Below are 63,690 nucleotides of genomic sequence, written 5' to 3'. Positions count from 1 at the left end.
TTAAATTTAGAACCATTGCATCATTCACATTTGTCATCGTTCAAGGGTTACACCGTACAAATTTTTTCAATACTTGACAACCAAATTTTATCAAACTCCGATCAGCTGCTTTCAGCACTTACGACAGATATTTGTTTATGTCAATTGTCAAGAATTAAGTAAAAATTTAAGGACGATGCATCAACACTTGTCGGTTCTATTCTCTTAATCAATAAAGTTATTTATTTACGGTGCAATTCTGATTTTGAAAGTAAATTTCAAACAAATTCCGAGTCACATATGTGAATTTCTTAAGTGTTATTATAACAACAATCACTTCATTGTTTCAGTCGAAAGATGTATTTCTAAAGTCTGATTTATCCTAGTTTTATTTTTGGGACAACGAAATCTCAATAAGTAATTTCTACGGTAGACGTAGCAGTAGGAAACATCTTAAAATTGTTGTTTTTTTGGATTTTCAAACTGTTGTAGTTGGATTTCCAAATTCTATTATCTACCGAAGTTGTTACTAGGTTGATTTTATGACCAGGTCGCTTTCTTTAAGACGTTTTGTGGCACTGCCCAAAATTGTGCAAGACAGAATCAACCACGCCGCCTCCAGAATAAAACAAGCACATCTACAACTGTTCGATTAACTATTGCACTGTAGAAAACCGTTCGAGAATTACACCTCTAATATGGTACCAAGACCATTCTTTTAATACCGAAACCACTTTAATATGGTATTGTTACCACTCTATTGTGGTGATGAGACCACTCAAATATGGTGTTACCATCATTCTAGTTATTAACTTCTCCAACTATAATACTATGATCACTCAAATATGGTAAACACTTGTTTAAGAGGTAAAAGTATTATACGATTTGAAGAGAGAAAAAAGTCTGCTACGATTTAAATCAATTCATTGCTGGGGTGAACGTGCTGCACATAGTCCCCTTCCTCCCTAATTATAAACATCTTTTGGGAAATTTTTTTGTCTTTAAATATAAGTCCTTAGACAAATTACCAGATGTATTTTTCTTTTTCTAAACATATCTCTAATTAATACTACTAACATGTCTTAAAATATGAAAAGTCAAATTTAATACACATATAAACAGTGGATAATATAGTAATATTAACACACAAAATAGACACATTAATTACACTAACAACTTTTATTAAAAAATATGAAAAAGGAAAAAAAAAAAAAACTTATATATGCAGAGACGACGGAGGAAGTATTAAATAGCAATTGGTCGGTGTACAAAGTTTCTTGCCTCCGTTTTGCAACTTCTTTAACGTGCTGACAAGCATTGTAAACTATTACTACTGAGGTTTGTTTAAATTATACATAAGCTATCATTGACTATATTTTTTTAAGCATTAGTTTTATAAGGTCTTTATATATTGAAGATAAGACATGAGAAATTAAGAGGTATTTATTTGAACAATTTATGAACATAATCAAATAAATATAAAAAAAATTGTAGATATTGGCATGAAAACCAAAATAATAGATAGATAGTAAGAATACAATAAGAGTATTTAAAAAAGAAATTGTTACAAAATAATTATTGAAATATTTTTTTTTGTAAAAAGTCAAAATGGAATTCATTACAATAGATAGTTTATCTCGCACAAGGCGTGCAAAAGAGAACCACCCAAAAACATTACAAAGTTATGTCACTTTTGCCATAAAAAACAGCACGAAATAATAACTAAAGAAGATTACGCCATAACTTCCATACACTGTAAAAGGTGCTGCCACCAATCATGATAACTGAAGGCGAACATGTGCATCTTAGCCTATAACCATAAGAAAGACAATAATTTGACCTTGTCGGCTATGTGAACTGAATCCAAAGCCTTATGATTGAAAATCCTATTGTTCCTTTCCTTCCAAATAACTCAGGTACAAGCAAGCCTGATTATCTTCAGGAAAGTATGTGTAAAACACAGTAACCTTGCCAATTGCCCAAACTGAAGAAGATGGTCCATAACCGTTGCTGGTTCTAGAAAAGAAATGACGACCATTGATAAACCAAGGGCCACACACTACTGAAAGTGAGACATCCGAATAGAAGATGAGCCGCAGTCTCAAAGGAACCACACCCTCCAACCCACAAACTGTCATCTTGATGAATAACTCTATGTCATGCAAGATTGTCTTTAGTTGGTAATCTATTGCGAAAGAGTCTCCACGTGAACACCGAGACCTTTAACGGAGCTCGCTTATGCCAAACAACATCGAACAATCCCCTCTCAGGAGGTGCATCCATTAATGGGATCGAGGATCCACCTCCACCTGTCAAGAATATTATCTTGCAAAACAATATTATGCAGCAAAGCATAACACTTCGTAACATTCTCCTCTTCCCAAGAAAAGAGAGGCCTCATCCACCCCCTTCCTCCCACCCTCCCCTCAACATTTCCTCCACGGTCACCCACTTATTTTCAGCCAAATCAAAAAGGAGAGGAAACTGCATCCGTAAAGAAGCGTCATTAACCCAATTGTCCGTCCAAAAATAAGTGTTACCTCCACCACCAACCACTCGTCGCAGATTTTCATCAAACCAACTCCCCGCCCCCATCCCAGCACCACCACGGATGACAAAAACCATCATCCACCATAATGAACTATCCCTCCCCCTTCCTTCAACCGCCCCTCCTCCCCATACCTAGCCTTTAAGACTCGATACCGTAAACTCTCCGCATCCACCAACAATCTCCAACACCACTTCCCTAACATCGTTAAATTAAATTCCTGTAACTTCCTTACACCTAACCCACCATCCTCCTTCGGTAAGCAAGCAGAGTCCCGATCAACCCAAGCAATATTTCTAAAATCCTCACCCCCCACCCCCATTTTTTTTAAATAAAGATTCGATAGAAGAAATTATACATGTGGGTGCCATGAAGAAGGAAAGAAAGTAAACCGGAAGAAACGACAGGATAGATTTCAGGAGAATCAGATGCCCCTCCAATGAAAGAAATTTACTTTTCCAGTTCGACAATCTAGATATAATATGGTCCATCACAGACTTCCAAAATTCCAACCTGCGAGCATCCCCACCAATAGGCATTCCCAAGTACACAAAGGGGAAGGCTCCCACTATACAACTCAACGCCATAACAACCTCCTGCAACCTAGAATCTGAGACATTAACTCTCGTCAACAAACTTTCGTGGAAATTAACCTTCAACCCAAACACCTGTTCAAAAATTGTTAACACCGCCCCCATAGAACGCACATTTGCCCAGCTCTTTTCACCTATTAACGAAGTATCATCTGCGAATTGAAAATGTGAAAGACAAACATGTGTCTCACGCCCCACATGATAGCCGTGATACATCCTTGCTGCCAACATCGTCGTCATCAAAACATTAAAACCTTCTGCTGCTAGCAAAAAAAGGAACGGGGAAAGAGGGTCCCTTGCCGAAGCCCCCATTTCCAAAGGAAATTCCTCCGTAGGACAACCATTCACAAACATTGAAGTCGTGGCTATCACGATACATTCAGAAATCCACTTCCTCCAGAGAATCAGAAAATTCATCTTATACATAATCGTATCCAAATAATGCAAATCCACCGAATCATATGCCTTTTCAAATTCAACTTTAAATAAAAGAATTTCCTTATGTAAATTGCACGCCTCATCGACTGCCTCATTTTCAACTAAAATACCATTCAAAATCTGCTTCCATTTGACAAAGGCGGACTGTGAATTTAAGACAACACTTCCAATAACAGCACAGAGTCGATTTGCAAGAATTTTCGCCAACACCTTATACATACAACCCACTAAAGATATAGTCATTCAACCGTTGAGGGCTATCTACGTTCGGTATGAGCGCAATGAATGTGGCATTGACCCCTTTAGTCAGTTTCCCATTGAGGTAAGCGCATAAAATCATCCTTCACTTCCGGCCAAAATTTCATGATGAAACCAAAACTAATACCGTCCAGCCCTAGGTTCTTGAAACTGTGTCCCAAATTGTATGCTTCACCTCATCCAACTTAAAAGGCCGATTGAGATTTAAACCAATGTCACAATAAACCTTCCAAGTAGTAGTTTTATACTCCATCCGTTTCAAAATGAGTGTCGTTTAAGCTTTTTACACACATATTAAGAAATGCATTAATTAAAAGAAAGAGAGATGTTGTTTTACCAAATTATCCTAATCAACTATTGGTTTGTTGTTCATTAAAGAAAAAATAATACTTTGGAAGTAGTGTATATAATATTAATTAAAGGATACAATTGAAAAGAAAAAGTTATTATGGTATTGGAAACTGAAAGTGACATTCGTTTTGAATTTTTTTTTTTTTTTGCTAAAACGACACTCATTATAAAACGGATGGAGTATGAGTTTGGCTTCACCCCATTTATTATCCATGAAAGAGATAAACACATGTGTTGCGTTTTTCTTTTTCTTGTGTTACATTTATTGTCCATGAAAGAGATAAACACATAAAATAGATTAATAAAACTGATTTAATTTAGTGGATCTCACTAAACTACTCCCTCTAGTCGCATTAACAACTAATTATTTAGTTTTATTAAAAAATTAATGCATATGAAATATATTATAGTACAAATACTTATTCAATAAATTCGAAGAGAAAAAAAAAGAAAGAGAGAAAAAATAGTCGGCCCTAGTTTTCTAGTGAGAGAAACTCTAACTTCTCTCTAAACTTTCTTTCTCCTTCGTTCATCGAGAAGGGGTGGTTTTAGATTTTTTTTTTTACCTAGAATCAAACCTCGACATCTTTTTTCCCTTTTCTTTCAATCTAAATAAGTGGTTTTCACATATATCAAGTTTTTTCTTTTGTGTTTTTTTTGTGATTTCGTCGTCTAAGTGTGGCGTTGTATTGTTCGTCGTCTTGTACGACGTTTGATTTCGCGTCTTGTCGCGGTGTTTGTTTATTTTCTATTGAGAGATCGGCATCAGTCAATTACAAATTCAACCAATGATTTGGACGTGAACGTTGAAGATCTGGAAGCATGTGAATTTCGGTGACTTAGGTTTTATCATATTATTTGTAGGCATTTTCCCGTTTTATGTTATTAACTTGGATGTTGTGAGTTTGTTCGCAGATTCATCCTTTACATTTTTAGCGATGTTTGCATCTGATGTAATCTATCAATTTTAATGAATTAATATCATTTTATTTTTGTCAAAAAAAAATCAAAAAAAAATATTTGTTCATAAATATGATAGAAAGAAGTACTTATCATTTATTTCTTAAAAATAAAAAAGTACTTATCATTTATGTTTATCTTTATCATAAAATAACAATAAATAGAGCAAACTAAATAAATCAAAACCGTCGTTCCACTGAAAATAAAATCAAAACCACCTTCGTTATATGGGGCATGTGGCCATGTGTTAGTCTAATCAACTACTCTTAGTTAATTAATTTACTACTAATAAAAAATTAATAACCCTTACCCTCTTTCAAAAAATAAAAAATTAATAACCCTTAACTAGTTGTTTTGTTTTCTTTCTTTATATAATGAATGAACGAGTACTCCAGCTGAAAGTGAATACCTTGATCTTGTATTTACCTTTGAAAACCCCATCACTTCAAACAGTTATTTTGATTTTATTTTTTTTTCTGCTTTGAACCATTCCTCTCTTTCAATCCCAGTTCAAGTCCCACCCATCAGCCACATTCAATGGATATAGTTGTTCTGAGAGAAACCATTGATCAACTCCTTGAAAAGATACGCGGCCGTAAAGAAAACCGCTTACTAGCTGGGCTGTCGAACAGTGACAAGAACCAACTTATAACTTCTCTTGAAAAAATCCAAGACCTGGTTAAGAACCACGTCCAACGTCATGAGGTTCTGTCCAACCTTAAAACTGCCCTCAAAGATCTGAACAAATTGGTGGAGGAACTCGATGCCGGTATTCTTAAGCCTCAGAAAAGAACTTTCTCTCCGTTTCAAGCCGATCGTCATAAGCATCAGCTTAAAGCCATCAACTCAAGAATTCAAAATGCCATAAAAGATCTCAAAGATGTTTTAAAAGAATTGTCCACGACCACCACTGCAACTATGCCGCCTCAAGAAGCATGGGAGAAGACGGGGGAGGAGACGGAGTTGGAACCGGCTATAGTTGGGAGAAAAAAAGAAATTATAGATCAACTTATCCCGCTCCACACAGGAGCTGAATCCGTTGGGAAAGTTTCTGTGGTTTCCATTGTTGGGTTCGCAGGAATAGGGAAGACAAAACTTGCCCGTCTTATTTGTGAGGATGAGCAAGTCAAAGCTCACTTCGGCCTTCAAATTTGGATTTATGATGTGGAATTCCTCAATACCACTGACATGTCATCTACTTACACTGACGGCGGAAAAGGAAACCTTGTTGTGCTGGATAATTTGAAAACTGAGATACTTGGGGACGAGATGCTCTCTGATTTGGACAAGATATTAATGACGTCCAATGGTGCAAGTGCAATTCTCATAACCACACGTAGTAAACTTGTGGCCAACAATATTACTGTTTCGCTAAGTAACTACAGGTTACGACATGAAACAACAAGGCCAGATACTGTTTTTACCACGTTTAAGCCACATGTTATTCTGGGGCTTAATGAAGAGGAATCTTTGTCATTGTTTTGGAAAGTTCGTGGACAAAGTAGTTCAATAATCGATATGAAGAAGGAAATGCAAAGGAAGATGGTGATGGATTGTGGTGGAGTTCCTTTCTTGATAATATTCAAAGCAATATTTGTAAACAATCATTGTGCTGATCTTGCCGTTGCTGATCTGAATAAGGAGGAATTTCTAAAAGAGCTTAAGGTTAGATACTACGACAAACTTCCAAGCCCTCAGAAGTTTTGTTTTGAATTTTGTTCATTGTTTCCTCAAGATCATTTGATTGATGTCGAGAGATTAATTCATCTCTTGACAGCAGAAGGATTTCAATCGGATTTAGAAAACTCTACAGAAGACAAATTCCGCCAGTATTTCAACGACTTTGTTGGGATGCCTATTTTCAAAGATATGGAAGAAGACGAGTGTGGCGCTGTTAGAAGATGTAGAATGCAACCCTTAATGCACGACCTAGCACGATTCGTATCAGATCAAATAGAGAATGTCACGGTGGATCCAGAAGGTGAAAAAGTTACTGAAGGAGTCTTACGAGCCTCTTTTGATTTTAGCTTGGACGTTTCACGTGGAATTCCACCTTCTTTGTTTAAAAAGGCAAAGAAACTAAAGGCCATTCTCTTTTGGAAGACACAATCGTTGCTTCCGAAGGACATGAAGACAGGCTATTCCACTTGTGGTCAAATATTCAAATCCTTCAAGGCCACTCTCCGAATGTTGGATCTCCACGACATGGGAATCAAGACATTGCCCAACTCAATTGGGGATATGAATAATTTGAGGTATCTCGACCTGTCCCTTAATTCTATAGAAAAGTTACCCAATTCCATTACCAAGCTTAGCAATTTGCAAACGTTGAAATTGTCTCAATGTTATCCGCTCGAGGAACTACCCAAGAACATTGATGAACTAGTTAACCTGAAGCATCTTGAGATAGATGGATGCTTAGCTCTCACTCACATGCCTCGCAAACTACACAAGCTAGAATGTTCTCTACAAACACTTTCTCTCTTTGTGATTAGTGACGGGCACCACGTGGGAGGTCTTAGTGAACTTGCAAGGCTCAACAACTTAAGAGGCCACCTGGAAATTTCACATCTTGAAAGTTTGAACCTTTCAAAGGCGGATAATTGTCTCAATGGTAAAAATGATCTCCAGCGTCTTACGTTAAGATGGTGTCATGAGGATGACTATGGCAAGAAGGAAGAGGAAGATGACCAGAAAAGACTTGATTTTCTTGAGCCGCCCTCTACACTGAGAGCAATTTTCGTTGTTGGGTACAAAGGTAAAACACTTTCAAATTGGTTTTCTTCCATAGCTTGCCTTGTTAAGTTAAGCTTGTACGACTGTACAAGTTGCATATTTCTCCCACACCTTCATGAACTTCCAAACCTCAGATTTCTAGAACTTCTAAGGTTGGACAAACTGGAATACATTGCTGATCAAAGTAATGACAGTGACCGCCACAATGACAAATTACAGGCTGCTGCAGTGCACTTTCCATCTTTGGAGGAACTCACAATCTCAGATTGTCCTAATCTCAAGAGGTGGTGGAGAAAGGATAAAATGGAAAAAGATTTACCGTTTTTTGCTTGCCTTTCAAAACTGAATGTAAATTACTGCCCTGAACTAACTTGCATGCCCCTTTTTCCTGGTCTTGATGAAGAGCTAATCCTTGTGGGTTCGAGCGTGAAACCGCTACTAGATTCAATAAATCATGGACATAGAAAGTGTTATCCGTTTTCCAAACTCAAGTCAATGAAAATTGCGAACATCGAGGATAGTCGTTCACCAGCAAAGATATGGATCGAATACTTCAATTCTCTTGAGAAACTCGACATTAAAGAGTGGAAGCATTTAAAGTCTCTTCCCGAAGGTTTTGATAATTTGAACTCACTCCAGAGTCTTAACATTGAAAACTGTCAGGAGCTTGATCTCTCAAGCACTGAATGGGAAGGTCTCAAAAACTTGCGTTCTCTCACGATAAGAGAAATTCCAAAACTCGAGACTCTTCCATCGAGTATTTACAAAGTAACATCTCTTCAAGATCTTCAGCTTCATAACTGTCCTCAGTTAACTTCTTTGTCTGAAACCATAGAATATCTCAAATCACTCGAGAAATTGGTTATTTCTGAATGTGACAAGTTGGCTTCGCTTCCAAAAGCATTGAAAAACGTGGAGTCTCTGCATACTTTGATCATTTTGGACTGCACCTTATTGCTGCCAAGGTGCCAGTCAGACACCGGTGATGATTGGTCACAGATTGCTCATATTAAAAATAAACAGGTCACGGAAACTAATCGAGACATGTAGATTGTTCAGCTTGCTTCCACGCAAAGGTATGATTTAAGTCAAATACTACTTACTAGTATATCAATAATATAGTATTTGTCCTGATCATATTATTTGGCTTACAGGGGCTTGTCAAATAAATTTTATCCTCCTCATTGGATTGATGATTTGTGTATGCACAACTTCATTTTTGAGCTGAAATCAAACGGGCTTTAGTGGATAGCTTCAATCATGTGTCATCTTTTGATTTTATTAGAAACAATTGTATTCCATCATCTAAGGCAAACTAGTGTATTAACTCAGAGTTTGACTTGAATGTATTGTTTTTATTTTTTACTCAACTTCTATGTATTGCTTGTTATTTTTAAGGTTGTATGTATAATGTATTGCTAGTCCTCCAAGTTCTTGATTTTACTGCTCATTGTATTGAACAAGTTATTACCATTAATATGAGATATAAATTTATTTTATGATGAACAAGTTATCTCATATTAATGATGAGCTAATTTGTATTGAATAACTTTTATATTCTCTTTTTAATTATTATTTTTTCAATCAATGATGAGCTGTAATTGTTTTAGTTTAAAATTAAGAAATTATACACATGGCATATGAGTCAGTTAAGCGTCACATATGCATTGATTTGGTTAAAAGCAACATTTTGCAAAGGGTGCAAAGATAGAGGTCAGAAATGTTTTTTTTTTTTTTTTTTGTTCGGGGCCATAGTTACAACTTTCTCAAAGTTAGGAGGGACAAAATGCATTTAAGGCAATCTAAAACATGACATTTTTTTAGGAAAAGAAAAAGTTGAATTGTCAAATCGTTGATTTTAAACTTGGAAGATCGAAAAATTGTGGAACTTGAAGGCCGAAAGTGCAATAAACCTAAAGTAAGACATATTTGCAAGACAAACAACATATGTAAACCTATTTAAAGGTATCATTTCAAAATAGAATTTAAACATGATGTTATATAAAGTCGTGTTAGATATCAAAATAGGACTCAACTTCATTAGCTTTTAAGCTCGTTAGTTTTTCCTTAATTTGAGAATGGGAAATTTATATTAATTAAAGTGATATGATTTATACTTTGTACCTTAAGGTTACAAGTTGAAACTCTTAGTAATGAAGTATCACATCATCAACTTGTAAAATATTATTAGCTCGTTAGTTTATTTAAAGATATAACATATTACTTAATTATTTCAAAAATGTTAATATAAAATGGATTTCAAGTAGACTAATTGATAGTTAAATGCATGTAATATAACACCAAAAAAAACACAGAAACGAATCAAAAAATATATATTAGTGAGGGGCAATATTATATACCATAAATATTTTTATGAAAAATAATTTTTTTAACAAGACAATAAATTATATTACCGCCAAAAAGTGATCTCAAGAGCGTAAGGTGTATCAGAGCATAACACAAAAAGTAAATAAAATAAAAAATTGAACATAAGAATAGAAAGAAGAAAATACAGGAAATTAATTGATGCCCAAATAAACAAGATGACAAGCAACGAACTATGGTAACCAAAAGCAATAGAAGCAAGTTTTACCTTCAGCCACAAAAAAAGAAAGTAGTTTAATTTTATTCAAAAGTTGAAGAGCAAAGTTTTCCTTATTATTGAAAATCATGTTGTTCGTCTCCTTCAAGATCATTCAAGCGCAAAAAAACTAGATGTGATGCATAATGGAACGCCACACTTTAGAGACACCTACAAAGTTACGAAACTAAACAAAATGATTTGTAATTCCATATGGATCAATCGAAGAAAAAGCAAGTCAATTATGCACAAGATGCCAAAGAGAACCAAAAAACTAACAATCCAAAAACAAACGCTTCATTGATTTCGTGTTACCACAGTCGGTCACACATAACTGAGAGTCATGAAGGATAACACAACGTTCAAATAAATTATCATTAGTGGGCAATCTCTTACGAAGGAGCCGCCAACCAAACAAAGATACCTTTAATGGAACATCTTTATGCGAAATGAAATTCAGCACCGTTTGTACAAAGAAGCGGAACCTAACAAATGAGAAAGTGGTAGGCGCTTCAAACTGAATACCCATCGGTTGGGTTTAAATCCCTAAGCATCGATCCTCTATATCAACCTGCAACGACATAGTGTAAAGTAAACTCCTACACTCCCCTACCAAATTCTCCTCCCATACCAACAACCGACACCACCACTTCCACGCCTAACCTCCCTCGCCGGCCCCAACCCAAAATAAACATGTTTGTAACCGTCATCCATTTATTTTCAAAAAAATTAAACAACCTACGAAACCTATCATGGAACAGAAAGTTCTCTAACCTCCTATCTGTCCAAAAAAAATAAAATGCATTCTCCCCATTACTAACTTCACGACATAAATTCTCCTCAAACCAGCCTCCCACCTCTAGGCCAACACCATCACAAATATGCATTAACTCCTTCCACCACACAGACTCATCCCTGCTACCCTTCTTAAGTCGACCCCCTCAATAGCATACCTTGCCTACAACACTCTAAACCATAATCATTGTGCTGGAAGTCTTTTAACAAAGAAAATATTCCATCCGTTTTAAAATGAGTGTCATTTAAGATTTTTACACACAAATTAAGAAATGTAATAATGATGTCAAAAGATATTAACCTTATTTATTATTGGTGTAATTCATTGGAAGTAATGTACACTCAATTAATTAAGGGGTACAATTGGATATGTCTCTATTTTTTATAACTTATTTAATGAAGTCTTTTATTTAAATTTTCATATTGTGATGTTTAATTTCAAAGATCTTTATACATTTGAATGTAATTTGCATAACTTTGAAATTAAGAAAATTTGATTACAAAATGAACAAAACTAAGAAAGGATCACATGGAAGGATTTTCTCTAATGTTTATAAATTGCTGACTCTTTTTTTTTTAATGAAAGTCTTTTACTTATAAGTGTTTTTTTTTATTTAAAAATAGTGTTTAGATGGGCACCATGTGCATGTATATCAGCTCTTTTTATTGCGATAATGCGTATAAATCATAAACATGACTTTTTTATGAAATTTTCATTAAAATCATTTTAATTTTGATTTAAATTATAGATAGATAGATAATAGATATTTTTCACTTTCATATTGTAACAAACTATAATAAATTTTTTTAAATGATACCAATAATGTAAAAATATAATATAAATTCTTATTTTTTTAACGATGCCAACAAATTAGTTTTCTTATAGTCAAATTTATTTAAGGGTATAATTGAAAGTGAATTAATCAGCCAAAAATTATATATTCTCTTTATGTATTATATAATCTTATATACACTCCAAAACTATATTGAAGATCATCTTCATTTCTTTAGAGAAATTGAGGGGAAATTTACTCTTAGTTTAGAGTGTAAAATGTAAATTTTTATTTTACAACTAGGTTTAAGATCCACTTCATTTCTGCTCAAAAGAAATATATACCTCTCTCCAAATAAAGAACAAGTTTTTATTAAAAAATAACTATTTTCTTTTAAAAATTGGAGGGTATCACTAGTCAAACTGTGTGGGGGATTTAAGGCCATTAAATTTATTGTGATTTTTAAATTCAAATGATCTATATTGACATCTTCTCATAAGAAGAATATAAATATATTTCCTGACTCTATTTTTTATAACATTGTAAATGAAGTCTTTTATTTAATTTTTTATATTGTGATGTTTATTTCAACGATCTTTATACATTAAATGTGACTTTGCATAACGTTTAATTTAAGAAAATTTGATTCCAAAATGAACAAAACTAAGCAGGGATCACATGGAAGGAAATATACTGTGATGTTTAAATTCAAATGATCTTTATTGACACGTTCTCAGAGAGAGAAAAAAAATGATCTTTACTGACTCTATTTTTTATAACATTTTTAACGAAGTCTTTTATTTAATTTTTTTATATTGTGATGTTTATCAACTATCTTTATACATTGAGTGTGACTTTGCATAACGTTTAAACTAAGAAAATTTGATTCCAAAATGAACAAAACTAATGAAGGATCACATGGAAGGATTTGTTGTGATGTTTAAGCATAAATTACTGACTCTATTTTTTTTTGGTAGATAGACGAAATGGCAAAGCCATTATAAACTCATACACACAAGTGGAGGTACTGGGGTTCGAACCCCGGTCATGGCATCCGGCCTAACAATTTCGACATTTTGACAGTTGAGTTAGGACTTCTGGATACTGACTCTATTTTTCTAATGGAAGCCTTTTACTTATAAGTATTTTTAGTTAAAATTAGCATATAGAAGGGCACTCCGTGTATGTCCTTTTTATTGCGATAATGCATATAAACATGAGTTTTTATGAAATTTTTATGAAAATTATTTTTTATTTTGATTTAAATTATAGATATAGATAATAGATATTTTCCAATTTCATATTGTAACAAACTATACTATTTTTTTTTCAAATGATGCCTACAATATAAAAATTGTAATTTATCTCTCTAAATAAAGAACTAATTTTTATAAAAACTAACTATTTTCTTTTAAAAATTGGAAGGTATCACTGATCAACTGTGTGGGAGATTTGATGCCGTTAAATTTATTGTGATGTTTAAATTCAACTGATCTATATTGAATCCTTGTAAAAAATAAAAAAAAAATCTATACTGACTCTATTTTTTTTATAACTTTTTAAATGAAGTCTTTTATTTAATTTTTTATATTGTGATTTTTATACATTGAACGTGACTCTGCATAACGTTTAGATTAAGAAAATTTGATTCCAAAATGAACAAAACATTGCTGTGATGTTTAAATATAAATTAGTAAGTTACTGACTCTATTTTTTTAATTGAAGTCTTTTACTTATAAGTTCTTTATTTAAAATTAGCGTTTAGACGATCACTCCGTATCTGTCTGTCTGTTTATATGATAATGGGTATAAAAAAGAACATTTGTTTTTATGAAATTTTTATAATTTTTTTTTATAAAATCTAGTATATAATCTTTTATACTATTCAAAACTATATTGATTATTTGAGACCATCTTAATTTCTTTTGAGAAATTGAGAGGAAATTTTCTTAGTTTAGAGGAGAAATATACAGCCTCATTTGAAGAGAGATAGACACAAAAAGTTTAAATTTTTTTAAGACATTTTAATAGTTTGACGACCATCTACATTTTATATTTATATCTCTGTAAATAAGGAACTAATTTTTATAAAAAATAACTATCTTCTTTTCAAAAATTGGAGGGTATCACTAGTCAACTGTGGTGGGTGGGTGGGGGTGGGGGGGATGCCATTAAATTTATTGTGAAGTTTAAATTCAAATGATCTACATTGATTCCTTTTAAAATAAAATAAAAGTTGATCTATACTGACTCTATTTTTTATAACTTTTTTAATGAAGTCTTTTATTTAATTTTTTATATTGTGATGTTTAATTTCAACAATCTGTATATTTTGAATGTGGATTTGCATAAGGTTTAAATTAAGAAAATTTAATTCCAAATGAACAAAACTAAGAAAGGATCACATGGAAGGATTTGTTGTGGTGTTTAAATATAAATCACTAACTCTATTTTTTTAGTGAAAGACTTTTATTTATATATTTTTTATTTAAGACTACCATATAGACTAACGACACTGATACCCGTCTCTCTGCTCTTTTTATTGTGATAATGCGCATAAATTATGCACATTAGTTTTTATTAAATTTTGATTAAAATTATAAGTTTCATTTATCTTTCTTTGAAGTGGTGGCGTGGGGGTGGTTAGTAGGTTGAAGGAGTTTCATTTATCTTTAATTGATAAATGGATTTTTTTTGGTATAAAGTGTTATGTGCGAGGAAGGAGAGGGAGATTATGTTTCCATGGAAGGGGAGGATTCGTGTGGTGGCAGAACTTGAATAAACTTAGAACGGGAGTTAACATGTTAGTGTGGACTGTTTGTTGGATAATATTAAGTGTGAGGTGGGAGATGGGATGTCAATTTTTTTTTGGAATGATATGTGGCTTAATGATGCCTCTTTAGATATAATATTTAGTAGGCTATTTGAGTTGGCTAAGAACAAATTAGCTATTGTTTCATATATGCATTTTATAGGGTGGAAATGGCGTAGAAGGTCGTTTACGTGGGAGGAGGAGTTGGTGAGGAAATGTGTGGATCGATCGATCCATGTTGTTTTGCAGGCTAAGGTGGCAGACCATTGGATTTAGGAGCTTCATTCTTCCTAACAGTACACGGTCAAAAGTGATTATAACAACTTTATTACTGTAGAAGTCGATTTCAATGTGGGTTATAATCATGTGTTGTGGCTTAAGCGGTTCCGCTCAAAGTTATCATTTTTGTATGGTAGTTGTTTTTGAGTGGGATTCCAATAAAGGATAAATTGTTGGAGGCATGTTTTGGCTAATATTGATATTAATTGTTCGGTTGATTGTGATTGTTTGGAAGATAGAGACCATTTATTCTTTAAATGTGACTTGTTTGGACGATTTTGGTCTTTGATTTTTGATTGGCTAGGTATCTCAATGACTTTTCATGGAAACTTAGAAGATCATCTTATGCAGTTTGGTGGGTTAGGAGGGTTCTCCAAAAACTCTCGCCCGATTTTAAATATTATCTGGCTTTCTGTACTTTGTATCATATGGAAAGAGAGAAATGGGAGGATTTTTCAACATAAAGTTGATCTTCTTCAATCTTTAAGCGAAAACGTCAAACTTCATACTTTTTGGTGGTTCAAATCATATTAGGTCTTGTTCGATTTTGATTATCTTCTTTAGAGGTAGAATCCATTGTCATGCCTAATGTAACAGTCCGATTTTCACTAGAATTATTTTTAATTGTTTTAATATGTGTTTATATGTGCTTGTGTGTGAATATTATCATTGGGCGCATTTTTATGGGTTTTTGTGTTGGGAGGGTAATGTAGTAAATTCATGGTGAGGATTATTTTTAGTGTTTCAAGTGAGAACCATTATTTTACTAAGTTACTAGTGTGGTAATTAGTTGTGAGCCGGTAAGTGATCGTTGTTATTATTGAGTGGGTTAAGCCTACTAAGGCATTAGGGTTAAGCCCATTTGAGAAGAGCCATGTGTTCTTGAGAGCCCTTTTGAGTGTTAAGACCTGTAAACAAACTTTGGAAACATATTTGGGCCTTGGAAGATCAAAATTGAGATTTTTGAGTGAAAAAGGGTTGAAACCCGTAAGTTTTTCTGCATAACTAATGACTGTTTGCTTAAGCGAACGATAAGCGAACAATCACAGTAGGTTCTGGAACTCGGTCGCTTAAGCGAACAGCTACTGTAAGCTTCTGGAACTTGGTCGCTTAAGCGAACGGATGACCGCTTAAGCGAACAAGCCCAGTTTAAGCAACTTTTAATTTTCATTCCGGGCTTTAGGGGACCAATCCGAGCTTTGTAAAATACTTCTTTCAACTTGTTTAATCTCTGTTTCTACTCCTAAAACTACTGGAACATGATTTACTCATTCAAATTTGGGATTTTCTATTTTTGTTGAAACTTGAACTTTTGGTAATTTCGGATTTTGTTGGAAACGAACTTTTGTGAACTAATAGGGGTTACAAGTTTGATCTATAGTTCATGTGGACTTAGGCAAGGCTTGTAAAGTTGGCTTAATGTCTTAATCATGTCAAACCTGATTTTCGGATGGGAATGTGGAAAATGTGAACTTGGGTTTTGTCATACGAACTTAAGCTAATCTTTGAACTAATGTTTAATAGTTTGTAAGTGGCTTGAGCTCATGACTACAAGATTGATTTAATTTGACTTGTGAGCTTTTCAAACTTGAATAAGTTACCTTGTTTTGAAAATTATCAATGTTGGCCGTTTTGCCACTTGATACAGATTTTGTCGAAAACAATTCTTTAAAGTCAATTACCTTATAAATCTTTCGTGAATAGCTTTATATGATTATATGAAGATATGTGAATGCTTTACATGTGTTGAATATGATGTTTATCATAATGTGTTGTATTTTCTCCTTTACTTGAATTGTGAGAAATTGTATGAAGTTGTTGAACTAAATAATATAGTTGATGTTGATTAATGCATATATGTTGATTGAGTGTGATATTGTCGGTGAATACATATATGTTAATTGATTGTGATATCGTCGGTGAATGCATATATGTTAAGTGATGGTGATGTGTTGGTGATTGCATATATGCTAAATGATTGATGATGATGTGGTGATGACTCTTAATTGATTTATGACTTGATTGATTGTGTGGACGTAAATACTTGATAATGCAATTGTTGTTGAGGTGGTCAATATAATTGGAGTTTATCCTTCATATTGTTGTTGAATATTATGAGGTGATGTTGCATTGTCGAGTCTTTGCTTGTATGTCCATGCATCATAGTCATGTTGAGTCTTGATGTTGTAAAAGAGGGTTACTCTTTTACTTCGGTGATAATGTAATACGGGTTTGAAATCTTACATACGATGTTTTTGTTGCATTGAAGGTGACGACCTTGAGGTGGTTTGGTACCACATGCATGTATGTGTCGGGATTAGGCGCATATAATATTGACATGAGTCTTAATTGGTTACATGTGAATGATGATTGTTTGATGATAAGTGTGTTTGATGAATACATACTTGTGACATTTGGATTTGGTTGGTTGATGAATTGTGTCGTAATTGAATGTGACTTGATGAATCTATTTGATGATAAATGTTTTGGTAATAGTGATGAGGTGAGAATTGTATATGTGTATATAGATATATGTTTTGGTGATTCCTTTGATAATGATAATTACTTGCTTATAACTTTGAAATGATGAATTGTATTTGTTGAGTTAAGTATGCTAAATGAAGAGTAATGTGAGTAATCTTTTCTTGATTGTTGATGATGAATGATGAGCTTATGTCGATGACTTGATTAGTGATTGAATATGTTGATATGCTATGTTAGTAACTTCATAGCTTGAAATGTATGTGATGGGGGATAATAATCATGTGATGCTAGTAGTCTAGGAGGGATGATTATGTATATATGTTATGCATGAATCCTTGAATGCCTATGTTTGTTTATGTTGATTATGATTGATGTGAAGCTTACCCCCAGTGGATCTGTGATGGACCGCCTACCTGTTTGTATGACTTAGTAGACGGGGTGCAGGATTAGTTTGCTTTTGGTGAGTTGCTTGGTGATTGCTTGGATAGCGGGAGCTATCTTCGTTATCGTTTCCTGAGTCTGAGGGTAGACTCTGATCTAGGATGTCTGTCTTTATATCTATTCTAGATTGTTTATTCTAGATTTATTTATATTGTGGAGATTTGCCCATTTGTCAGGATTTGGAGATTTTATATGATGATGTATATTGATCTTATGACATTTATATTTTTGAGATGTATGATTTATATCCGCTGCGACTATTGAGAATTTTTATATATGCATGTTGATTTTGTTTTTGTTAAAAACATAGGGTGCGTTTGATTTGCTAAAAAATGAAGGACAGGACAGAACAACTCTAGTTGTCCAGTGTTTGATTTGTAAAACTGTTTCAGGTACAGGACAAACTGGAGGCAAGGGACATGACAAAAACTCATATTTTTGTCCCTCACCAAACCACAGCACAACTTTTTGTCCCACGTGCAAGTTGTCTAAAATACCAAAATAGCATTTTGTCCCTCAAAAATCGTATAAAATACAAAATTACTCAATGCCATAAAAAATTTGTCATGTGTTATTCTGCTTTGTGTTGTACTGTTCTATCTTGTACTGTTCTGTCCAGTACTTGCTGTTTTGCAAACCAAACACTAGCGTCTATTTCTTGAATATTTATATTATTCGCGTGTTTTATCGCTTTAATAGAAATAGGGCGTTACACCTAACAACAATTTCTTAAATTTTCTCCTTTGGTTTCATTGTTGCTACTATCTTTGTAATGTGAAATTCATGGATTGTTAAGTTTTTCTGACACATCTTGTGCTAGAGGGGCTTTATTTGGTTTTTAATATAGATTTCTTTAGCCTTTTCAAAATAAATAAATAATATTAATGAAAGAATTATCTCATACATCATGTTGAAAATGACTCAAAATTGAAGGTTGGGAAGCTCTCAAATCGGAGCACAATTTTTGGGACCAGAATTGACACTTTTCTCTCGTAAAAAATCGGAGCCCGATCTGGAAAAATCGGAGCACGATTTTGCGCTGATATAGAAAAAACAGATCATATTTTTGAGCCTGATTTTGTTCCTTTTTTATGAGGGATGCTTTCCACTATAAATATAAACCTTGTATCATATGAATATTGTGTAGAAAACAGGGTTTAGAAGCCAACATACAAACTATGGTTCATAGAGAATTTCTCTTGGCAACAACACTAGGGTTGAGATTGTTTTGATTCACCATGAACAAAGCACTATTAGGATTGTGTCTCTTGGTCACGGGAAGAGGCTGAGACTTGGGTAGAATTAGGTTTGAAGACTGATTCTTGTAACTCAATATCTCTTTGTAAAGAAACTCATATCATTATAATGGAACAGAGAGCTGCTCTCTTCCTCATACTAGGTCATCATTAGACCGAACTGGGTAAACAAATTCTTGTGTTCTCCTTCTTCCTTTTATCTCTTGTTGTTTACTTTTGTTTGAATTATTTGCTACCCGCTTGATTTGATTACTTAGTATTAATTTGCTACAGCATCAAGTTTTTTATTGGTGTGGTTTTCACAACGAATTCACAACACATCACACGAGTGTTATGCACACTAGTTAAATATCCGAAGAGATAAAATTCATTCATTTTTTTACCAAATGACGATAGTCATTAAAACTGACATACACAAATGAAAATTTCAGCGTTCAAACTTTGGTCACGACGTTCACCTAGCAATCTTGGTAATTTTACTAGTTGTGTTGGAACTTGTTGGCAAAATTCATCCACTTTATATCATATATATGCTTCAGTTATGAATTCATACACATAAGTTAAAATTCATTTACTTAATAAAAATCATTTTATCTTTTATCAAAAAGTAACCAATAAGTTCTTCGTACAATACTTTTAAATAAATAATAAACTAAAAAAAAATATCACATGCATGGCATGGGTATACACACTAGTCAAATATACATAAGAGAAAAAAATACACAAAAGAATAGAAATATTAACTAATACAATAAAAAAAATTTCAAATAAAAAAATAAAAATACTATAAACATATTACCTAACAATGAATATTTAAGTTAGTGAAGGCCACTTGTCAAAAAAAAAAGTTAGTGAAGGCCAAAATCTCATTTTTAACTTATAATAAATTGAGTTTGAAATAACTTCTATTATTTTTGAATAAATTTCTAAAATAATCCATTTTTAATCATACAAAGAAAAATTTATTTATTTTAAATATAAAACAAACGGACCCTTAAAGTGTTCAACTATTAGTATTTTTATTTGTAAAAAGAAAGTATCGGGATTAAAAAACATCATTGTCAAAAAATAAACTTAAAAAGAAAATATTAGCATTTTATTTAATTACTCCTTTAAATGTGTTCAAGTACTAGAAAAGAGTACGTTCGGCTGCTGGAGCCCCCTCCGGATGGCAGCACCCTATGCTGGGTAGGTACAAGTGCAATATCGACGCTGCTTTCTCTTCTCAATTCAATTGCACCGGCATTGGTATCTGTGTCTGTTATTTTGATGGTACTTTTGTTCTGGTCAAGGTTGTCAGTTACCCTTGTCTTCTTTCCGTTAATGTTGGTGAAGCGTTGGGATTGCATTCTGCCTTGCAATGGTTAATATGCAATTCGATAACGTTGATTTTGAAACGGACTCCAAGCCGACGTCTGATGCCTTCCATGCTACTCGGGACTACACTTACGAATTTGGTTGTATCATTTCTTCAAATCGCTCCTTATTTAGCTATTTATTTTCTAACTATAAGGTGGAGTTTGTGAAAAAAGATGTGAAGGAAAGATTGTGATGATCTGCGAAAAAGTCTTTAGAGATTTTTTTTTTTTTGAAGGGAGTCTTTAGAGATTTGGAGTTGGGTTTTGGGAATATAAAAACAAAAGAGGAAGCTACATTTTATAATGTTATGAACGGGGAAAGTTCAAAGGGAACTTTTGAGTTTACATCCTCTAAAATTGTGCCACATGTCCATATTGAAAGATGGTGGAGATAATGGGACGCTGAAGAGTCTCCAACTGATTTCAACTTTTTCCAGACTTTCAAAAATGACATGGTATTTTGTTTCATTGCGACAGAAACAGAAATAGTATCAGTTATCAGTTTGATGGATCAATATTCTCCCCATTTATAAATTTCTTCATTTGTTCCATTTAGAGAGATAAAAACACATAAAAAGTAAAAAATAATTAATGAAGGTGGGATCCACTTAGTGATTAGACCCACCACTTATTTTTTTTTGTCTATCTCTCTCTAAATTGTAACAAATAGAAAAATTTATAAATGGAGAGGATCTTGACCCCAGTTTGATAGGGATGTAAAAATTGGAAATTTAAAATTAAACTAAAAAGTTAACACCACCAACTTCATCCTTTAATCTTCTCCAAAACATCATCATGAATTTATGACTATCCCTGAAACTAGCAAGATTTTTTCCACTGCCACTTCGCCACACACCACCGCTGCCAAACCACAAACAACTCTTGGGAAAACACATACAAATCCAGCATTGTTGTCAAAATACACTTCCAAGTTTTTTCATCACCAACAAACACAAACAATTTTCCTTTTGCACCAAATTATATTGGTTTATTATTGTCTTTTTGAGAAGCTTCAAAATATAACATTATAATTTTACAGAGAACAAGTGATTCCTCATCATTATCACAATCTCTTCTCCCTTTCTTTCCCTCTTCCACAACATCATGAAATCCACCTTGCACCACCTCCATGCAACCACAAGAACTCTCCTCTCTCTGCCAACAACCTTCTGGATTTTTTCACACCCTTCAACTTTCATCTTCGTCATCATTTACACATGATTCTTCATTACCTTCCTCACTTTCAACTTAGAAAAATCAAAGAAATATGGAAAAAAGTCAAATCTTGAAATAAAATTTGAATCAAAATCAAACAATAAATTGCCAAGATCCAAATTAAAAATAATTTAGATCCCGAACACGAATCCAAATTTCGATTCAATTTTGGATTTTGGGTTTCGATTTTGGTGGAACTGTGATTTAGGAGATTTCAATATGTTGGATGATTGAGATGAGTTTATGGATTTAGGGTTTGAAGAGATAGTATGACCTATATCAAACAAGAATTTGATTTTGAGAAGGATCCAACAGGAATTATGTCAATGTCATTTATAACTGAAACTGTTGTCACCATATTTTCTGGAACAATCTCTGATTTGGTTGGAAGACGTCCTATGTTGATAACATCTTCTATTATGTTTCTCATTGGTGGTTTGGTAATGTTATGAGAACAAGGGAAGAGGAGGGAAGACGGTTTTGAGACATGTTGCTGTTAAACTCTATTTATTGTGAATGACAATCTAGTTTTTATTCAATTCAATTGTTCTTAATGCTTTTTATATCTGATCAAATATAAACATGATTTAGTGAGAACGAATGACTACTAACCATAGCGTTCGACTTAGACCTTAATTGAATTGTTCTAATAAACATGGTTAGTCTAAAGATAATCCTTTATTAGTGATATTAGGTTAACGTGCTTAAACCTTCAACGGTTATTACACCACCTAAGGAATTAGGGGCTGTAACCCTAGAAGAGGGTTCTAACTCAAAGGATTGATTATAACTAGTTAACTATCATAGAACTAGGGACTCATTCACAAGAATAGGTGCGGTATACCAATTAGGGGAACATAGATGATTCGAAAGACCTAAACTCATCTCTCTTATTCTTAAAACCAATAAATTGCTTATGGAAACAAACCAATCAACTGCCTAGTGGCAAATCAAAAGAACCTTTATACATCCTAATTTACAACGTAATTGAATTATTGAGATTAAAATCAGTCCTTGTAGGAATGATATTTTTACTACTTCGATAGTATTTGGCCCACTTGCCAAAAATCTATCAACGACTAAATTTTAAATGATTAAATTTTACAATGACGATTTAAAATCATTAGTAAGTTCAAGAACCAAAATTCAAATGACCCCTTTTTGGAGGGACTAAACATATATATATATATATAAACCTTGTTTTTTTTAAGCAAAATATATGTCAGTGAAAAACTCTTTTTCTCATGAGTGACGTGTAACTTAAAAGCTGATTAGTGACATGGCAGTGATTAAATGTCAGAAGTGGGATTAATAACTCTTTTTCTTAGACCATGTCCAATGGTAGTGTTGAATGCTTGTTTCAACATGTGGTTTTGCTCCAATAGGGTGTTGAAGATTGTTGAATGATGATGTGGAGGAAAGAGATGTTGAGACCATTCAACATGTTGTACCTGCAAGCAGAGGCACGCGTGGCAAATTCTAGATGGCAGAAAATGGCGCGTGTGCAACACGCACCGACAAGGGAGAGTGGAGTAGGCGCGGAATGGAGAGAGAATAGGGGAGAGGATAAAGCTGGACAGGTGTTATTTTCTGATTGGCTGTCTGAATTTTTATCGTCTTAATTATTTGAACTCACTTATTTGATTTCAAATTAATTTTTTATTTTTATTTTTTTTTACCAAACACTACAAGAAAATTGTCATTTTGCGACAGGTAAATTAAGGCTTTGCGACAGTTCAAACTGTCGCAATCAGACATTTGCGACAGTTCCTTAACCGACGAGAAAATGCATGTCGCAAAGGTATTTCGCGACGGTTTTGGAAACTGTCGTAAAAGGTATAGCGACAGTTGTAACTATCGCAATGTGATTTTTTTATTGGGAAATGCTAACCGGTGCCCCCGGGGCACAGGTTAAAGATATAAAAAAGGAAATTATATAGTAGTTAATGCAATGAAATTGTGTAATTAATTGATAATAAAGTCAAAAACAGTTTCCTTTTATGGTAATAATTCCCTTTTATGGCATGCTTAACCAGTGCCCCAGGGGCACCGGTTAGCAGGACCCTTATTAGGCTTGCAGCGACAGTTTTAAACCGTCGCAAATGTATAAGTTTCAATTTTTTAATAATATTTCTTGTTTATCAATTTTCATTAGATTAATTTTGACAACTGAATAAATAACAATTAATCTTAAATTAAAATGAAACTATTAATCAATAAATACTTAAAATGGAATAATATATAACTACAAATTACTTAATTTCATTCATATAAACCATCCAAAAGTATCAATGTTGATCCATATATTGAACTTAATTAAAACTAGGGTTAATAGGTCTTTACCCCCCTGTAATATAGGGCACTTTTGGTTTTGCCCCCTGTAAAATTTTTTTTTTAGATTCCGTCCTTGTAAAATGACGATTCTTCAAGATTGCCCCCTGAGCCCTATGACTCAGCAGAATCTATGATGTGGCACCTACATGGCATTTTTTTTTTATTTTTCATTTTTTTTTGGATGCCAAGTGTAAAAAATAATTTACATGTCATTTAAAATTAAAAAAAAATAAAAAAATCTATTTTTTTTAAAAAATGAAAAATAATTTAAAAATCAGAAAAAAATAGAAAAAATTTTTCAAAAATTTAAAAAATTGAAATTTTTTTTTTTAAAATAAAGTTCCAGATTTTTTTTTAAAATACTTCCTAATTATTTTTAAAAAAATTTAAAAATTCAGATTTTAAAAAAAAATTAAGTTCCGGATTTTTGTTAAAATCAGAAAAAACATGCAGATTTTTTTAATTTAATTTTTAAAATAAAAAAAATATTTTATATTTCAAAATCTTTATTCCAGAAATTTTATAAATTCTTTTTTGAAATTAAATAATTAGAAAAAAATTCAAATATTTTTTACAATTTCAAAAAAATTAGATAATACTTTTTTTTTTCCAAATTTTATAATTTTAATTTAATTCGGATTTTTTTTTTAAATTTAATATAATATTTTTGGAAAATTTGGAAATATATTAAGTTTGAGAATGGAAACGGTATACCATATGGGTTTTCCTGTCATTGATGGGAAATATATTAAGTTAGCATTTAGAAAAAAATTCAAAAAATATATTCCTGAATTTTTACGAATTTATTTTTTATTTAAAAAAATAAAAATAAAATCATTTTTTTTTCTGAAATTAGGAAGTATTTTAAAAAAAAAAAACTGGATTTTATAAAAAAATTCAAAAACAAATCAGAATTTTTTCTAAATTTAAAATTTTCGAAAATATCTGAAGTTAAGATTTTAAAAATTTAAATAAAATCAATTTTTTTTTCCAGATTAAATATTTGGAATTTAAAAACATTTATATCCAAATTTTTAAAAATTAAAATATTTTTCAGAATTTTCATTCTTTGTAGAAAAAATTAAAAAAACTTTTTTATTTCGAAAAAAATCTGAATGTTTTTTAATTTCGAAAAAGATAAGACAATTTTCTATTTCGGAAAAAAATCTAAATGTTTTTTAATTTTTGGAAAAAAAATCTAATTTTTTTTTCGATTTAAAAAAATAGTTTGAATTTTTTCAGATTTTTTAAAATTTCGGAAATTAATTTTCAGATTTTTTAAAATATGATTTTCGGTTTTTTAAATTGTATTTTTTATTTTAATTTTTTTAAATAAAAATGAAGTGTAAACTATTTTTTACACGTGGCAAGCAAAAAAAATAAAAAATAAAAAGAAAAAGCCATGTAGGCGCCACATCATAGATTCTGCTGAGTCACAGGGCTCAGGGGGCAATCTTGAAGAATCTTCATTTTACAAGGACGGAATCTAAAAAAAAAATTTTACAGGGGCCAAAACCAAAAGTGCCCTATATTACAGGGGGGTAAAGACCTATTAACCCTTAAAACTATAAATAAAGTAGCTTACACATTCAGATCCATACATTGAATGAACTTGATTAAAACTAGAAATAAAGTAGCTTAAACGTTCAAAAACCAAAATACTAGTGAATTTCAATGGTTGACTATACAAAAAAGTACATCATCATTAAGGAACATCATCAAAACATATAAAGAAAATCGTGTAGGCTTCAATCTCCTCCTTTTTTATGATGTCAAATAGTTGATGATGGCTGCCCCTAAGATATAGCACAAAAACAACAACCAAAAAACAGCACGGGAGAGAAAAAGCAAGGAACAATAGCAAGGAACAAACGAACATCAAACATCAAACTTCTCCCCCTTTGACACCGTCAAAATGGTAGTATTACTTGATCTGGATTGATAAAATATCAAACATATCAAACATGTATATTGATGGAAGCATTATTTGAACAGTGATGAATACATACTAGAACATCAAACATGATTAAACAATATATGAGTGATACATATTAGAATATTGCATACAAAATGAGACAATAGAATAAAATTTATCTATAATAAAATTCCAATCTCCCTATCCAAATTCTCTATCAAAACACACGGCACTTGTCATACAGACATACACACCGAACTTTTAAATTCTTTATCAAATTTTCTATTAAGTAAAAAATCTAATGCTTCTACATTTTAATAGTTTGTGAGTAAAGAAAGGTGTCTGTTAGCATGTAGATATTTTAGTGATTGAATAAGATGATGTAGCAACTGCAATAGCAGAGGAAGTAGTTAAGGATGCTAGAACCAAACTTATCCTTAGAACTGCATAATCTGGTATATTTAAAAGAAAAAATAAAAGAGTATGTCTGCGAAAATCTTAGTATTCACTCCAAGATAATATACATTTTAAGTTGTTTTCGAAGGAAAATCGTCCACATGACCGTCAAACATGTATATTGATGGAAACATTATATGATCTTGATTGATAAAACTAAATTGAAGCAACATAGTACCAAAACTAAATCCAAGAAAGAAAAAAAATCATTAACAAAGTAAAAGTATCAAAACAACATCAAGATCTCACATTAACAAACACACCAACATTTCAATTTTAAAACCATATCACAGATCAACTAATCCTAAACAAAACAAATGAAACCTTTTTCAATAATTGTTAAGTGTTTATTATTTTAATTTAATTATAATCAATAATTGTAATTTTATGTAATCATAGAAACAAATACATAAAACTAAATAAGAATCAGAAATAAAAAGTGGTGGGGTAGAGTGTTGAATGAAAAACCATTGACGAGGATAAAAGTTGAATGAATGTTGAATAAGAGAGAGAAAATGATGTGGAGTGTTGATAATTAGAAAAGTAGGTGTTGAATGAAAAAACCATTGTAGATGGTCTTATGGTTCAAATCCCATGTAGGTCAATGAAAATACGTCAGTGTGGGTTCAAATCTACTTCTGACATTTTTTGTCTCATTATTATTTGTATGGTATCAATTGTTTGGAGTTCTTTTTTTACCTATTTTTGGTAGAGCAATGTTATTTGAACAACCATTTATTTTGACAACTTCTTATACAACTAAATTATACAAAGTGACTTAGATAGTGGCACAAAAATCAAAGTAATAGAGAAAGAAAATAAAATAACAATGTGAGTATGAGAGAGAAAGTTGTCACAAAAATTATAAAACAATAGTTGTTCAAATATCATTTCTCTTTTTGTTACACTTAACTGAGCTTGTTTAATGTTATAATATTTTAGTAATATCTTTGTTTACTTTGGGTTTTGTTTACTATTGCAATATAATAAGTACTACTATCCCGGTGAGCTTAGTTCAGCTGGTATAGATATTGCATATTATATGTATGGGTCAGGGTTCGAACCCGAAACATTTTCACTTCTCCATATTTATAATGTGTAAGCTTTAACCACTAGGCTACTTGACAAAATAATAATAATAATATAGTAGTACTAAAGTTACTCCATCAATTATATTCCTTTTATAAAATCAATTGAATTTTGAAATGGAATAAAAAACATTTAAATGATTGTAAGTTTGTTTGTCTTTTAAACCTTCATTAATGCATTATTGTATTCTTTTTTCTTGAATGATTTTCGTTCAATTAAAAAAACCGAAGGATGATGTTTCATATTGTTAAATGAAAATGTTGCCATTTAATGAGAAGTGACTATGATAATTGGTTTAATCAACCTAATTTCACTCTCTTGATATTTTTTCTCTCTTACTGCTTGAACACTACTTATGTTATGTAGCCCATTGCATCAACGCTAGAGATTCTTAAAAGAGAACAATTTTATGTCAATCAACTATTTGAAAGCTGTGAACAATTTATGGGATTTGGTGAATATGAGATTGCTTTCGATATGTCTTTGCTGTTAGATTCTGAGGAAAAGAACTCATTGTTTTTGATTAATTTCCTCTTATATTTGTTGCTCTATCTCTGTTATGGAACTCGAGTAAATGTCTGCATAAAGCAGTTAAGAGTGTGCTGCAAATCCAGTAATTTTGGTTATTGATGATTGTCATACCCCAAATTTTGATCCAAGTTCCCACTGACACGTGTCACTTGACCCTGATCGGACTTAAACATTTCAGTGAAAAATTCGGCAGGGAGGTATTTTAAAATACCTCATAAAGTTCCGAATCGAGCCCTCTTCTCTCAGTCTTTAATTATTTATTTCCATCTTTTAAATTTTTAGTTTAGAATTCTAAATTTTAATTTTAGTCCAAAATTAGATTAAATTTCTTTTATTTTTATTTAAAACCAAAAATGTAGACATTATCCTTTTATTATTAATTTTTCTTTTTTCTTTAAGTCCCAAAAAGTCTAAAAAATCCAAAAGTGTCCAGGTTCAAGATAACAGCATCACGCATATGCTGTTCTAATCCAAATCCAGATTCACGCCTCATCTGAAACAAATCCAGTAAAAACAGACGCGTTTCCCTTTTTCTCCTCCACAAGCCACTGTTTTTTTGCTCATCAGTAACAAACCCTAGCCTCAAACTCACTCTATAAATAGAGACCTGCACAACAAAGAAAAACACGAAAAAACAGAGGACGGCATCGCAACACAACACACAACAGAAGCCAGAGAGACGCGCATAAAAAGCAAAATCGCACAACGGAACCGCAACACCAACAACACGGCAACACAACAAACACACACGCACAGAACCGCAACACCAACAACACTGCATCGCACAACGACACACACGCACAACATCACAGAACCGGCCACAAGAAAGCCGAATCCATTTCTTAAACAAAAGGTATAAATTTCTTTTTTTTTTTTTTTTAGATCTAGGCGTTTGGGTAAAGGTTTTGGGAACTTGAAGGCTAGAAGTGAACAGAGGGAGGGAAGTAGAAAAGAAAGAGCGAAAAAAATCAAAAAAAGAGGAGCTTTTTAGCTCCGGCGCGGCGGCGCAGCCGCGATGGCTTGCCGGCCACCGCGCCGGACTTCTCCCGGCCGCCCCATCTCCAACCGGAGAAGAAGAAAGAAGTAGAGAGAGAAGAGAGGATTTGAGGGATAAGAGAGAGAAAGAAAAATGAAAATGAAAGAAAAAAACCCTACAACCCTTATATATCCCCAAACCGGGTCAACCCATGACCCATGACCCGCGACCCGGTTCGTTTTCCTTAAGCCCAGTCCCTTTTTCTGCTTTCTGCACACCCCTGTTTACTACTGCACCCCACCTTGTGTTTGGACCTTTTTTTTTATTTTTTTCTTATTCCTTTTCGTATTTATTTATTTATTTCTTTTTTAGCATTTTAATTTTCATTGCAGACCTTAGAATGTAAATAGGCTTTTTATGTAATAGTCATAGATTTTATATTTCTAACTTAGGGTAGCCGCGCTTTTTATTCTTTATGCTCCGTTAGTTCTATCTTATTCCAAATATAACAAAAATCACAAAAACGTTTTCATAAACAAACCTTGATCCAAATCAAGTGATCGTCTTTATTTTATTTCTTTCATAAATCAAAATTGCAATCAACTTTAAATCTACTTTAAGCCATTTTCTTTTAACAAAAATACAAACCAATTCTTATTTTGCCACTTGGCTTTTCCTTTTAAAACTTTTTTCAAAACTAATAAAAAACACAAAACCAATCAAACGTTGTTTTCTACCCCGAACTACGAGGTTTTGATCCCTCACGGGTACGTAGGCAGAGGACCATGTCCTTCCAAACAATAAAAAATGTAGATAAATTAGGTCTCACTTTATTTTCTTTTTCATCACATTACTTCTTTCTTTTCAAAAGCAAGCAAGTTATAGCACATTAAATTAAATAAAACCAAGAGGTTCCCGTAGAGTACTACGGACGTAAAGGGTGCTAATACCTTCCCTTTATGTAACTAACCCCCGAACCCTAAATCTTTTCAATATGGGGTGTTTTGAACTTTTTTCCCCTTTTCCTTAAAAATTAAATGTTCGGTCGTGAAATAAATTAGTGAGTCAAAAGCTAATCAAATAGCCTTGATCTCCAAAAAATGACGCGACAGAAATGGCGACTTCACTGGGGACCCCCTAAGAGGGTTGAGCCTAACTTGACTTTATTTAATTTTTTGTGCTATAACTTGCTTAAAACAAAAACAAAAATAAAGATGGAAATAATTGTATATATCTTTTATCTTCTCTTTTCTCTCTTTCTTCCCTTCTTCTTAAATATGAGTGGTGAGATAAAGCCCTACACCCGGGTTTGAGAGAAACATAAGATAGGACGGTGGTATAACCAAAGGGCCTTTCCGAGAGTCAAGTCTCGTGTTTAGGTTCATGTGGCACAACCCCACTCAATGGAGGGATCTTGAAAGTAATTTGTGTTGGCATGAATAGTCGTGTTGGCATTATATTTTCAAGTGACCGTCGAAGTTGAGGACCTTTAGTTACCCTTAACCCATCTTAGCCTTTTAGGACGTAGTGCGGTGGCTAATCAAGAGTAGTCTTGAATTAGTTGATACGCGATACTACACTCAAATGAAACTTTCCTACGGATATTATTGGATCAAGAGTAGTCTTGTAACCTGATAACATTCGGAGGTAGTTGATGACTTTGGGAACTGGATAGAACCCGTGATACAGGTACAAATAAAACCATAGTCCTTACCAAATGGGGGTTATTACCTTTAAACTCCAACATGATGAGCTTAACCTATGCATAATCATGCATACATGCATTCATTCATAATTTCATCTTTTTTCATCAAAAATATCGAAGGACTTATACTGTGTTTTGTAAAATATCATAGGCATGGAAAGAAGAAATACTAGGAAGTTTACATTCAGGAAATTGGATCTAGAGAATTTAAAGAAGCTTGCATTTGAAGTAACTAGCTTGGAGAACTTTCGTGATCGTCATGGGAATTTGCTTGGTGTCCTCTGGACAAATATCGATAAGGGGTGCTTGGAGACCTTGGTCCAGTTCTATGACCCTGCTTACCACTGTTTCACCTTTCCCGACTACCAGCTTATGCCTACCCTTGAAGAATACTCTCACTTAATTGGCCTACCCGTACTTGATAAGGTACCTTTTACTGGTTTAGAACCCTTTCCCAAAGCTGCCACTATTGCAAACGCCCTCCACCTCAAAACCTCTCTCATAAAAGAAAAACTCACCCTAAAAGGGAATCTCCCAAGCTTACCTACTAAATTTCTTTACCAACAAGCCTCCGATTTCTCCAAAACAAACAATGTTGAGGCCTTTTACTCTATCCTAGCTTTACTCATCTATGGCCTAGTATTGTTCCCAAATATTGATAACTATGTTGACATCCATGCCATTCAAATTTTCCTCACAAAGAACCCAGTCCCCACATTGTTAGCTGATATATATCATTCCATTCACGATCGAACCCAAGTAGGTCGTGGAGCTATCCTCGGTTGCGCACCTTTACTATACAAATGGTTTGCCTCCCACTTACCTCAGACTCATTCCTTTCAAGCCAACCCAGAAAATCTCTCCTGGCCCAAAAGAATCATGTCCCTTACCCCATCCGACATAACCTGGTACCGTGCCACTTGTAACTTCACGAACATCATTGTCAGTTGTGGAGAATACTCAAACGTACCCCTCCTCGGTACGCAAGGAGGAATCAGCTACAATCCTATCCTTGCCAAACGTCAGTTCGGATGTCCAATGGAAGCTAAGCCAGATAACATCTACCTACAAGGTGAATTCTACTTCAACCATGAAGATCCCTCAAACAAAAGAGGGAGATTTGTCCAAGCATGGCATGCCATTCGCACACTCAATAGAAGCCAATTGGCGAGGAGATCAGACTCTTTACAGGGGTCTTACACTCAATGGGTCATCAATAGAGCTTCCGATTTGGTCCTACCCTATCATTTGCCGAGGTACCTATCTTCAACAACCCCAGCGCCGGCTTTACCCTTGGCCCCCGCAACTGTGGAGGAATGTCAAGAGAAGTTGGCCCGATCGGAATATGTGGGTGCTACTTGGAAAAGGAAGTATGATGAAGCTATGCTCAGGATGGAAACTATGAGTGGTGAGATAGAGCAACGAGAGCATGAGGTTCACAAGTTGAGACGACAAATAGTAAAAAAGAATGTTCAGATCCGAGCTCAGAGCACAAGGCTATCACAATTTATCAGCGCAGGGGAGCGTTGGGAGTTCTTCAAGGATGCACATTCAGATTCTGATGAATAGTCTACTTCAAAGAGCTTGAGAGTTCCCAGTTTTTCTTTTATTTTTGTTCTTAGCTTTAAGTTAGATATTTATCTTATTTTATTTTTGCAAAGTCTATCCCTTGGCTTCGTTGTTTAGAAAGGGAATTATCTCGTAGTATGCAAATTATTCAATGGAATTCTCAACTATGATATTTACAAAAATACTTTCCATAAGTCCTTCGATAAAAAAAATACGTCTATATTTTTGCATAAACATCATGCATCATCCTGCATTTCATAGTCTCAAGTCAAAGTCTCACACAAACTTTCTTTTCCAGAGAGAAAAAGGTCAACTCGTTTCAAAAGGTGGCCCCACGTATCATCTACAAGTCAACCCGTACTCACTACACTCGAGCAAACGTAAAGAAGAAGATGGATTATCTTGAGCAGGAAAATCGGGTACTTCGTGAAGAAATGACAGTCATGTAGACTAGGATGGACGAGATGGCTGAATTAATAAAAACAATGGCAGAAACTCAGACTCAAGCTCAAGCACAGATTCAAGCACAAGCGCAAGCATTGGCACAAGCGCAAACTCAAGCTCAGGCCGTAACAGAAGCGCAGGCCCGATCACAAGCACCTCCACTTCCTCCCCCTGTCAGAACTCAGGCCGAGGCATCTTCTTCTTGGACACTATGTGCTGACACTCCAACGCAGTCCGCTCCGCAACGTTCCACGCCTTGGTTTCCACCTTTCACTGCTGGGGAGATATTTCGTCCTATCGCTTGTGAAGCTCAGATGCCCACTCACCAGTACACGACTCAAGTACCCCTACCTGCCATGAGGGTCACTCCAGCCACCATGACCTACTCAGCACCCGCGATACATACAATTCCGCAAACTGAAGAGCCTATCTTTCATTCAGGGAATGCAGAGGCTTACGAGGAAGTAAGCGACCTACGAGAGAAGTATGATGAACTACGCCGAGACATGAAAGCTCTCCATGAAAAAGGGAAATTCGGGAAGACTGCGTACGATCTCTGTTTGGTACCAAGTGTGCAGGTACCTCACAAATTCAAGATTCCAGATTTCGAGAAATACAAAGGGAGTTCTTGTCCTGAGGAACATCTAAAAATGTATGTGAGAAGGATGCCTGCGTATGCCCAAGATGATCAGATTCTTATTTACTACTTCCAAGAAAGCTTGACCGGCCCTGCTTCAAAGTGGTACACAAACCTAGACAAAACAAGGGTTCAAACTTTCCGTGACCTTTGTGAAGCTTTTGTGGAACAGTACAGCTACAATGTAGACATGACTCCGGACCGAAGTGACCTCCAAGCCATGACTCAGGGGGATAAAGAGACGTTCAAAGAGTACGCCCAACGGTGGAGAGACACCGCTGCCCAAGTCAGCCCACGAATTGAGGAGAAAGAGATGACCAAGCTCTTCCTAAAAACTTTGAATCATTTTTATTACAAAAAGATGGTCGGGAGTACACCAAAGAGCTTCGCGGAGATGGTTGGTATGGGAGTACAGTTAGAAGAAGGAGTCCGAGAAGGACGCTTAGTAAAGAATACAACTCCTGCCAGTGGGACCAAGAAGACCGGGAACCATTTCCCGAGGAAGAAAGAACAAGAAGTCGGTATGGTGACACATGGAGGGCCTCAACAAACTTATCCAGCCTATCAACACATTGCTGCCATCACACCCACCTCTCACTCTTTTCAACAAACAAATAACCATCCTCAAATACCACAATATCCTCAAATACCACAATACCCTCAAATACCACAATATCCTCAATTCCCACAAAATCCTTCACCACAAAATACTCAACAACAAAATTTCCAACAACAACCATACCAACAATACCCATACCAACAATACCCTCAACAAAATTTCCAACAACAACCTTATCAACAACGCCCACAACAACCTCGACCACCAAGAATGCCGATTAACCCAATACCAGTCACCTATGCAGAATTACTTCCCGGCTTACTCAAGAAAAACCTTGTCCAAACTAGAACAGCTCCTCCTATCCCAGAAAAACTACCATCTTGGTATAGACTTGACCAAACTTGTGACTTCCATGAAGGGGGCCGTGGCCATAACATTGAAACTTGTTATGCCTTTAAAAGCACAGTACAGAGGTTGATCAATGATGGAAAAATAACTTTCACAGACTCGGCGCCAAATGTTCAAACAAATCCATTGCCAAATCATGGTGCCGCAACAGTCAACATGATCGAAGATTGTCAAAAGACTCGTCCCGTTCAGAATGTTCAACATATCAGAACACCCTTGGTTCCGTTACATGCCAAATTATGCAAAGTCGACCTTTTTGAGCATGATCATGATCTCTGTGAAGTATGCCTCATGAACTCCGGAGGATGCCAGAAAGTAAGAAATGATATTCAAGGGCTTCTAGACCGAGGAGAGCTTGTGGTCGAAAGGAGGTGTGATGACGTGTGTGTAATAACTCCTGAAGGGCCTTTGGAGGTATTTTATGACAGTCGAAAGCCAACTATCACCCCTCTGGTGATCTGCTTACCGGGTCCACTGCCATATGCTTCTGAAAAAGCCATTCCATACAAATACAATGCCAACATGATTGAAGAGGGTCGTGAGGTTCCAATACCGTCTTTGTCTAGTGTGGATAATATTGTTGAAGACAGTAGAGTTCTGAGAAATGGGCGCGTTGTTCCCATAGTGTTCCCAAAGAGGATTGATGCTACAGTAAACAAGGAGGTTCGGACTAAAGATGCTGGTATCGCCAAAGAAGTGGATCAACCCAAAGAGGCTGGTACAAGTGCAGAGTTTGACGAGATTCTCAAGTTAATAAAGAAGAGCGAGTACAGGGTTGTTGACCAACTGATGCAGACTCCATCCAAAATATCCATAATGTCTTTATTACTAAATTCTGAGGCCCATAAAGATGCATTAATGAAGGTCTTAGAACAAGCTTTTGTGGATTATGATGTAACGGTGGGTCAGTTTGGCGGAATAGTAGGGAACATCACTGCATGCAACAACTTGAGTTTCAGTGATGAAGAGCTCCCAGCAGAAGGAAGGAACCATAATCGGGCGCTGCATATATCTGTGAACTGTAAAACTGATGCTTTGTCAAAAGTGCTGGTGGATACTGGATCATCTTTGAATGTGTTGTCCAAAACAACTTATACCCAACTCGCTTACCAAGACGCACCTTTGAGACGAAGTGGGGTAATGGTGAAAGCTTTTGATGGCTCGAGGAAGGATGTCCTTGGAGAGGTGGTTCTACCCATCACAGTTGGGCCACAAGTTTTCCAAGTTAATTTTCAAGTCATGGACATTCAAGCTTCGTATAGTTGCCTACTGGGTCGACCCTGGATTCACGAGGCAGGGGCTGTCACATCCACGCTGCATCAAAAGCTGAAGTTTGTGAAGAATGGGAAGCTAGTAACTGTAAACGGTGAAGAGGCTTTATTGGTGAGTCATTTGTCATCTTTTTCTTTCATTGGGGCAGACGATGTCGAAGGGACACCTTTTCAAGGGTTTACTATAGAAGATAAGAATACCAAGAGGAATGAAGCCTCTATCTCGTCTCTGAAAGATGCTCAGAAGGTCATACAAGCAGGAGGGTCCACAAGCTGGGGAAAACTGATAGAGCTTCCAGAAAACAAGCACCGAGAAGGTTTGGGTTTCTTCCCATCTACTAGTTTGTCCACAGCAAAGAAGGGCACTTTCCACAGTTCGGGCTTTATCCATGCAATCATTGAAGACGATCCTGAAAGTGTGCCACGAGGTCTTATAACGCCAGGAGTATCCAGCCACAATTGGGTTGCCGTAGATGTTCCTTTTGTTGCTCACTTGTCCAAGTAATGCATTTGTCTAGTTTATGCTTTTCTTTTCAAAAAACATCCTTTCGCCCCGCCCCAAGCGAAAGTAAACTTATCTAGGGCTTTTTATTTCAAGAAATTATCATCAATAAAATAAAAATGTCGTTTTTTTTCCCGATGTTTTGTCTCATTTTCTTTTATGCTTTTCTGAAAAGTGGTAATACAAAAAACCCAACATGAATTTTCAAAAAAATCTGCATGTATCCTTTTTCTAAAAAAAAAAATCATCCATCACATGTGCAGATTAGAAATCGACGAACCCGTTGAACAACATAACCCTATGATCTCTCCCAACTTTGAGTTCCCTGTGTATGAAGCGGAGGAAGAAGAGAGTGAAGAGATCCCTGACGAAATCTCTCGACTACTCGAACAAGAGGGGAAGACCATTCAGCCTTATGGGGACGAACTAGAAGTGATTAACTTGGGCACCAAAGAAGACAAGAAAGAAATCAAGGTTGGGGCATCGCTCGAAACAAGTGTTAAAAAGCAAGTGATAGAGCTCCTCAAAGAATATGTTGATGTGTTTGCCTGGTCCTACCAAGATATGCCGGGTCTAGACACTGATATTGTGGTGCATCACCTACCTTTGAAACCTGAGTGTCCGCCAGTCAAACAAAAGTTGAGAAGAACACGTCCTGACATGGCTCTCAAAATCAAAGAAGAGGTACAGAAACAGATCGACGCTGGTTTCCTCATCACATCAAATTACCCCCAATGGTTAGCTAACATAGTGCCTGTTCCAAAGAAAGATGGTAAGGTCAGAATGTGTGTTGACTACCGTGATTTAAACAAAGCTAGCCCGAAAGACGACTTTCCTTTACCTCATATTGACGTGTTGGTTGACAATACTGCAAAGTCTAAAGTCTTCTCATTCATGGATGGATTCTCCGGTTATAAAGATGGCACCCGAAGATAGAGAGAAAACATCATTTATCACACCTTGGGGCACTTTTTGTTACAAAGTAATGCCGTTCGGTTTAATCAATGCAGGAGCTACTTATCAGAGGGGTATGACTACTCTTTTCCACGATATGATACATAAAGAGATTGAGGTCTATGTGGATGATATGATAGTCAAGTCGATTACTGAAGAAGACCATGTCAAGTATCTACAGAAGATGTTCCAGCGCCTGAGGAAGTACAAACTTCGTCTAAATCCCAACAAATGCACTTTTGGTGTCAGATCCGGAAAGCTTCTAGGCTTCATTGTCAGCCAGAAAGGCATCGAAGTAGATCCTGACAAAGTCAAAGCCATCAGAGAGATGCCTGCTCCGAGAACAGAAAAAGAAGTAAGGGGTTTTCTTGGACGACTAAATTACATCTCCCGGTTCATTTCTCATATGACTGCAACTTGTGGGCCGATATTCAAACTACTCCGCAAAGAACAAGGTATTGTGTGGACCGAAGATTGCCAGAAGGCTTTTGACAGCATAAAGAAGTACTTGCTAGAACCACCGATTCTCATCCCTCCAGTTGAAGGAAGACCTTTGATCATGTACCTAACAGTGTTAGAAAATTCCATGGGTTGTGTGCTCGGACAACAAGATGAAACCGGAAGAAAAGAGCACGCCATTTATTATTTAAGCAAGAAGTTTACTGAATGTGAATCTCGATACTCCATGCTCGAGAAGACATGTTGTGCTCTAGCCTGGGCTGCCAAACGCCTCCGTCATTATATGATCAATCACACTACTTGGCTGGTATCTAAAATGGATCCAATCAAGTACATATTTGAGAAGCCCGCTTTGACAGGAAGGATTGCACGGTGGCAGATGCTACTATCTGAATATGATATCGAGTACCGTTCCCAGAAGGCAATTAAAGGCAGTATTCTTGCTGATCACTTAGCTCACCAACCACTTGAAGACTATCGACCTATCAAGTTTGACTTTCCTGATGAAGAGATTATGTATCTAAAGATGAAAGATTGTGACGAGCCACTATTCGGAGAAGGTCCTGATCCAGATTCAGTGTGGGGTTTGATATTTGATGGGGCTGTCAATGTATACGGCAACGGCATAGGGGCAGTACTCCTTACTCCTAAGGGTGCTCACATCCCTTTCACAGCAAGACTCCGGTTTGACTGCACGAACAACATCGCTGAATATGAAGCCTGCATCATGGGTATTGAAGAAGCCATTGATCTAAGAATCAAGAACATCGAAATATATGGAGATTCAGCTCTTGTAATCAACCAGATCAAAGGAAAATGGGAAACTCTTCACGCAGGACTAATACCTTATCGAGACTATGCAAGACGTTTATTGACCTTCTTCAACAAAGTGGAATTACATCATATCCCTCGGGATGAGAATCAGATGGCTGATGCCTTGGCTACTTTGTCTTCAATGATCAAGGTGAATCATCACAATGACGTGCCACTAATCAGTGTCAAATTCCTTGATAGACCCGCTTATGTGTTTGCCGCTGAAGCAGTTTTCGACGATAAACCTTGGTTTCATGATATTAAGGTGTTTCTCCAAACTCGAGAGTATCCTCCTGGAGCATCCAACAAAGATAAGAAGACTCTCAGAAGATTATCTAGTAATTTCTTCCTGAATGGGGATATCTTGTACAAAAGAAACTTTGACACGGTCTTGCTCAGATGTGTAGACAAATATGAAGCTGATTTATTGATACATGAAATACACGAAGGATCCTTCGGAATTCATCCTAATGGGCACACAATGGCTAAAAAGATATTGCGAGCAGGCTACTACTGGATGACAATGGAATCAGATTGCCACAAGCATACCAGAAAGTGTCACAAGTGTCAGATATACGCCGACAAGATTCATATGCCGCCCACTACACTCAATTTACTTTCCTCTCCATGGCCTTTCTCTATGTGGGGCATTGACATGATCGGAAGGATTGAACCTAAAGCTTCAAATGGACACCGTTTCATCTTAGTGGCTATTGACTACTTCACTAAGTGGGTTGAGGCCGCATCGTATGCTAGTGTGACCAAGCAAGTGGTGGTCAAATTTATCAAGAATCATATCATTTGTCGTTATGGCGTCCCCAACCGGATCATCACCGACAACGGAACAAATCTAAACAACAAGATGATGAAAGAATTATGTGATGATTTCAAGATCGAGCACCATAACTCTTCACCTTACAGACCTCAAATGAATGGTGCCGTCGAAGCTGCAAATAAGAATCTAAAGAGGATTGTCCAGAAGATGGTGGTGACTTATAAAGATTGGCATGAAATGCTTCCCTTTGCATTACATGGATATCGTACTTCTGTACGCACATCAACAGGGGCAACTCCCTTCTCCCTGGTATATGGCATGGAGGCAGTACTTCCTGTAGAAGTCGAAATTCCATCATTGAGAGTTCTAATGGAGGCTGACTTATCAGAAGCTGAATGGGTTCAGAATAGATACGACCAGTTGAATCTGATTGAAGAAAAGCGCATGACGGCCCTATGTCACGGACAATTATATCAAAAAAGGATGAAACAGGCCTTTGACAAGAAAGTTCGTCCCCGTGAGTTTAAAGAAGGTGATCTTGTGCTCAAAAAGATTTTCTCTTTCCAACCAGACTCCCGAGGCAAGTGGGCTCCTAATTATGAAGGTCCGTATGTTGTTAAAAGAGCCTTCTCAGGTGGTGCCATGACTCTACAAACCATGGACGGTGAAGAACTTCCACGACCTGTGAACACGGATGCAGTCAAGAAATACTTTGTCTAAAAATTTTAAAGAACAGCTCGGTAAGTCGAAAACCCGAAAAGGGCGGCTTAGGCAAAAATGAGCGTCTCGGTGGACTGAAAACCCGAAAGGGCGGTCCAGGCAAAAATTAGAGACAATAAACAGAGATCATTATCCGGATAGAGTGAAAACCCGAAAGGGCAGTCTATGCAAAAAAAAAAAAAAAAAAAAAAAAAAAAAAAAAAACAAAGTAACTGCATCCAGTCGAACACAGATACACTTGGGGCATACCTGATATCAAAAGTATTCGAGCCGCAAGATAACGGGATTTCAAAGTCGATTAGAGAAAGATAGGGTTATGAAGTTCAACGTACCTTTCCCTTTTAAATTACCATTACTTTTCAAACTTTGTAAAGAACTCCATGAAGTCATGCCATTGGCATAGCGTCATTCGATCAATAAACTTTGAGCCTTTACCCCTCTTTTGATTCCCATTTGTTTTGTTTCACGAATTTTTTTTTTCTCTTTTATTGATGATAATATTTTGAAACAGATTTCTAAAACAATATATAATAAAAAACATAAACAAATAGATACAGCTTGACACTCGAGAGTAAAAGAGGCATATATCAACTCAAGAGAGGTTAGATCCTGCTAAAAGCGTGGCTCGACACTAAGGAAAGTCTCTGAATAAACAAATACAAAAATAATACAAAGAAGCTCGCTAAGTTGAAAACCTGAAAAGGCGACTTAGGCAACAGAGAGCGTCCCGGTGGACTGAAAACCCGAAAGGGCGGTCCAGGCAAAAATTAGGGGCAAAACAAAAAATATTCCCGGTGGACTGAAAACCCGAAAGGGCGGTCCAGGCAAAATTAGGGATTTTTCAAAAAAAAACAAAAGGTATGACTGCTGAAGCATACCAATGGAAGGACACCCTGTGCCGGTTTACAAATGGCGACTTCTTCCAGACTTCTTTCATCGACAATGGGCTCACCCCCAGGAGGCATCGATGGCTACCTAGTGCCAGGTTCTTACACCATCAACGGTTCGATTTGCTCACAATAATATCATCTCCAAGGAAGGTTGCCGAGTGTTTGTAATGCAATGTCGGTCCGACTCCCATCTTACCTGTCTTGTCTCGGTTCATCGATTCACGTGTCATGTACATTCATATATCCATACATTCATACAATCATGCATTCACCAATATTTTCACATAATCATACGTTTACACGTACACGACATATGCATAACATCAATTCACACATAATTGCATCAGTCAAAGCTTACCATTGCGTCGAGCCGCAAGTTTCTACAAATAAGCGTCTTCCATTTCAACTTCAAATTCAAAAGTGTCATCCCCGGCGAAAAAGCCGTGCTAGTTATGTCACTAATCAATGTCAATTTCAATTTCAAATTCCAAAGTGTCATCCCCGGCGAAAAAGTCGTGCTAGTTATGTCACTAATCAATGTCTATTTCAATTTCAATTTCAAAATGTCGTACCCGGAAACAGCCGTGCTAGTTATGCCACTAATCAATTCCAAATCCCGAAACGTCATCCCCAGCATAGCTGTTCCAGAGATGTCACCAATCCAACTTTTTCAAGTGACCAGTTCCAACAAACGAACAACTCATGTCAATCTTTTATCTTTATGCCCAGCGACCGATTCCAACAAACGAATAGCCTATGTCAGTTTCTTTTTCTTTCGAGCAACCAGTTCCAACAAACGAACAACTCATGCTAATCTTTTATCTTTACGCCCAGCGACTGATTCCAACAAACGAATAGCTTACGTCTACTTTCTTTCGAGCAACCAGTTCCAACGAACGAACAACTCATGTCGATCTTTTATCTTTATGCCCAGCGACCAGTTCCAACCAACGAACAGCCTGTAACAAGTGGCCAATTTCAACCAACAAATAGCTTGTATCCTTCTATTATTTCATTTTCAAAACCAAGTCCACAAATGGACATTGGAGTCTGAACCATTGCACTTTGTGTCGAGATATCGAGACAATGAGGAACAACCATTTTCCCCAGTGAAACCAGATTCCCCAGTAAAGCTGGATCCCTTTCTTCGAAGAATTTGGGTACCCCAGTGTCTTTTCATTCCAGTCGAGCCGTTATTGTCATCATGCATTCATAATTAAATCATGAGCATTCATAAGCATCTTAGGTCAAAATTGGTGCACTTTTGTATTTAAGTCTCTTCGGCTCGTCGAGTCAAAGATTTTACCTTCGAATCTCTGAGCGAAGAAACTTAAATAGGGGCATCTGTCATACCCCAAATTTTGACCCAAGATCCCACTGACACGTGTCACTTGACCCTGATCGGACTTAAACATTTCAGTGAAAAATTCGGCAGGGAGGTATTTTAAAATACCTCATAAAGTTCCGAATCGAGCCCTCTTCTCTCAGTCTTTAATTATTTATTTCCATCTTTTAAATTTTTAGTTTAGAATTCTAAATTTTAATTTTAGTCCAAAATTAGATTAAATTTCTTTTATTTTTATTTAAAACCAAAAATGTAGACATTATCCTTTTATTATTAATTTTTCTTTTTTCTTTAAGTCCCAAAAAGTCCAAAAAATCCAAAAGTGTCCAGGTTCAAGATAACAGCATCACGCATATGCTGTTCTAATCCAAATCCAGATTCACGCCTCATCTGAAACAAATCCAGTAAAAACAGACGCGTTTCCCTTTTTCTCCTCCACAAGCCACTGTTTTTTTGCTCATCAGTAACAAACCCTAGCCTCAAACTCACTCTATAAATAGAGACCTGCACAACAAAGAAAAACACGAAAAAACAGAGGACGGCATCGCAACACAACACACAACAGAAGCCAGAGAGACGCGCATAAAAAGCAAAATCGCACAACGGAACCGCAACACCAACAACACGGCAACACAACAAACACACACGCACAGAACCGCAACACCAACAACACTGCATCGCACAACGACACACACGCACAACATCACAGAACCGGCCACAAGAAAGCCGAATCCATTTCTTAAACAAAAGGTATAAATTTCTTTTTTTTTTTTTTTTAGATCTAGGCGTTTGGGTAAAGGTTTTGGGAACTTGAAGGCTAGAAGTGAACAGAGGGAGGGAAGTAGAAAAGAAAGAGCGAAAAAAATCAAAAAAAGAGGAGCTTTTTAGCTCCGGCGCGGCGGCGCAGCCGCGATGGCTCGCCGGCCACCGCGCCGGACTTCTCCCGGCCGCCCCATCTCCAACTGGAGAAGAAGAAAGAAGTAGAGAGAGAAGAGAGGATTTGAGGGATAAGAGAGAGAAAGAAAAATGAAAATGAAAGAAAAAAACCCTACAACCCTTATATATCCCCAAACCGGGTCAACCCATGACCCATGACCCGCGACCCGGTTCGTTTTCCTTAAGCCCAGTCCCTTTTTCTGCTTTCTGCACACCCCTGTTTACTACTGCACCCCACCTTGTGTTTGGACCTTTTTTTTTATTTTTTTCTTATTCCTTTTCGTATTTATTTATTTATTTCTTTTTTAGCATTTTAATTTTCATTGCAGACCTTAGAATGTAAATAGGCTTTTTATGTAATAGTCATAGATTTTATATTTCTAACTTAGGGTAGCCGCGCTTTTTATTCTTTATGCTCCGTTAGTTCTATCTTATTCCAAATATAACAAAAATCACAAAAACGTTTTCATAAACAAACCTTGATCCAAATCAAGTGATCGTCTTTATTTTATTTCTTTCATAAATCAAAATTGCAATCAACTTTAAATCTACTTTAAGCCATTTTCTTTTAACAAAAATACAAACCAATTCTTATTTTGCCACTTGGCTTTTCCTTTTAAAACTTTTTTCAAAACTAATAAAAAACACAAAACCAATCAAACGTTGTTTTCTACCCCGAACTACGAGGTTTTGATCCCTCACGGGTACGTAGGCAGAGGACCATGTCCTTCCAAACAATAAAAAATGTAGATAAATTAGGTCTCACTTTATTTTCTTTTTCATCACATTACTTCTTTCTTTTCAAAAGCAAGCAAGTTATAGCACATTAAATTAAATAAAACCAAGAGGTTCCCGTAGAGTACTACGGACGTAAAGGGTGCTAATACCTTCCCTTTATGTAACTAACCCCCGAACCCTAAATCTTTTCAATATGGGGTGTTTTGAACTTTTTTCCCCTTTTCCTTAAAAATTAAATGTTCGGTCGTGAAATAAATTAGTGAGTCAAAAGCTAATCAAATAGCCTTGATCTCCAAAAAATGACGCGACAATGATTGTGTTCTCGAACATGGTAAATTGGGGAAAAAGGTCATGGTTTATGTGAGCATATAGCACCATCATCATCACTTAAACATATGTCAATTCTGGTACGATTTCAAATGGATGAAAAAAAAGTATCAATATTACACTTAACTCGACCGGGTTGAGGTTTTTGCCACCGATCATGCCTTATTGCTCTTGGTTGTGCTTGTTGCATTTGCGTGTTGCCTACATGCTCTGAGTTGCCTGCAGACTGGGCTAAAACATTATGTGTGTGTTGATGTGTTGGACGAGTTTGTTGCCATCCACTCATCCATGATATGTCGAGCTCTATCAATCACATGTGCACAAAGTTCATTTTCATTTTGCGAAAGTTTTAAGTTAGGATGATTCCATATGCTCCACAATAATGCAACCATCTCGTGACAAAGCTTAAATGATAAAATTGTAAAAACAATTGTGATTATAAATAAATTTAATACAAATATCAACTTTCTTAATTTCCTTGATTTTGATAAAAGAGTTTTATATATAGGTAACCCATAAATATTGTGTGGAGAGACGAAATATTAAAAAAAAAACAATTTTTTTAATGATAAATATTTATAAAAGCATGGTGAATCAAGATGTGAATTATGACATAAATCCCTTAAAAAAAAAAAATTATCACATAAATGTTCATGTTATCGTCGATGCTTTCATACTACAACTAGCTAGAAAGTTATATTAATTAAGAATATATAAAAAATAATAAACAATATATGTCTACACATCTAGCTTCTTTATAAATATAGCTTTACTTGGTGGAGCCTGAGTTGACATTGATCTGTGCTGTACCCTGGTATTACATACAACTTTAATGTGCAAATTAGTCTTATGATATAGTTCAATGCGAATTCCAATCACTTAACTTAATTTTTATTTGGTGTATTTCAGATTTCGAAAAATCAAGTAGAAGTATGATGAAATCAACAGGAGTAGCCTCCGGTGGAATAGTTCATCAAGCACTCACTAAAGACAACTACGAAAGATGGAAAGGTGTTATGCAAAACTATCTGCAGGGACAAGGTCTCTGGGACAATGTCATCGAGAATTTTGATGATAATAATACTGATTTTCAGGCTTCCAAGAAGATGAATAATACTGATTTTCAGGCTTCCAAGAAGATGAAGGATGGAAAAGCTTTTCATATCTTTCAACTATCACTTGGACGAGAGCTACATGAAACAGTAAAAAAATCCAACGGGAATCACTTCAACAACCAAAACGGCGAGTCAAAAGCCACCCCTGATCTTGAGCAAGGTGATTATCTATTAAGAATTTTTTTTTTTTTTTTTTGGTCGAGGTCAGAACTCCAGATATATTTTACATTCTCTCTATCTGAGCTAAGTTCACGAGGACTAAGAAATGATATTTCAACGACCATTATAGATCACAACTTTTGGATTAATCTCTCATTGGCATTATATATATTCACAAAAATTGTTTTTAAAAACTAATTTAAATTTATTTTTTGACAAAAGAAACTGATTTAAATTAATATTCTCACCTATAAGAGTTTTAGATAAATTAGTTAAGGAAAATGTTAACTTGTGTCCTTATGGCGCAAGATAAAAATCTTAAAATAAAATTAAATAATAACTATTGTATTGAAAAAATGTTTTTTTTGGGAAAAAAAAGATGTTTTTAAACTTTTAAGGTTACGAATGCACAATTTTCAAAGTTAAATTTCTTTATAGCTAAAATATGATTTTGGTCTCTGCAAATATGCTTTATTTTCGTTTTAATCCCTATAATTTTTTGTTGTTTTTTGGTCCCTGCAAATACGTCTCGTTTTGATTTTTGTCCCTGACCCCCCTTTTATGATGATTTGCACACGTGGTACATGATAACTCAACCAATTTATTAAATAAATAGTCCGTGCAAAAACCATATTTTAGCCTTTCTTTATTTAGTTTTTTATCTTGTGCCCCATTAGTTAAATTAAGAAAATACCTTAGTTTGATAAATATAATTATATTTTTTAGATCAAATGTATCTAAAGGTCCTTTAAGTTTTTCATTTTTCCCAAAGTCGTCCTTTAAGTTTCAAAAGTCTCAAACAAGTCCTTTTAGTTTTTGAATCGTTTCAAACAAGTCCTATTGTAGATAACATAGTTGGTAATTGTTTCCTTGATCTCATCTTTGAACCAAATGTGGCTCCTAACACTCACTTAAAATTAGCCATCTTTTTAGGCATAACAAATAGTGGATAATGATCTTTGTTGTTATCATCTAAATCATCACCATCATCCTCTAAAATGACTTGTTTGCGACTTTTGAAACTTAAAGTACTTGATTGAAATTTTTAAAAATTAAAGGACGACTTTGGAAAAAACGAAAAACTTAAAGGACCTTTAGATGCATTTGACCTATTTTTTAATACATTGAAAAACTAAATGAACATAAATAACTTTTTTTTTGTCAAGTAGCCTAGTGACTAGAGAAATTTACCTTAAAGACGAATAAGTGAAGTGTTCGGAATTTGAACCCCGCACCTTACCATGTGAGCGAAGCTCATGGGACCATATAATAACTTTTTTAATTAGTACGTGTATGTTGACTATTTTTGTTTATATATGAATCGAGATAAAATATGTAGCAAATAAAGACAGTCTGCGCTCTCTGCTGTTAATGATGGTTACATGTGCATGTGTGTGTATTTTGCATTTATAGTTGTAGAAAATGGATTGTCGCTCATTTTTGTAAGAGAAAAAGGATTGTGAGTGAGTTTGGTTGCCAAACCGCAATTTGTTAAGAGCTCGGTTAATTCTCGAATGATTCGTTCCACCACTGAAAAATCCAGAATACCGATGGAATTTAGACGCATCTATATATTTATTAAAGGAATATCATGCTGCAAGTTTGCCCTAGAATTCACTATGCAAGGAATACCATTTTGTACTGATGGCATTGAAGCGGGAAAACCCCAGATTTTTCAATTTGGTCTGCCAATTACCGTTTTACCCTTTTGGTGGAAAGCATTGGCATGTGCACACTGCACAAGAGCTGGACGGTTCACACTGCAGAATTGACAAATTGCATTGTCGAATGCTGAAGGTTTGAAATGCGGGGTCATCATTACAAACCCATGTGAATCACTTTCTTCTATATAAGTTGACATTAGGGGTCATGATTCAAAGAAAAAAACTCAGTTCACATGTTTAGTGTCTGCATCACTACACCGCCCTTGGTCAACCATTCATTGATTGTTGTTCCTGCTTCTTCATTTCTCTTAAAGCTCTCACTCTCACTCTCACTCAGTTTCCAAATCACTTCCTCCCCCAACCCAATAAAAACCTCACGTCTGAAGCAATCCACCGTAGACTGTCCGCGACCATTCCGAATGTCGCCTTCCTTTCATCCATCGTATTTGGGAGAAAAGAAAAAACAAGATGAAGTTGATACATGACTAGAGAACAAGGGCAATTTGAGGATCGTGAATCTGATATAAGAGGAAAATCGATGGTTCCTTCACCACCATGACTGGATTTCAGAAATGCTTCATCTCATGTTATGTGCTCCGCTTAACACTCTATTGGTAACAAAACCATCTCTTTCAATTCTCTTATTAATTACTGTTATTATATGTTCTTGGTATGTTATATGCTCATGAGGGGTTTTGTTTGCAAAATGTTTGATGAAATGCCTCAATGATGACAAACTTTTGATTTGATTCAAATACAATTATGTTGTTGCAAACATACATTGTATTATTATTAATTCCGTTTGCACACATGATATATTTTTCAAATTGATTGAGTTGATTGTAATCAAAATATATTGATCAATAGTCTATAACAATTCCCCCGCGATAGCGGGGGTCAAGCGTCTAGTTTTATTCTATCTCCATTGAAGTTGAGATTTTACATTTTTTTTTTTTTTTTAAATTTAGAAACAGAATCTAATCACTAACAGTTTTCTGTCTCTACATGTCTCTAGCAAATTACAATTTATTATTTTAAAATCAAAACACAGGTAAAAATGTCTAAAGACCGAATTAATACCTCTCAACAAAAATTATAATTGACTAACCATTTGAATTCAATTTTAGTTTGAGTCGGTCTATTGAATCAAAGGTTTAGATGGATTATCTTTGGATCAAGTTGGGTCAAACCATTCCTTTAAAAAAAGTTAAATATAATATTTTGATTTTTTAAATATTATTTTATTAGTTAATTGTATTTTGTTATTTTTATTGATAAAATTGTAGCTTAATTTTCTTAAGAAGATGTCGTAGAGAATCCCCTTTTGTTGAAAAACTCTTGCATTCCTTTCACGTCAAACGATCCAAACACAAGACAGCCAAATCAAGTCAAGTATGAAACAAATAGTTTTTAAAAAGCCACTCAAAGAACCAAATTGAAGTAAGTAAATGGTCCTTGACGTGAGCCTACTAAACCGAAACCAAACCAAGCCGATGCTATAATGTACTAAGCATGACCACGGAAAAATTCAAAATTTTAAATGATAGAAATGAGTTGACTAAAAAGTAAAGATAAAAAATGACAATGAAATTTTTTTGAAGCACTACAAATCCAATAAATTTTTAGAGGAATTAAACCAAAAAGTATGAATAATTAACTTGTTTTTTTAATTTAAGAAAATGTATCCTTCATAATTTTGGAAAAATAGGCGAGCTTACCCATCCACTAAAAAAAAGGCGAGCTAACCCATTCAATCCATGGAAATTTTACCCTTTACCTCTACACATATACTTCCACCCCTACAAATCTTCGAATATTTCAATTTTACCCATGTTAATTTCCCAATTATTTTGAATTCCAAAACTAGTGTTTACAATTCTGGAAAATAGTAAACCAGAAATTGTTTATAATAGTTTTTGGGTGTATATGCCATTATTTTTTAGATCTAGCGATAGCCTTCATAAAAATTAGATTAATTTTATTTTGACTAAATCCAAGCACAGCAGCAACCAAACAAGATATAATGAAAATGCGATCAATTGGATTACGGTTACAACTCAAAATCTATGTCATCATCCATTCTTCAATTATGTAACTCAAACTCAAGAAACGATTTCGGAAATAAAGATTGGGATTTCTGGGAAGCAATCAACGGAAACGCTTTGCATGCCTTTTTTGGGATTCAATCGAGAGCAGTTGTAAACGATTCGGGTGATAATAGAAAACTCAATCATGATTCAGAGAACATATAAACAACTGGAAACCTGCAACTCACAACGATCTCGGTAACGATAACGATTATTGTTGCAAGAGTTGATTCTAATAAAAGAAAAACAAAACTGGAATGTTTTCTGGCAAGAAATGATTCTGGTAGCAAGAAAGGATCAGATAATGCTCTTACTCTTTGTTTTCTCTGAGAACGTTTCCGGAGAAAGTGTGGAACAATTGAAAGTGATTGTGGAGTTTTATTTTATATAAAAGGGTAAATTGGATAGTTTGAGACAAAAGTTGGGGTCAAGGTATAAATGCAGGGTGTGGAGTAAGACTTCCTCGATTTAAGATCATAGCTCAAAATGAGTCAATCTTCTAAATCGATGGGTGTGCCACCAAACCTAGTAAGTACTTCCTCCGGTCCTATTTAAAAGAAACATTTAATTTTTTTGATTTATTATATAAATGATGTATTTGGTCTATATTTTAGACAAGATACATTAATTACACAATGAATCTAAAAAGTCAATTTTTTTCTTATAAATAGGACCGGAGGGAGTAAAACAATCCAAGTCAAGAAAAAGTAAAGACGATTCTCTTCCCACCCTATTCTCTCCTAGTGTGCCACCAAACCTACTTTGTTAATGTTTGAACCTCTGGTGTGATTTATTATTATATAATTCCCCTATAAAATAGGTGTTGTTTTATATACCCTCGCTATAATTTTTTGGGTCCTACAAACCAGAGCCTTGGACAATTGCACGGGTGGCACTTCAGTGCCTTTGCCTAAGGGACGCGGATTGTGTAACTTTTTGGTGGGAAATTCACATAACTTTGGAATAATAATAACCATTGGATCAATCACATAGTGCAAGTGTTGACAAATATTCAAGTCTTTTATTTCTTCCTTCGAACAAGGAAAATAAAAGAAATCAAATTGGGAAGGGATACTACCCGAATCCCATCCCATTTTCACAAACCCACCTCTTTACAACCCACTGTGGCCCTCCTCATAGCCGTCCCTTCTATCACCACCATCATTTCTGCCGTTGTTGTTCAGAGGGCCGTCATTAACCTTCAAACAAAGCAAAAAATTAATGCTTACATATATTTGAAAACGAAATCAGCCATCAATAATTGAAAAGGAAAAGTGCGAGGTCAGCTGATTTGACCTGTTGGAAGTTCGAGATTCAATTCATGACAAAGAGAAAAACAACTAATATAATAATTGACATACTATCATTTGTCAATTCAAAAAAAGAAATTGAAAAGGAAAATTTCTGATTTACATACCGATGATGAAAGGTGCATATCTAATCAACGACGACAAGAGTGTGATGGTCGACATCAATATTTGTGTTAACGATGGCTGCTGGACGTTGGTGCTGCAAGATGATCACAGGTTGCAAGGTAGCAGGTCAAGCAATGGATGGAGGGAAATAGTTGTTCTATGTTTTAACCTTTTTCTTTAAACCAAAATAAAAGGTAACACGTGTAAATATCTGAACCACGTGATTCATCGAATCGAATAGTTTATAAGCTTTGAAAGTCACGTGACTTTGGCGCCCAAAATTCACATAATCCCAATCCATGCCCATGCTAGCTTTTGGTATTATGGTCAGACTGAGCCACTGACCCACTGTCATTTGGTGTACCCTTGTGGCGTACGCTGTTGTTACATTGGTTGACTTGCAATTTTGTGAAAATACAACACACGCCTTTGAACTTTCAAGCCTTTATTTTCTCTTTCAAAGTTACACCAGATAACTTTAAGTTACAATTAAATAACTTAAAGATCTAAACGTTATGGAAAATATTCAAATGACTAACTTATTAAAATTAAATAACTTAAAGAACGTAATTGGTAGAGAAAAAACTTAAAGCTAATTTGTTACAAATAAATTTTTATATATATATATATATAAAATAGGGTTAAATATATTTTTGATCCCTATAATATGTCAACTTTTCGTTTTAGTCTCTCTAATTTTTTTTTCAACTTTTAGTCCCTCTAAAATTTTCCATCTTCACTTTTGATCATTCTTTTAAAGTAAAATCATATGTAAAATTCATATTTTCGAATAAAATTTTGCAGAAAAATGGATAATATTATAAGAACCTCTCCAAAAAAAATTAGAATTTTTTAACAAAACAAGAATTTAATATGAATTTTTATATATTTGACGGTTAAAAATTCATATTTAATTTATCTTTTGTTAAAAAATTCTAATTTTTTTTGGAATTTTTTTTACAATATTCGACACATTTATGCACAATTTCATTACAAAAAATACAAATATTAACTTAAAAATAAGGACCAAATGTAGTGATTGAAAATTTAATAGGGACTAAAAGTGGACTAGGATTGTCTGCTGTAACTGCTCCACGCAGTAGAAAATCTCAGCCACTCAAAAACAATCTAACAGTTCAAATTCACACAGTGCAGTTTGACACAATTTTAATCTCAACCTTTCATTTCATATCGGACGGCCCGTAGCTGTTATAGCGTGGATCCAGGTCCACTAAAGGTTGGAGGAAAATTTTAGAAAGATTAAAATAAAAAGTTGATATATTTATATGGACCAAAAACATATTTAATTATATAAAATAAAATAATGAATTCCTTCAAAAAAAAATTTAAAAAAATTTAAAATAAAATAATGAATAGATGTTCTCTTTCAAAGTAATGTATGTACGTGTATATTGTTTTTCCCTTTAAATATTTCTGATTAAATGTAAATGAATATGTTGGGGACCAGGTCTTTTGGGCGTTGTCCAGAGTGTTTCAGAAGTTGAAACTGAGGCTTCAAGGAATACAAAAGATGCGAAAGCTTTGCATATCATTCAACTAGCATGTGGACGAGAGATTGTCGACGAGATTAGTCATTTTAAAACAGCCAAAAATGCCTGGAACCATTTAAAATTACAATATGGCAAAGAGTTAAAAGCCAAACCAGATACTGAACAAGGTATGTGTTTATAGACATTGTCTAAATACACAAGCAAATTAGTCTTCCACATGCACAAATGCCTTTTAGTCCCCCTAAAATATTTTAGGTTTTTGGTTTCTCTAAAATTTTCCATCTATGAAATTAATTCCTACTCTAGTGTAATACTCAATGTAGAGCAGAAACTAATTTAATAGATGAAAATTTCTAGAAGGACCAAAAGTATAAAAGAAAATTAGGAGACTGAATTCAAATGTTGGTATATTTAGGGGGACTATTTTCTCATTTAACCTTTGATTTAATTATACGAAGGAAAAAAATAATGAAGAACTCTCGTTTAGTTTAAACTCTAAATCAATGTAAATGGCAGCTGTATCGGACGATAGTCTTGGTCAACAACATAAAGAGCTATTCCGAAGTGTTGAAAAAGGTGATTATATTGGAAATGCTATTATGGATTCAGATGTATGTATGATCTCGGCATCAGGTAGGACGCTTCTTCACGTTGCAGTAATTGCTGGAAATTTGGAAAATGTGGAAAAGTTGGTGAAAGTAGGGAAAGACACGTTAATATGCATGAAAGACCAACATGGTTACACAGCTCTTGCTCTTGTTGCTCGTTATACTGGAAACACTGATATGGCAAAGTGCATGGTAGAGACAAAAAATGGGTTCCGTAAAAGGTTGCTAGAAATACAGAACAAGGAAAATGTAATCCCAATTCTTATAGCTGCAGCTAATGGACACAAAGAACTCACTATCTATCTTTACTCTAAAACTCCCTCCACAGTGTTCGACGGAGACGATTCACAAAATCGTGTTTTGCTCCTTTCACTATGTATCACTGCTGAAATATTTGGTAAGCAAATTTCAAGTTTTGTAAGTTATTCTAAACAAAATATTGTTACTGTAGCAAACATATTTGATTAAGGTAATTGATAGTCACGAACCAGATCTTCTACAACTTTAGATTTACATATAGAAAAATTTCTCTAGCTAAATATAATTCTCCCTACGGTTGTTGGATTATACAATAGCGGTAGATTATTCAATTTCGCCAACAAGGTATGGAATCACATGACTATCAATTAGGGCCCTAATGTAATAAACAGTTTAATTATGCGTTTATTACATATACTCTTATTATCATGTCGATACATGTATATAAGCTATTTTTTATTCAATTGTATGGTTTGATTTGATCTATCAGATGTGGCTTTGAAATTACTCAAGCGTTACAAAGAGCTGCCCAAGGAGTCGTTATCATTATATAAATTCTCCGTCCCAAAGTCGTTAAGGGGATCATTATCATTACCTAGCAATGAGAGTCACCAACAATCCTTATCTGATAAATTCTCAGCTTTGGTTGCATTGGCTAAAATGCCTTCAGCTTTCCCAAGTGGCATCCGATTCAGTCGTCGAGAACAATTCATTTATGATAGTAAGTTTAAAAACCTTCATAGCTAATACCTTTGCGACATCTTTTACACCGCTCAATATCTGTTCACACTTCCTCACCTCCACACACACATATAAACTTCGCTTCTGCTTCGTTCCTAATTATAAGATCATTTACAACAAAATGATTGTTCTTAAACCCAGACTCACTACAAATTAATAGCTTCTTTTACTACTCTTTATTAAAAATGCAAAAATTAGTGAGGGAATTTTAGAGACGGAAAACGTGAAATCCCTCTCTAATTCCGTCACTAAATTTTGCGACGAAGTAATTTGTGAGGGATTTTATTTTTTCCATCTCTAATTTATCTCCCTAATTTTGCTTTTTCTAATAGTGCAGATATACTCCTTATTAATAAACACAAAAACAATATATATATGTTGAATGCAGTTTTGTGCGTAGAAAGCAAATTTCGACACAACCATGACTTTCCTGACATCGCAAACTTCGTCAGAAAGGTAACACGTATTCCAGTTGATGAAAGACCACAAAAGACTTCTTTCGTATGTCAGCATGGCTTTGACAGACGTGTTTTGAATTGTCTACTCTTTGTAATGCTTTCGGGTATGTTGGTTACGTTCTTCTAGTATCACATTATAACGAACTGTTTTATGAGTTTAATTTGTCCTATCAATATTAAATATTTTATGTAAAACATTGTACACAATCAACAAAAATCAATCAATCATATATATGTGGTTTAAGAAGTAAATATCATTAAAGTCGAGCATGATCAAAAGCTAACAGTTATGGATTGACAGTGTACCAGTCTTTATATTGACGATGTTGTTAATAATATAGACTTTCAAGAAAAAAGAGAATTAAATATCAAAAGGCTAAGGTTTCAGCAATTACATGATATTTCAAAATAAGGTTTAGGTTACAAAGATAGTGTATAATAATATCTAATGGACTAGACTATTAAGTTAGAAACCTAAATGGCCCAATAGCATAAGTTTAATTACTCTAAACTAGTTGCTTAGGTTGTAAGTAATAATAGTCAACTAATAGTGTTGACTTTTGTATCTACATTATCCAATAGCCCCCCCGTAAGTTTGAGGTTGAGAACTGTTTATCAATCCCAACTTGGATAGTAAGAGAGTAACAAATTTTGGAAGTAAAGTTTTAGTGAAGAAGTCGGATACTTGGTCTTGAGAGGACACTGGGAGAAGCTTAAGAATGCGTGATTGTAATTTTTCCCTCACTATATGACAGTCAATCTCTAAGTATTTTGTCCTTTCAATATGGAATACATGATTTCCTGCATTATGAAGGGCAATTTGATTGTCACGGTATAACACATGCATCTTAGAAAAAGAGATAAAATATCCATTGAAATTGAAATTCACATGTAGCAGATGCTAATGCACGATATTCGGCTTTAGAAGAGGATCATGAAACAATGATCTGCTTCTTAACCCATTTGGGGTTGGCCTAGTGGTTGGTTTGGGATCTTGGAGTTTGCTCCTCCAGAGGTCTCAGGTTAGATTCCCTCTGGTGCCAATTTCGGTGGGCTAAGTCCATACAGAGCTTGCTCTGGCTTTAAACGGGGCCCCCCGCAAGTGGGTGGTGGGATTGGTCCCCTCGGATTAGTCGATTCTTGGATCGGATACCGAGTTTTAAAAAAAAAAAATATGATCTGCTTCTTGGTTCTCCAAGAAATTAGAGAGTGACCTAAGAAGAAACATTGTCTTGAAATGGATCTTCTAGTGTCAATGCAGCAAGCCCAGTCTACATCAAAGAAACCTTGTTTTGTAATGGATGAATTTCTTGGGAAAAATAATCCTCTACTTAGACAACATTTTAATTATCTCAAAACTCTTAAAGATGCATTGTGGTGATTTTGAGTTGGATGAGACAAAAATTGGCTCAATTGTTGAGTAATGAAGGTGATGTCAGGTCTTATAGTATTGAGATATATCATTCTACTTACTAATCTCCTATATGCAGGAATATCATCATAAGATTTCCCATAGTCATTGTGAAGTTTAACAATAGATTTGATGGAGTAGAAACAGGTTTAGAGCCAATGGTGACTTAATCTAAAAGTAGGTCAAGGCAATAGTTTCTGTAACAAAGTGAAATGCCAATCTTAGAATGAGCTACTTCAATACCAAGAAAATATTTCAAATGACTTAAGTCTTTAATTTTGAATGAAGTATCCAAAATAGATTTGATGTGGTGAAATTCAAATAGAGAGTTGCTTGCAAGTATGATGTCATCTACATAAACTAGAAGCATAGTGAAGGAGTCACTGATTTTCTTGAGGAAAATAGAATGATCAGATGAAGCTTGAGTGTATTTTTATTGTAGAAGCACAAAAGTTAGCTTTTTATACCATTTTCTACTTGATTTATTTAGGCCATAAAGAGATTTCGTCAGGTTACATACTTGATTAGGTTTGATGGATTAGATGACAAGAGGGATAAGCATATAAACATATTCTGACAAATCTCCATGTAGAATGGCATTGTTTACATCAAGTTGATGTAAATACCAGTTGTTGATTGAAGCTAAAGCAATGACCAGTCTGACAGTTGTGAGTTTAGCAACATGAGAATAAGTATCAAAATAGTCAAGTCCCTCAATTTGGTTATAGCCTTTGCCTACTAATCCGGCCTTATATCTTTCAATAGAGCCTACTAATCCGGCCTTATATCTTTTAATTTTATAGATCCATCGACAACCTATAGGTTTGACATTGGGTGGTAAACCTCAACCTTCCATGTACAAGTCTTCTTAAGAGCCAATAGTTTAACTTGCATCGCTTGTTTCCAACAATCATGCTTTCTTGCCTCAACATATGTTTTAGGTTCAGTGTGGTTGTTCAGATACATAACAAAGGAAGAATGATTGTTAGAAGGAAGTATATGGATGAATGAAAATTATTGGGAAATGGGATGTATAATGCCATGAGAAGTATAGAGATCACTAAGCATGGGATGTTGCAAGAGATCACTAAGTATAGACAAATATATTGGGAAATGGGATATATGGATGAAAGAAAATTATTGCAAACATAGTCTTGTAAGTAAGAAGGAAGTGTTTTGTTTCTAGGAGAGTGTCTAGGGGAATTAAGTACAACTGGTGGAGGTAAAATGGGATGTTGGTTCTGAATTGGAGGAACAAGAAGGACATCATCCATGATGGGGTCAGAGATACGTGTGTCAGAGGTAATGGGAGAAGGGATAGTCGTAGTAATAAAAGAATGGGAGAAATATTCCCAATCATGAGGTGTGGAGGATGATTTAGTGTGATACGGGAGAATAGTTTCATGAATAGTAACATGCATGGATACAAATATCTCTCTAGAATGTAGGTAAAAAAGAGCATAACACTTTCTAGCTCCAGGATGTAGTTATATATGACATTGAAGTGTAGAAGCATAACACAAGCAACCAAAAACTTTGAAAGTAGTAATATCTAGTAATTTGTGATGTAAAACATAATAAGCTGGCATATGGTGAAGGAGTGGAGTAGGAACAAGATTGATAAGAAACACAACATGAAGTATAGAATAAGACCAAAAAGAAGGAGGTAATTTTGATTAAAAGAATAAAGCTCTACCTATGGATGTGTTGGTGTTTCCTTTCCAGTCTGCCACTTTGTTGTGGAGTTTCTACACATGATTTTTGATGTATAATGCCATGAGAAGTATAGAGATCACTAAGCATGAATTCAGGACCATTATCAGTTCTAGTATATTTGGGAGTTGTGTGAAACTGGGTATGAAACATGGTTATGAAGTTATTGACACGAGTTGAAACTTTAGCTTTAGTTTCAAGAAATATAATCCAAAGAAATCTACTGTGATCATCTAAAATGGTGAGAAAATATTTATGACCATGTAGAGAGGAAATAGAAATGGGACCCCAAATATCAAAGTGAATAAGCTCAAAATTGACAGAAGCATGTGAAAGACTAGAAGTAAAAGGTAAATGCTTATGCTTAGCAAAATGATAAACGTGACAAACAACTTTCTTCACATTAGTAATAGAGTGATACAAAAGAGACATCTTATTCATTCTTGGATGAGATAAGTGTCCAAGCCTAAAATGCCATAAGGTAGTATAAGGGATAACATTGCTTGAATTACAGGATGACTGCAAAATAATATTACAAGGCTTATTCATGAAATCTTCGAAAACTAAATTTGAAACAGTAGAAGAAGGAATGTATTTGTATAAGCCATAAATTTTCTTAGCCAAACCGATCATCTTCAAAGACATTTTCTCCCGTATAATACATTGATCAAGAGAGAATTGTAAAATACAAGATAAGGATTGACACATATTGGCAATAAGGTTTAAATGAAAAGCAGGAGAATATAGCGAGATAAAATTGTGGAGTAAAAGAGACAGTGCCAACATAATGAACAATGATGGAATGGCCATTTGGTAAAGTGACATCAACGGGGTTGTATTTGTAAAAGGAACTAAAACACGAAATATTGCAACATTCATTGGCTCCTGAATCAATGAGCCAATGAGTAAATTTGGGATGTAAATAGGAAGGAGGGGAAAAAGATATACCTGCAGAATTAGTTTCAGTAACATAAATGCTAGAAGAAACTAAGGGAGTAGCAATGATGTGATTTGTGGTAGGACCATATGGTGGAGATGATGGAGCAACCTAGTTTACTTGTTGCAACAAGGATACAAGTTGAGCATGTTGTTCTTGAGATAAACTAGTGCTGGAACTGTTAGAGGTGCTCAAGCCAAGAGTTGATGAATTTCTTGCATCATAATCTTCTTGAGAAACAACATTTACACAGAAAATGTTGTTTATTGACGTTGGGATAGCCATGCTTTTGGTAACTAAAGTAAACAGTATGATTATTGAGATGGAAAAAAGTGAAAAATCTGCTAGGTTTTTCTATTACTGGCATGAAAGGAACCTTTACCACAACCCGAGGCCTTTTTGCATCAAATTCATTTAGCTGAATATTGCTATCATAAAAAACACTTATAGAAGTAATAGAAGAGTTATTGCTTTCTTCTTAAACAACAAGGAAGTAAACCTTGTTCAGGGAAGGAATAGGATCAAGAAGCAAAACTTGAGTTTTTAATACAGAAAATTGATCATTCAAGCCTGTCAGAAATTGCATGATTTGATCTTTAGTTATGTAAATCTTGGCAACACGCGTGGCTTCACATCGATAAAGATGAAGACTAGCCATTAGGAATGGGTCTGTGTCATGCTAATTCTTCCTAAAGTGCCTTCATTTCAGTGAAGAAATCAAGCACAAATTTGGTACTTTGCTTTAGGTTGTTGATGGAAGGTCGTAAAGTAGCAATCCTAATTCGACCAACTTTTAAGAAATGTTCTTAAGATCCTGCCAAACCTCAAATACAGTGTCGTAAAACACAATTCTCTGAGCAATAGAATTAGAAACAGAACTGATAAGCAAAGATTGAACTAAGTGATTACAACGTTCCCAAGCGTTACAATTCAGATCTTGAAGATCAAGAATGGGAATAGATCCATTGATAAACCCTAATTTGTTCTTCTTTCCCAAGGTGTGTTGCATAGATTGATTCCATGCAATGTAATTGGAACCATTAAGCTTTGGAGAAACAGTTAGAGAACTGAGACCTTTGCTTAGGTGCACGAAAAAATCATAATCATTATCTTGATTCGGTTGTTGAAGATGAGCAGGAACAACTCGTGGAAGCATGATTATGAAGAAGAACACAGAATACAAGTCTGCAGATTCTAGAAAAGAAACAAAGAAATTCACACCAATATGATGCGAAAATCACAAAGATGAAGAAGAAATAGTATGTATTTTACGAATAAGAACTCAATTCGAGAAAAGCGAAGAAAAGAATGATTGACTTAGAATTCAATCAAACAAAAAAAAACATATTAACAAGATAAAAAATGAGAATCAGATTGCAGAATCTGCAATCAAATGCAAAGAATCTTGAAGAAAACGATCGAAGAAGATGATCAAAGAGAAATGCATAGCAGAAAAACGATTAGAACGAAACGGTTGGGGATTGTAACAACCTTTCTCGAGATGGAAAAGGCACGTGATACCATATTATGAAACTTGAGAAATGAATGAAAAGGGATTATTCTCATTGATGAACAGTTGTTACAAGTATATACATCGAAATGTATGTGTACATTAAGCTATCATGTGCTATAATGTATGTAATTACTCTAAGACTAGTTTATTAAGTTGTAAGTAACAATAGTCAACTGATAGTGTTGACTTCTGTATCTTCATTATCCAATAATGATATAAACTCAAAATACTACCCCATAAGCTAAAGCTAGCTTACTAAGCTTTAAGCTTGTTAAAAAATTAATCTTGAAAATAAACCAAACCAACTGAGAGCATAACCAACCGAGAGGATCAAACAACCAAAGTGAGTAACCATCATAGAGAAGAGCAACTAAAGAGAGAACCATATCAAACGAAATCGAAATCGAATAAAAGAGCCAATAAAGGGAAAAGATACGAAAACACAAGAACCAATGGAGATTGAAGCAACCAAAAGAGGGAGAATCAACCAAAGAGATGAAACAAAAGTACAAACAAAGAGAGCTCAACGAAGAACTAATCAAAGATCAAAGAGATGAATAATCATACCAGCACGGAGAGAGAAGCAACCAAAAAATTCAAATTCGTCTTCAATGAGAGTTCTTCATAAATAAATTGTGAGCATTATTTTAACTTATCAAATTATCCAAATGAAACACCATAACATGGTGCTTCACAAACAAATTTTGAGCACCAAACAACCGAAAGAAACACCAAAACATGATGTTTCACAAACAAATTGTGAGAATAATCTATTCATCAAACAACCAAAAGATCCTCTTAATTAAAAAAAAAAAAAAAAACCAAAAGAAAGAACATAACATGGTCTTTCATAAACAAATTGTGAGTACTATTTTGACTCACCAAACAACCAAAAGAAACACTAAAAATGGTTCTTCACATATCGCTGAAGTAGTACAAACCAAAACTAAATTAAACCGAACGAACGAAATCAAATTGAACCAAATCGAACGAAATCAAACCAAGACAAATCAAAGAACCAATGCGAACCAAAATGAATCAAACCAAACTAGACAAAAAAAAAAAAAGGATCTTAGAAAAAAAAGGTCACAAAGATAAATATAATAATACCTAATGAGTAGACTACTAATTTAGAAACTTATAGTCAAATAGCATATATAAGCCTAATAAGTAATAACTTATTATCCAACATGTCCCTTCAAAAGAACTTATTATCCAACATGTGTATATGAATTAAACTATTGCTTTGTTTTATTTTAGATCAGTACACAATGATTAACATTTCTTTTTGTATATGATGATCTAAATTGCTAAAAACTTTCTCTGTAGTTTGGCACTTCTGCAAACAGCTGGTTTCGATATTTCTCGTTTGGCCTGTAAAGCTTCTGGGTACGGCGTGTCTCATTGACATCAGTTGATCTAAATATAGGAAGTGATCAAATTATATAGGAGTAACACTGATGTAATTAAATCAACATTTTTTTTAATTTCTATACTGACTGATTGGTTGATTTGTTCAGGTCTACTACTTCATTGGATTATTCATAGAATTGCATACTTGTTCATTCGGTGTTTCAATTGCCTAAATATCTTTGGTAAGTAAAATCAAATGAAAAGTTTAATTTATCTCTTTAATTATCCCATTAGTCTATTATGGACGTGAATTTAAATATGTTTGTTTAAGTTGAACATTAAGTTTTATATATTTAAATATGTATTTTTTTTAGGAAATATATTCAAATTGCATGCTTAGGTTTCAAATATTGGTGATGATTAACTTAGGAAATGTCTAATTGAAATTGATTGATGAAGTATTACAGAAAACCAAAAAATAAAAATTATTTAACAAAAAAAAATGAATTGACTCTGTTATTGTAACAAAACAAAAAAAAAAGGACTCGGTTTCAAACATCAAAGGGTATATTATCAACCTTTATCTGAACAACAAAACATCTATGTTTGTTCCCTCAAAAAAATAAATCTATGCTTATAATTTGAATTTATTTTAGGTAACAACTCAAACACTGATTAAGTTCCTTGAATTGTGTCAGGAGTCAGAAGAATATATGAGCTGAAATATACCCATTATGAAGTTATAGGAATATTGGGTTACTTCTGCCAAAGTATTGGAGAATTTAGTAGTCGAGAACTCGAAGATGCTTTGGCATATGAAGGCATGTTGCATGGAGCACAACACGGAATAATCGAGTTCATAAATGCTATGAAGGAGGCTAATCTTGGTTTGCTTTCGGCTATTGATAGTTGCAATAGAGGCATATTTTCTTATGCAATTCTGAATCGTAAAGAAAATGTGTTTCAACTCATACACTGTCTTAATGGACGGAGTGAGATATTTAGAAATCGTATAGACAAGTTTGACAATAACTTGTTGCACCTGGCAGCACACTTAGGTCCGTCATCTGATCTTGATAGTAGATCTGGTGCTGCTCTTCAAATGCAAAGAGAAATTCAATGGTTTAAGGTCATCTATCTTATCTCTATATATAATTTAATATATCGAATTATTTGTATAACATATTTAATATTAGATGTGCAAAATAATGATCAATTTCAACTGTCTCCAAGCTAATTTGTATAAAGAGTTATGTTTCCGTATTTTATAAGTTAATTGCTTCTAAAATCGCAGGCAGTGGAGAAAGTTGTACATCCCAAGTTTAAAGAGGCCAAAAATGGTGATGGTAAAAAGCCTTTTGAAATATTCACCGAAAACCACGATGAACTAATGAAACTTGGAGAGAAATGGGCAAAAGAGACAGCAACATCTTTCACAATTGTAGGTACTCTTATCACTACCGTCATGTTTGCCGCAGCATTTACAGTCCCGGGCGGAAACAATCAAGATACCGGTTTGCCCATCTTCTTGAATGACAGCGTATTCACTACATTTCTCATGGCAGACGCATTATCTCTCTTCACATCGGCCACTTCTGTGTTGATTTTCATAGGAATTCTAACATCTCGTTATGCTGAGAAAGACTTCCTCAAGAGCTTGCCTTGGAAGTTATTGTTTGCTCTTTCGTTCCTTTTTCTCTCTGTTTGTTCCATGATAGTTGCATTTTGCGCTGCCATTGCCATGATCTTAAAGGGATATCGAACTTATAAGTGGTTCATTGTCGGACCAACTATGTCACTCGGGAGTATTCCTATTATGGTTCTCGTACTATCGCAGTTGCGCCTCATGAATGAAATCCTCCGGTCAACTTGGAAAAATACTATCGGTAATGTAAAACTCTGACAACACTAGTATGTTGCTTCAAAGTATTTATGCTTCCTTCAACAAAGAAAATTACTCAGGAGAATAATTGTGGTTCTAGCAATTAGAGAAAATATCGGTCTTTCCTTCTACTACTTCATGAATCGGTAATTTTTCATTTAGAGAAAGATTAATCAAATATTGTATATGTACCTCTCATTGTCAATTCCCCTTGCTATTTAAGTTTATTTGAAACCTAATTACTAAGAGATATGGGGATTGTGGTAATACAAGTTTCCTCTCTTTTTTTCAGCTTAAAATATTGGTTTGAAATATTCTTTTAAACAAAGCAGATTTTAATCATAACTTGCAAATGTTCTCGATCTAAAAACTTCTCGCTCTTTCATTCTTGATTCAAGGTGTAAATTTCAAATTGTAAAAAAATAAAAAAATCATGCAAAGCACATCTCCAAGACAAGAGAAAATATTCAAATAAATTGGAAATGTATTTTAGACTAACATAGCGTAGAAAATGCATGTTGAATGATGAAATGGCTCAATCTATATACCAAGTTAATTGATTGTTTAATGAGCAGGAACACAAATCAGTGTATTAATTATTGAGGAAGAACAGTTAAATTGATTAAGAGCAACAATGCTACAATTGAGAATTCTG

The 63,690-nt window shown here is 34.7% G+C and overlaps 3 protein-coding genes across 3 annotated transcripts; all 3 read left to right on the top strand.

The window, feature by feature from the left end:
• The first annotated feature begins 5,553 nt into the window (after positions 1-5,553).
• LOC11405995 (putative disease resistance protein RGA4) lies at positions 5,554-9,369 on the top strand. The gene is made up of 2 exons (XM_003612711.3): positions 5,554-8,939; positions 9,018-9,369. Exon 1 carries the CDS (start codon positions 5,665-5,667, stop codon positions 8,911-8,913), a length of 3,249 nt encoding a protein of 1,082 aa, XP_003612759.1. The 5' UTR covers positions 5,554-5,664; the 3' UTR covers positions 8,914-8,939; positions 9,018-9,369.
• A 23,548-nt stretch (positions 9,370-32,917) lies between these two features.
• On the top strand, positions 32,918-52,342 carry LOC112422027 (uncharacterized). The gene is given in 6 exon segments (XM_039834643.1): positions 32,918-36,246; positions 36,517-37,167; positions 37,169-39,045; positions 39,544-39,918; positions 45,120-45,485; positions 52,119-52,342. Coding segments are annotated over 6 exon segments (6,822 nt in total).
• On the top strand, positions 46,955-63,286 carry LOC11412355 (uncharacterized). Its single transcript, XM_003612699.4, has 9 exons — positions 46,955-47,762; positions 52,119-52,328; positions 52,678-53,166; positions 53,518-53,748; positions 54,157-54,330; positions 61,130-61,189; positions 61,321-61,395; positions 61,852-62,282; positions 62,448-63,286. Exons 3-9 carry the CDS (start codon positions 52,761-52,763, stop codon positions 63,054-63,056), a joined length of 1,986 nt encoding a protein of 661 aa, XP_003612747.3. The 5' UTR covers positions 46,955-47,762; positions 52,119-52,328; positions 52,678-52,760; the 3' UTR covers positions 63,057-63,286.
• The last annotated feature ends 404 nt before the right edge of the window (positions 63,287-63,690 follow it).

Source organism: Medicago truncatula, chromosome 5, assembly GCF_003473485.1.
Source record: "Medicago truncatula cultivar Jemalong A17 chromosome 5, MtrunA17r5.0-ANR, whole genome shotgun sequence".
NCBI classification, from domain to species: Eukaryota; Viridiplantae; Streptophyta; class Magnoliopsida; order Fabales; family Fabaceae; genus Medicago; species Medicago truncatula.
Note: the sequence above shows the minus strand (reverse complement) of the source record. Positions and strands in the feature narration are given on the sequence as shown.

What these genes read in the sequence shown, in the direction of transcription:
- LOC11405995 (XM_003612711.3), top strand. Translation starts at nt 5,665, where the DNA reads ATGGATATAGTTGTTCTGAGAGAAACCATTGATCAACTCCTTGAAAAG.
- LOC11412355 (XM_003612699.4), top strand. Translation starts at nt 52,761, where the DNA reads ATGGATTCAGATGTATGTATGATCTCGGCATCAGGTAGGACGCTTCTT. An exon ending in ACTCTTTGTAATGCTTTCGG is followed by an intron (nt 54,331 to 61,129) that starts GTATGTTGGTTA and finishes CTTTCTCTGTAG; the next exon opens with TTTGGCACTTCTGCAAACAG. An exon ending in CAATTGCCTAAATATCTTTG is followed by an intron (nt 61,396 to 61,851) that starts GTAAGTAAAATC and finishes GAATTGTGTCAG; the next exon opens with GAGTCAGAAGAATATATGAG.